Here is a 70,898-nt window from a genome sequence, read left to right as displayed (position 1 = left end):
ACTTACTTGTTCATAACGCTGAGCCTGATATCAATATATTATTACTTGTAATAAGTAGTAATTGCTTAAATGTAATGCTTATATATATATTGGAGTGTGTTGGAGAGCTTACGGTTGGCTAGGAGGTAAGGATTTAGTAAGATTGAGTTGCTTATGTAATAATAATAATAATAATAATGGAGATGCTTGTGTTGTGTTGCTGGTTTTAGAAGATTCAAATCGCTCAATGTTAAACTTTTACAACTAAATCAACACTTTTACCATAAAAACGATCCAACTTAACAATTTGATCTCAAACTTTAAGATTAAAGTAGAAGAAACACTAGTTCGGTTTATAATCTCATGATCCAAAGCATGAAGCAGATCATACACCATCATTATTAGATTCATGAATTGAAGGGAGATATTGACCGAAAACAAAAAGTTGTTGGGGGTTTATATGAGGTCTTGATCTCATAATGAGGGCACGAATTAGCCGTGCGCTATCACTTGAAGATAAAAAAAAAAAATGTGGGATAAGAAAACACTCCCTCGGTCTCAAATTACAAGTAAAAAAATTTATTTTCTTATCCTAAATTATAAAGAAAAAAAAGACCAACATTAATCTCTTTTATAATGTTACTCAAAAAACTCATCTTTTTCAACAATATTGTTTACTTATTCTCATAATTTGCTCTCTCTCTTCACATCTTCTATATAATCAATGACGAATAAAATTTGATTTTACATCTTCCCATTAAAGTAAATAAGTGGATAATTTAAAATTTGAACCTCAATTCTAATTATTATATATAATGTATCATCGATTGAGTTATGCTCCATCGATTGAATTATGCTCACAATAATTAAATAACAAAATTTAAAATCATCATACAGACTATTCTATTTTTTTTTTTCAACAATTATATATACTATGAAGATAACAAAAATACTACAGCTACTAAAATTCAACGTAAAGAAACATGTAAGGTACACTAAGTAGCAAAAACATGTGTGAAGCTTCCTTAATTATAGCTGAGCGAGGGTCAACAAAGTCAAACTTTCACATGAGAACTCCAACTACCAGTAGTAACTACTGGCATTAATCAAATTTGATCTAAAGGACTCTCTAGCAGTAGTACGAAAATTCAACACATTATTATTAAAAGACTATTACTTTTTCCACCCTGCTGCCTTCTTACGCACCCTGTAAAATTTATTAAAATAGCTCTGGTCGGGAATACATAATTCGTATCAGATTGTTAGTGATTTCTGGAAGAAAAAATAAATTCAGACCAGATGTTATGTGCTTTTCTGTGTCTTTCTTTGATGTCAAAGGTTTCTATTGACTGTTATATCAACCTCACACAAGCTGCAATATTATTGCAGGGTTCATATGAACGGTCAACAATGACCATGACACCACCAACACCCCTAAAAAACTAAAAATATTTGAAGAAAATGGAAGAAAAGATGTGAAGTGAAGAATGCAGGTATTTGTCGAAGATGGAAGCCTATTTATAGCTTAAAACAAGTCCTAGGTCATTAATAAAGTCAATGAAAACGTGTTAGTGGTTGTAACCGTCCAAACCCACATTTAATGGCTCTCTTTCAAAAGAATCCAATGTTGAAGCTTTCTGGATTTTACATTCCGGAACGTCCTTAGCCCTCCAAGAAGGGCCAACTTTTCCCTCGTTCACCATTATCGCATTAATCCGAAAAATATATTCCGGAAACAGATGTGCATTCCGGATTTTATATTCCGGAATGCATCAGTCAAGGCCGGTGGTCTGCACCACAAGTTTTTGTCGGTCAAGTCAAAAAAACGTATTTTACCACGTTTTTTGACTGCATTTATGGCCTCCCAACCGTTTTTGACCCACCTCTGCCTATCAATAGCCTTCCAAACCCAACCATTTCTCACACCATCCTCTCCCACCCTATCCTCCTCTTCTTCCTTCTACAACCATGGTTTTCCATCGTTGGCCTTTCATAGATAAGGGCCTCGTTGAAAACTTTCAAGGTTTGTATGAACGGTAAATGAGGATGGAACCGCGCTGCAACAAAGTGCGGTTCATTTGTGGGTCATGTGGGTCAGTGTGGTTCTTAACTTGGTCTGTCTGGGCATAAGTTTGAGCACCCCCCACCTCCCTCTGGGGCATTGTTTTCTTCTTCCCGCCCTCCTCTTCCCTCCTCCTCCGGTTTTCCTCCAATAGGGAACCTGCTGCTATGTCCTATCACATAGCAGTGGTTAGGATCTTATGAGATTAGAATTAGGCTCTTAGGAGATTAGAAATATATTTAGGATCTTATGTAATAAGCTTAAAAAGCTTGAAAATTATTGTAATGTATTGTTTATATATTAATAAAATGTATGTTTGTGTCTTTTTATTTCTGTTTTTTATTTTATTCGTATTTTATTTTACGATTTGTAAAGTTTAAAAATTGCAAAAAGTTCTGGTAAAATATTATTCCGGATTTTCTAATCAGAAAATATCTGAAAAATTCTGACAATCCAATTCGAAAAACGAAATCCGAACCAAGGAAAAAATTGAAAAAAAAAAAATAGAACGCACTAGGAAAGAGATAGGTGGAAAAAGTAACATTCTTATGAAAAAAGGGAATCAACGAGGAGAATGGTACAAAAAGGAGGCTCCAAACTTTTTGAGTCCAAGTCATTTGTCAAAGTAGCTTTATGAACAATTACACCCGTGATTATTGGTTTTCATCCTAAATTAGACTTCAAGTAAATAGTCATTTTGTCCCTCAAAATTATGGGTAGTACCCCCTCAAAATTATGGGTAGTACTTAAGTGACTTTGAGTTTGGTGACTTTAGACAAGAAAAAAATGATAGATGAGTGATTAAAATAAATTATTTTAATGAGAGAGAATTATTGGTTAAGAGAGAGATAGAGACAAATCACTAAAGTTACCAAACTCAAAGTCACAGAAGTGCTATCCGAAAATTATAGGGTCACACATTTTGTCTTTTGAAAATTATGACAAAATAGTCTCTACTCTTTCGAAATTAAATAATGTCATAATTGGTTTTTCCGTTATATTATGTCGTTAAAGGATATGATGTGACACATTAACTTTATATGTTACACTACGCATAAATTGTATATCTTTATTTTATTGAGTCATGCTAATTAACTTGTACCCTAATAACATATTCAATGGCGATGCCTTAACCATTTAACATTTGGTACTTAATATGTATTCCTATTAAGGAGAATATTTGTAGGGGTCTTATAGGACCCTGGATCTCACAGCATCTCATTCTTAAGTGGAGTCCACGATACTTTTCATTTAATTAATTATTTTGCAATGTTTGTTTGACATACTATTTATTTATTGGTTGGACCATTTAGAACTTTTGTTGGAGGATAAATTAGTGAATATCCTCTTAAAGCATTCAAAATATGAATTTATTATATTTCATTATGTTGATTTAATTATATATAATTATTAGATTTCTCAGTTTAATTAAATCCATATTGAATGTTAGAATGGCACCAAAATTGGTCGATTCCATGCACAATGAAACGGATAAGGCCACTCTTAATCCTGCACACCATCTCAATTTCTCGGATAATCCAAGAACACCTATTGTTGTTGCAATAAGGGTGATAATTATTGAATGTGGGCACGTTCAATAAGAACGATTCTCCATGCAAAGACAAAGCTTTGGTTTTAACGATGGTATAAAAAAAAAAACCAGCACCGTAAGATGGCGATTTGTATGTATAAGTCAATCATCTTCAACTTTGAAGCAAGCACATTCCTAAAAAATTGAAGCAAAGCCCTATCTTCGTCGTGTTTTCAATCACATTCATAGAGAAGAATCATGATTTGTTAACGAAAAAGGAGATAGAAGTGAATATTAAATCAAGGAAAATCATATTCTCCTAAAAAGGAAAGAAACGCAAATATGTGACTAAGTCCAAAAGCGAGCACTTAATTGGTTATCCAACCAACAGGGGACATTGTAACTCTTAAATTAATGCGAAACTTAGATTGCATTGAAGTAATTTTCCCATAATTATCTTGTAGGGAGAGTAGTGTACTGTTGGTTGAACCAGTGGGAGATATAACTTTGAGAGATGTTTTATTTATGGAGGGTAGTATGAATTCATATATAAATTAATGCGATACTTAGATTGCGTAAGGGCCAACAAGCTTAACTATAGAATAAGTGAAAGTACAAAGTGTCATAGAATGCAACAACCACCTAGCCACCTTAAGGATTATTATTTCCATTTAGAAAACATAAACCCTTCATGCAAGACATCAAACTCTAGCTCCTCTTCATTTAAGGTATATATCTCCCATTTCTAACTTTACCTAGGAACTTTCAATATAAGGTTTCAAACAGTGTTAACAAAAATACAACTTGGACATTCAAGATGAATGCATGATGCTTGCTTGTACACCTAAGACTAATGAAATGACTTATTAACCATCACTCATCCTGAAATGACATACTTGGTCCACATACTCATCCAGTACGTACGTTCATGCAAGAACCTTTAAAAGCTCATTGGAAAGAAGCCATGCGAGTGCTTGGATATATACTTACATTTTGTTTTGATCTAGGGAAATAAGTGGGAATGAAAACGAGTGAAGAGAGCGGTTTTCCACCCTTTGGCAATATTTACATGTCCATGTTGAACATGTTGGTTCCATGTACATATAAGACTTAATTTCAAGCTAATATGTATTATACTCATATTTATTGAATTTCATCCAACTTAACTACAATTAATAAGGATATTTTAGTAAATGTTACTAATTTTACCACTGAAATCAACATAATTAATCATTTTTCTTACAAATCATGAACAAACCTTATTTTGAGACGGATGGAGTACTTAGAATGAGGTGTAATTAGATAGCAATGATTATGCTTACTAATGTGAGTTAAGTGTAGTTTCAACCTCTCTCATTTCATTTCGTGTCAAAACAAAATTTCTCTTTTATTTGGTAGTCTCTCATCTTTATAACAAGTTTTTTTTTTGTGAACAAATCAAAATGAAATATATTGCTCAAATGGAAGATGATTCACCCCGCACAAGGCGTGCTAAAAGTGGTGAATCACTCAAAATCTGATACAAAATGTGGCCCCTAAGATAAGGTCGCCACCCACCAAAACAAAATAAAATTACAAGTAATTATGTCACACACATATACAGAAGAGGATGCCGCCACCAGTCATGATAACAAAAAGCTATAGGAGCATGACTCGATGATAACCATAAAAAGGAATTTAGCTTAATTTTATCAAGAATAATGGAAGGATCAGTTATCGCATTTTTAAAGATACGATTATTCCTTTCCTTCCATAAAGCCCACACAGACGCTAGCCAGATAACCTTTAGGTGAGGATGTGAAGATCGCGACATTCCCGCCATGTGACTAAACTGAAGAAAATGATCTGTAATCGAACCCGGAAAGACAACAGAGATGCCAAGCCAGTGACAAACCAAGTACCAGACAGACCCAAAAACATTGCGGCCAAAGAACAAGTGAAACACAGTATCACTGTATTCATCTTATAAGGTGAATTCTAATAACTAGTCTACTTGACAAAAAAAAATATCGATTATTGATGAATCTAAAAAGTAATATTTTTTTAAGGACTGAAAAGTAATATTTGTTTATATAAAAAAATATTTTTTATTTTATTAATATTTTTAACTCAAGTACATCAATTCATACTCATCTATTGAATTAATTTCTAAATTATGAGTCTCACTTATTGCAAAAGTTACATTACTTTTTAATTCAATAAGTTAAAAAAATCATTTAAATATTATTAGTGATAGTTTTAAAAGTAAATATAGTCTTTATTCAATAAAAAAAGTAAATAGTCTTAATTTTAATAAATTAAAGACTAAAAATATTAATTTATATATATATATATATATATATATATATATATATATATATATATATATAATTAAAGAAACTTTGGAAAAAAAAATAAAAGGAAAATAATTGGTAAAAGTTTTTTCAAATTGGAAGTGATACTCAAACCACACTTTACATACACTTCTAAAAGAAATTCCTCAAAAAAGAGAAGAAAAACGCCGAGAAAATAGTTATCAAATTTTTCGAAAATATGTCTGAAAATAAAAAGGATGCAAATAATGCATGACATTTTGCATTCCTTGTAGATCGCCGCAACCTTTTCGACAGGATTTTGTTTTGGTGGTGGACAACAGGTGGATACGTTACTTAAAACACTTTATTACTAACATGATTATACCATTATCATTATATTATTAATATTTTGTTCTCATAAATTTAACTTAGTTAGTAGGAACAATGCATATTATTCTCTCCGTCCCAAATTGTATGATGTTTTAGACATTTCACAAATATTAAGAAATGTAATTAATATTGTGTGGGAAAGAGATATTATGAGTTGTTTTATAAAATTATCCTTATTAAATGATATGAGAAAGATAAATGAAAGAATTGAAAAATGAAAGAGTAATAAATAGTTAAGGATATAATAAGAAAAATAACATTAATGTTTCATTGGTATTCTAAAGTGACATACAATTTGAGACAAATATTTTTTTAAAAATGACATACAATTTGGGACGGAGGGAGTATAATATATGTAAGGTCTGAAATTCAAATGATATAAGAGTTTATCGATTCTGTATACCAATTATATATATCTAAACATCAAGTATGATATGTATAATGGAAATGTTAGTAGATTATTATAATGTAACAAATTAACGTTTGAGTCTTAATTAAAAAATATATCACATTTTTGATAAGGTTTAACTCAACTGATAAAAATACTGAAATTGTTAAGTCAGGTGTTGCGAGTGTGAGTTTCTAATAACTTTGTCATTTTGTTTGTCTAAATATAATTATGTTTAATGTCTCACACCTCTCGATTATGAATACTTTACGTGAAGAAAATTTAAATGAAATAAAATATTTTACATTAACTTTTTGAAGGAAAATATTTTACATTTATTATTATTTTTTGACTAATACTCCCTTCGATTTCAAATGTATCTAAAAAGTGAAAAATTGCTTACATTTAAGACCAGAGTGACTACATTTAAAGCAAATAAAATATTTTACATTAATTATCATTTTTGACCAACACATTTAATATATTTTTTTTGAAAGAAACAAATTTAATATTTTAAATTCATAGTAAAATAATAACATAAATGAACTTGATTCATGCTTTTACATTTAGTTTTATGAACTAGATTGAATGAAATTTTTGAGTCCGGAGTGAGAAGAGAGAGAGAGAGAGAGATGATGAGGGAGGTGTAAGAAACTGAGTATGTTAGCATTTTCTGACCTAAAGCTTTTATCTTTCTGCTTTGTTTCAAGTTTGTATCTTTCATCTCAGCTTCATACAATACAATACAAGGTTTCTTTAGATCTATTTATTCTGGGTAAGTTCATCTTCCAAATCCAAAGTTTTTTTTCTTCTTCCATTTAAACTATTTGTGAAGTTTTTCTTCAAATCTGAAGCCTTTGGTCAACTGGGTTTCTATTGAAATTACCAACATAATTTTTTTATGTATTTTTCAGCTTTTAAAAATCTAATTTTTAGGTTTTTGGTTGAAATTTGTAATCATAGTAATGATGCAAATTTATTCAACTGTTTGTATGATGAAATCCTTATCAAGATTGTGTGATTTGGGATTTCTTGATAATAATTTGATGTAATTGTGTTTTGCAGATAAAGGGTGCTTTGTGATCTAGCTTAGGAGTTTTGGTCAACTTACATTAACTAGCAAGTTTTAGGAGGTAGTTTCTCTTCCTTCATCCCTTACATTATGCTTATCTTACATGTGTTAACGATGATAGTTAAAAGAAAGAAATTTACAAGTGATTTTTTTCCCTTTGATATATGCAACTTTAGTTGGTAAATATGTGATAAATTTTGCAAGATTTATTGTAATAATTTATTTGCCTTGTAAGGTGTTCCATAAACAATATAAAATCTAATTAAGATTTGTAATGTAACAAAATTATGGTTTTTTCCCCCTAAGTAGAAGCAAAACAATGCAAACTTTACTTCAGTAATCTACACTAACTTAAAATGTTTAAATATTTTTTGCATTTGATTCATGGCCAGGATGCATAAACTGGATTGCATGTAAATATTGAAATATCTTAAGCTTTGTGATTTGGTTCTTAGTTTTTAGATAGTATTTTGGTAGGAAAATGAACAGTAATAGCTAGATTCAACTATAATAATGTGACTGTTGAACTAATACTCTTCTTTGATGGCAGCATATGCTTGTACTGGTTGGTTATAGTCCATCAGAAGTTCACAAAAGAGATACTTATTCTTGGGGTCCTACTACGGAATGTCTTTCCGTAGCATAGTTCGTGACGTTCGTGATAGTTTTGGGAGCTTATCTAGGCGTAGCTTTGATGTCAAACTTACTGGCCATCATCATAGAGGAAAGTCTCATGGTTCTGTACAGGATTTGCATGATCAGCCTCTTGTAATTCAAAATAGCTGCTGGGCGAACTTACCCCCGGAATTACTATTTGATGTTATTCGGCGACTAGAGGAGAGTGAGAATACATGGCCTTCAAGAAAGCATGTAGTTGCATGTGCTTCTGTTTGCCAGTCTTGGAGGAATATGTGCAAGGACATCGTTAGGAGCCCAGAGTTCTGCGGCAAACTAACGTTCCCCGTGTCCCTGAAGCAGGTTAGTTGCAGATTATCTCACTTTTTTTTATTAAGAATCAATCACATTTATGTTGAAATAACAATGATAGTTGATAAGGTAGCAACATGCTGACTTTCTCGTTCGTTTCACTTTTCAGCCAGGGCCACGAGATGGAATCATTCAATGCTTTATCAAAAGAGATAAATCTAACTTAACATACCACCTATTCCTTTGTCTGAGCCCTGGTAAACACTCTTTCGCTTACACCTAGTTACCTAGTGGGTTTATATGGTTTTATGTTCAAATGCTTCTGGTGTGATTGTGTAGATTTGTTCTTATGTAATGTTTCAAAATTCAAACAGTTTAGGTTTTTTAAGTTACTGCTATATGAATATTTGTGCATATGTTGTTTGTGGCTGCACGTGAAGATGTATGCATCGATGTTTAATTTGAGATCTACTTTGGATGACACTGGTAATAGTGTGACTTGCGCCGATGCATGAAAATGAGATGTTTCTATAACTGTTGTTATTCCATGAATATTTATTTCCCTTTGTGATTGATTCTAGGAGTCTTGGATATTCTTTGTTTGATATCCATTATGTCAGGGGGAAAGGCTTAATGGTCTGTTTTGTCGTTTTATATTAATTATTTTAGCAACATTACCTCTAAAGTTTTGATGCTAGGGAAGTTTTTTACAGCATCATGAACTCGTTTTAGTTTTGTTCCTGTTTCAATTTTATTTACTTTGACTTTGCAGCTTTGTTAGTTGAAAATGGAAAATTCCTCCTCTCTGCTAAGAGGACCAGGAGAACAACCTACACTGAGTATGTTATTTCAATGGATGCTGACAACATCTCTAGATCAAGTAATACTTACATTGGAAAACTGAGGTAAATTTACTACTTGCAAATGTTGGTCCTTCTCTCATCTACTATGTTAAAAACTTCTTTTCGGTGTCTATAAAAATATACTGTTGAAACTACTATGAGTTATGATTCCGAGTTCCGAATATCAAAACGAATTCCAACTCCCAGAAGTAAAACAGAAGAATCAATGATCTTGCAAAGTTGCTAGAATTTCAGTTGGTTTAAGATTAAGTACTTCTTTTATTGTCATATGTTTAGATGCATGAAACTATAATTATACAAAAATGTGTTGTAACTGTTATTATCGGAGGTAATAAATAGTCTAGGGTTCTTATTCCATGAATATTTTTCCACTTATGTGATGCAGATATTCCTTGTTTGCTATTCATATCTTCCAAGACCATTTGCTGAGTTTTTTCTGTTCTATTTTATATCTGTCTTCTCACTTGCAAGATTATTTGTTATTATTTTGATACACCAGATCAAACTTCCTTGGAACAAAGTTCATCATATATGATACACAGCCTCCCTGCACTTCTGCCCATATATGCCCTCCGGGGACTGGGAAGACGAGCCGTAGATTTTCTAAAAAGGTATCGCCAAAGGTCCCATCTGGGAGTTACAACATAGCTCAGGTAACATATGAACTAAATGTGCTCGGAACTCGAGGCCCAAGGAAGATGCATTGCATTATGCATTCAATACCAAATTCGGCACTTGATGCGGGCGGCTCCGTTCCCGGACAGCCAGAGCTAATTCACCGTTCCCTGGAGGACTCATTCCGGAGCATCTCATTTTCGAAGTCTCTAGATCATTCCATCGAGTTCAGCAGTGCACGGTTTTCTGAGATTGGGGGATCCTGTAATGAGGATGATGACGGCAAGATGAGACCTTTGGTTCTGAAAAACAAGCCGCCAAGATGGCATGAACAATTACAGTGCTGGTGCCTTAATTTCCGGGGACGAGTAACTGTTGCATCTGTTAAAAACTTTCAGTTGATTGCTTCCACCCAACCACCTGCTGGGGCGCCGACACCATCTCAACCAGCACCACCAGAACATGATAAGATTATTCTGCAATTCGGCAAAGTTGGGAAAGATATGTTTACCATGGATTATCGATATCCTTTATCTGCATTCCAAGCTTTTGCAATATGTTTAAGCAGCTTTGACACCAAGTTGGCTTGTGAATAGTTTTAATCATGAAGTAGAGAGAGGCCTTTAAAGTGAACTAATCAAACTTTGGTGATGGTAAAACTCTCCTTGTTTTTATATCTATCTCTGTCTTATTCTTATTACTAGTGTTATGGGATTAGGCCATTGTTATTGCTCAGATGCTGTATAACTATATTGTAACCTATGTATTAGGGTTTAAAGCATTTTTAACTTAAAATGTTGCTGTGTTTCTTTCTCAGTAGATTCATGCGTACCAAGGCCATGTTATCCTTGTACCAACAAACTATCTTAGGTTATGTCGAAAAAAGAAACAATCTATCATAAGTTTAAACTTGTGTCTAAAATGACAAACTTGCTTTGATAAAATTTAAGATTTTAGGTTCTTCTGTTTGTCTACATTCTTTTGATATCAAACACATGCTCGAGAGGATTGACATGTTAAGGTGACGAAGTTGCTGATTGTTCGACTAGTTAGATAATAGAAGTATGGTATATTAGGAATTATGGACACAAGAAATTACACAACTTTCCTTTGTGCTCGAGTATTTACGTAATTCAAGTGATAGATAGAGCTATGCGGTCTTAGGTACGGTGTCTAAAAGTGTGTTTAAATAACACAATTTAGTAAAACATGAAGGAAGATAACATAATGTGTGGGATTCAACTAGGAATAACGAGGCAAAAATATAAAGAAAGGTAACTTAATTTCTTTGTTGTTCTGTTTCAGAAAATGAATAACCAGTTCTTTTGTAGACCAAAATACAGTACTGATGAGATGGAGTCCTTGAGATACTATTACTAGGTATGTCCTAGTATAAAGTCAAACAATTATTAGTCTTTTTTTGAATGTGAAAATAGTGAAACAATTATTAGTCATCATTGAAAAACAAATCCACATGATATATAATGCTTTTGACATGACTCTTGAGTATATAAATTAAAGTCAAATGTGAGACATCATAGAGAAGGACCACACACGGTATTTATAGTACTCAAATTGTTTTTTTTTAGGGATATAGTACTCAAATTGTTGATATTATAAATAAAAAGTACTCAAATTGACTTTGGTTTACAATAAATAATTACACATTTATTGCTTGAAAAATATGATATTTTTTTTTATAAAGTGGATATTCTTATTAAGAAGATATATTGATTCCATAGTCCGAGTTTAATATTTATCTAAAATAATTTTGATCTTATTTATTTTTGTAATTTTGATCTTATTTATCTTTGAGATTATCAAGACTCTTTTCTCTATAGTAAAAAGAAAAATACTATTTTCTTTGAAAATTGAAGGGCTAAAAATCCAATATTAGATAGGTAAATGTTTTTTTTTAAATACAATATTTTAGTTAAGTTATAATTAGATAGGTAAATATTGGAAGATCCTTTTCTAATCAAGCACCTAATTCTTCGATGATATGATCTTCTAATAAGAATTCACAAAAAAAAAAAAAAAAAACAATGTGGAGGCCAAAAACATAAATATATTTACTTGGTTTACTCTCAAGTTTCAACCGAGATCCATATTCACTACATTAAAACTTTACAAAATTTTATTTTAATAAAATCACACCAAAGTCATCATATGCATAACTCAATTGACAGATATCGTATTTATATATACATGGATCGAGATTTGAATATCAGATTTCATGCTTATTCACCTTAAAGATGGTTTTCTAATTACTAAACAACTTGAAGACAAAAAAATCACATCAAATCAATCATTATATAATACTCCATTATGTTTAAGTATTTTAATATGATTATGACTTTACACCACATTTACTTGTTATAGATGTAGTTATGTTGCACATAATCTATATATCCCTTTCAAAAATCAAAAAACTCATTTATATATCATTAAAAAAATTATCATCTATATTTTCTTCGTTTTAAAATGTGTATCATTTTAGACAAAAAAATTGTTTCCAATGAATGTCGCCTACACTTTTTAATGTAGAATTATTATTTTACTTTCAATTATATCCTTTAATTTAGTGAGTGTACACTACTTTTAAAACATTGCATCAATAGTAATAAATAATATTAATTTAGTAAAGTTGTTATGTCTTTAAACATCATTATTATATTTCTTAATTTATGTGTAAAAATCTTAAACAATATTCATTTTAAAAAGGAGGAAGTATATATCAATGCATTAAAGACTAATTATACATATATATTGTACCTAATCTTATGTCCGTTGGTTCTTCAAACAGAATCGTCCACAACTCAGTGTGCTCTATTTGTTCATGCCCCCTCCTCGACAACACCGACTATCTAAAAAGAAATTAATTATGATGTACATAACTCATCTGTATATCTTTCATAAAAAAAAAAAAAAAAAAAAACTCATCTATATATATGATAAAAGATTTAGTTCTTGGAGAGTTGGTATTGTTCAAACGTATCCATATAAATATGGGAAAAGATAGGTAGACCGCTCTCTTGTGTACATCATCTGTAATCAGGGACGGATCTCTATTGAGACCCCCAGGTGCCGTGGCATCCCTTAGTAAAAAAAAAAATTTGTATGCTGAAAACTACTATCGTACCCCTGGATTCACACTTGTTTTTGTCTGTCTCTCTCTCGGTACCCCCTCTCCTCCCCATCCTCACATATCAAAACGCATTCTTCTCACCTCTCAAGCTCTCACGGTCTCCCCACTCTTCACCTTCGGCGATGCGACGAACGACGATGTGGAGGCAGCAGAGCACGGTGCTCCTCTGAACTCTCATACACCTCACTTCAGTTTGTTGTTTTTTTTATTTTCAGTTCAGGTTTGTTATGTTATAATTTCATTCATTCGATTTGATTCCTTTTCACTTCAGTTTGCTTGAAGCCTTGAACCCTAGAAATAAAAAATTGGGGGAAACTTAATCCTTGATATTCTATGTTGTTTGATTCAATTCTATTATGTTCCTATGCTGCTGATTCAATTCAATTCTATTTTTAGAACTTAGGACATAGTGGCTTAATTCATATTTTGAACAAGACATGAATATGTACTGTACTGATTATTACTCTTTGTTTTGTGTTCTTTGATAATGTTTTTTTTTTTTAATTACATGCTCAAGTCATTGTTCATATTCACCATTTCTAGTTTGATTTTGTTACTTGTAATTTATGTGTGAATTGTGCATTTTGTAGGAGTATGAGGAAAGTCAGACATAAGAAACTTGAAGCATTTTATACAAGAATACTTCCTGTCCCTGAGGAAGATGCAAATTGTATAACTTCAACATCAAATCTCGAACAGAGCCCTTCCGGTGATCAAACAGTTCAACCGGACGAGCAGCCTTGCAAGATTCAAAGAGTCATTGTAGAGAACTTTGATGTCAATCGTTTAGAACATGACCCCGGGAAGCGCCTCCAAATTTGGGAATATCCGGTGAATCAAAGAGATGAAGTTCGTAGAGCTTATCTTAATTGATGTCCTTATCAATGGGTAGCTGAAAAATATCCTCTTAATGAAGATAAGCATCCAAGACGATTTCAAGCATCTTGGTTCAAAATGTTCCCTTCATGGCTAGAGTACTCTCCAACAAATGATGCTGCTTATTGTTTGCTTTGTTACTTGTCTACTGAAAAACCAAATGGGAATCCTACAGCTGACGTCTTTACTAGAAAAGGATTTAAAGCATGGAGAAAAATCAATTCTGGAAAGTGTTGTGTTTTTCTTAAACATATTGGAGAGAGTCCTTGTTCATCTCACAATAATGCAGTGAAAGCTTCTCAAGACTTGTTCAATCAATCTATGAACATCAGATTTGCACTTAATGAGCAAAGTTCCGAGCAAATCCTCCATAATAGACTTCGTCTCAGGTGCTCTATTGATTCAGTTTGTTGCCTCACTTTTCAAGCTTGTGCTTTTAGAGGCCATGACGAAAAACCTAGTTCAAAAAATAGAGGTAACTTTCTTGAAATGGTTAAACTGTTAGCATCATACAATGATGAACTTGCTAAAGTAGTGCTAGAGAATGCTCCATATAACGGAAAGTATACATCTCATGCAGTTCAAAAGGAACTTTTGCAAATCATGTCTTGTAAAGTGAAACACTACATTCGGGAAGAGATTGGAGATTCTAAATTTTGCATAATTGTTGACAAATCGTGTGATGAATCTCTTAGGGAGCAAATGGCTATTATTTTGAGGTTTGTGGATAAACATGGTTGCATACAAGAACGATTTTTTGAGCTTGTGCATGTAGATGACACCATGGCTATCACACTTAAAAAAGAAGTTTGTGATGTTCTTTCTATGCATGGTCTTAATGTTTCAGATATCCGCAGGCAAGGGTATGATGGTGCTAGTAATACGAGGGGAGAATGGAATGGATTGCAAGCATTATTTCTTAAAGATTGTCCTTATGATTATTACATTCATTGTTTTGCACATAGACTACAACTTGCTTTGGTTGCTGCGTCTAGAGAAGTTTTCGCTATTCATGATTTTTTTTCTCACTTGACTTTCATTGTCAATGTTGCATGTTCCTCTACTAAGCGTAATGATGAATTGCAAAAGGCCATATCAGCTGAGATTATTAATTTGCTAGAGATTGGTGAAATTGAGAGTGGTAAAGGACAAAATCAGAAAAGCAATCATAAACGAACTGGAGATACTCGTTGGAGCTCAAATTTTGGTTCTATTTGTAGTATGATAAATCTGCATAATCCAACTTGTGTAGTTCTTCAAGAAATTAGGAAGACTGGATCAAGTTATACTACGCGTGGGGATGCTAATGTTGCTTATAAACTTTTGAAATCATTTGAGTTCACATTGATTTTGCACATCATGAAAGAGATTATGGGAATTACAGATCGTCTTTGTCAAGCTTTGCAACAGAAATCCAAAGATATACTTAATGCTATGCAATTAGTCAGCTATACAAAAACATTAATTCAGAAGTTGAGAGATGATGGTCGGGTGATTTGTTGAAAAATGTAATATTATTTTGTGAAAAACACGACATTTATTCCCCTGATTGTAATGCTGTTTACATAGAGCGTGAAGGTCGCGCTCGTCATCAAATGGATCACATCACAGTGGGTCAGCATTTTAGAGTGAATCTCTTTTGTGTTACAATTGATCAACAATTGCAGGAATTGAATCACAGGTTTTGTCCGGAAACAATGGAGCTTTTAATTCTAAGCAATAGTTTGGTTCCTAAGGATGTTTACAAAGCATTTGATATAGATAATATATGTGCTCTTGTACATAAATTTTATCCATTAGATTTCGGTGAGCAAGACAAAAAAAGTTTGAGATATCATCTTCATTACTTCCATCTTGATGTTGTTAGTCATCCAGGTTTGAATAAGTTGTCAACTATGTCTGAATTGTGTGAAGCTCTCAAAACGACAGGGAAGGCGGATACACATTACTTGGTTGATCGTTTAATCCGCCTTATCTTAACTCTTCTGGTTTCTACAGCTACTACAGAAAGATCATTTTCAACAATGAAGTTAATCAAGACAAGATTGCGTAACAAGATGGAGGATGAATTTCTTGCTGACGGTATGATGCTTTATATTGAAAAAGAAATAGTTGACCAATTTAGTACTGATTCAATTATTGACGAGTTCAAGTCTAAAAAAGACCGAACCGTTAAATTTTAAATTGAGGTAAATGTCTCCTATGTTTATATATATGTACCAGTCTCGTGCGATTGTTTTTCTATTATGCACGTGGCAAGCATCTGACTCGTTTTGATCCTCTAAGTTTAAGATATGTTATCTCTCTAGTTGGTATATAGTATATTTGGAGCTTTAGTCTCGTGTTTGAGCTATTGCGGTGATATTTTTTGGATGAAATTTATATAACTTTTATGAATTTCAATTATAATATTTAGTTCATATTTACCGCTCCCCCCAATATTTTCGGCAAGATCCGCCAGTGTCTGTAACAACTTCTTGGTTACTTGATTCTTTTACAATTCTCATTTATAACTAAGTGTGTTCTATTTGCGTATCATTTTCCGCAACGCTATATTTAGAATAGTATCCATATATTATCATCTGAGTTATCCCCCAATACAAATCCAAACACAATATATATATATATATATATATATATATATATATTAATAAATAAATATGTATGTGTGTATATATATAGATATATTTGATAATTGTAATTATTTTAAATGATTAATTTAACTAATTAGATACTACAAAAATGTTTCCTTAAAAAAAAAAAAGATACTACAAAAATGTTAATGTTCAGCATTGAAGAAGCCAAACACAAGAGTGTTAATCAAAATATATCATATTTAATAATGCACACAGAGTGTTCATGCGAAAAGCACCAACTCGCGCGTGCGTGCGTGTGCGCGCACTCACACTATAGGAATTAGGTACAATCAAATGTATGATGTATGATTAAAACGATCAATACAGTTGTACCCACATTCGTACCTGCAAAAATTATGAGAGTAGATCTCTGGAATGACAAATAAATTAATCAAATGTGATTTGATGAAGAATATATTAATAAAAAGGTGTACGGATTGAAGTCAAATGTTTTTAAAGGAACCAATAGTTATAATTGATTGGCGTGTCTGTAAGAGTCTCGTGTAAGAATTTAAGTCCCTGTTTAAGTGACTTAATATGAAACCATGTGATTTCTCATGGTTTTATTAGCATGTACTATCTTTTTTGATAGAAATAAGCCAATCAAAACAATTAAATGAGGTAAATATTTATGTTGAGAGATCAAATGAATCAGAGATTCAAATTCCACATTAGATACACATAATCCAATCACATTCATCACACAATTACAATTCATTCATAAACAATCTCACATCACCATGAACATGATCATAAACTAACATGATCATAAACAAAGGCACCACACAGAAATAATTATATATCTCACATCACCATGAACATGATCATAAACAATCTTTTCAATAATCTCATATTTTCATCTCTTTTAATCAAAATCTAACATGTCTTTCTCAACATCACAAAAACATATAAACATAATAAAATAAAATACCAATATCATTCCGCATCACATCATACACAACTATCATATAAAACTCAATTAAAATAATCACTCTTATAAAATATTAGACTTTACCATGTAAATAAATATTTTAATTGTTTTCTTCTTTTCAAAAGACAAGAATTGCTACCCCTGTTTAATAACAAAGTACTAGCACTTAGTAAGAACTTATGGGAAAAAGCCCTTACCTCGAACGCTTCCTTCCTAAATCACGATTAAATTCTCAGTTACGGTACTGCCCAAAAGTTAGTCCAATCAAAATGGTGAACGAAGACGCAGTCGCAATTCTACGGTGGCAGGTCTAAACAAAACGAAAATAACTTCAATAAAACAATAACTCTAGGATTAGAGATTTGGAGCATGGAAGGAAACAAGATAAATAGGACCTAGAGTACCTTAGGCTTCCATGAATTTTAAGAAGGTGGTTGCTGGATGGATCCTCAAAATAATATGGATGAAGAAGGGATTGTATTCATATGTCAAAGAAAAGAGGGGACGTGCATGTACCAAAAATGGGAAAGGACCATTCTCCTATTCAAATTATAGTATGGGGTTAAGGCAACAAGGTGGAATTGTTGTTGATGATTCCTTGAAGACCAGAGATGCATGGTAATGGAATAACAACATTGAAGAGCTTTCCTTGATAATGTTTGTAAAATTAAAACGTGCAGGAAGAGAGGAGAAAGTAATTATTTTCCTTAAATGAAAGGGAGAAAAATCAGATTTTGTTTGGAATCATTAAAGAAGGATTATGGAGACCAAACCGTGACATGTAAATCAAATTATGAGAGAGGGAATATGGCGTGTTATACTGTTATATATATGTGTTTAGAGACATCGGAAAATTGAGAGATAGTGATGTGTGAACTATCTTTACGTTGAAACATACCAGGGGAGAGAGTAATGGAAATAAAGGAGTAGTGGAAATCATAGATACCGAAGAAAATAAGGAATAGGTTATTCTAAAGAAAAATAAGGAAAATCAAGTTTATAGGGGTTAGTCACTGTGTGATATAGCTTAAATCATGGTATACATAACTAACCACTAACTAGACCCGTTCAATTTGACCAAGTATTACTCATTATACCACGGCATCAACGTGCAATAAAAGACATATATGAAAGTATTACTTAATGAATAATAATAAGCTTAAAATAAATTATTAAACAAATAATTGACCAATTAATAAAAATATTAAAATTGATAGTCAAAATATAGGGTGTTACACTTTGCGGCTCCGCTGAGTGTTATGGTAAGTAAACTTTTCTATACTAATTTTTATAAATTTTAATATTACAAATTTTTCATTAACTGTATGCATCAATATTTTGTAGATACATGTGGTTCATACACATAATATGAAGTCCAAGCAATAGACTCTATTACTCTCCCTTATCGGAAGTTCAGTGATATGGGTTCATGCTCAACAACATTAGCATCTATAGTATTTATTTAATTTAATTAATAAAAAATTATTATAATAATTCTTTATACATTTATTTGTTAAATGTTTAATTTTTTTCCTGGTTCCCAATATGATTGGATTCACGTTGGGGGGGCCATTCAGATTGGTTTTTACTTTACTATTCTCGGTATGGGCAGACGGTAGCAACTACAAATGAGGTATGATATAATTAACATTTAATGCTATATTATGTATAATTAATCTTTTATCTTTTAACATATTGAGTTTGAGACTACTGTGGTTAGGTCAGATTCAAATGAGGTATATATTTCCTATTTTTATGGATTTGAACTTTGAAGAATAAGATGATCATGATGATGAAGAAGATGAATATACAAAAAATTATGTTTATTATTTTTTCTAGATTTATTTTAATAAGAATGAAATTAATTAAGAAGAAAATTATTATTTTTTATATTTTTTTTAGATTAATTTTTTTTTCAGAACAATGGAGGAGAATAAAGAAGATGAATAGTTGTGGGAAGTTCTGAAGTGCGGAGCCGGCAGGAGATGATGAGATTACCGAGGAGGATAATGCGGCTCATATGGAAAAGTGTATTGGATAGATACATGGAACATATAACTGAAAGGACATAGTTTTTTTTTTGTTTGAAAATTCGGTATTCGGTCCAAGAATCGACTAATTCGAGGGGAACAATTCCACCGTTCACTTTCGGGGACACCGTTTAAAGCCAGAGCAAACTCTGTATGGACTTAGCCCACCGAAATTGGTACTAGAGGGAAACGAACCTGAGACCTCTGGAGGAGCAAACTCCAAGATCTCAAGCCAACCCAAATGGGTTTAACTAAAAGGACATAGTATCATTTAGGTTTGACAATATTTGCTTTAATTTATGAAAAGTCTATTTAATTTATTAAAAAACAATTGCAGGCTACCCTACAATTTGGATTTAGATTATGGTGCACTCTCTCAACTTCATCACCTTGGAGATCCATTTGTTGAAGAATTCTGCTCTTCTCTTAACACAAAACACTCGCGGCTAACGAAATTGATAATTATATTTCTATGTGAATTAAGTGACTTAAGTCACTCTAAAACAAAAAACCATTCACATCTTCTTCTTCATCTCTGCCTTCGTCTTGACTTTATGCACATGTATTGGACTTTATGCACATGCCTTTCCAACTCTATAATAATACTCTTTTGCCTTCCTTGGACGTAAAAGTCAAACACCATCAGTAGTGAAAAAGTTAAATGAGAATTACTAGATTCTTCATTATTATTTGGTAAGGAGCTGTATAGCAACTTAGATCTTGTACCTTCCTTTTAAATTCTGGTATTGATTAGAAGCAGAGGAAAATAATATAATTATGGTATAGAGATTAACATTAGTGTGAGTTAACTTACGCAATGTTTTATATTTGTATGATTTAAGTCACGCTGTGTGCGTTAACTAACACAGAATTTTACACATGCGTTAGTTAACTAATGTAGGGATATTTTGATCAGTTTGGTTGGGTGGGAGTAATGGGAGAAGAGCAGGATTCTTTGTTGAAAGCAATTATGGTGCCCACTCCTGGAAGTTTGAAGTTGGTATTTTCAATTGGTTTGCCAAATTGTACCCCCAACCATCCCACACATGCACGGTATGAACACTCGGTAGTATGCATTATTAAATATAAAATATTTTGATTAACACTCTTATATTTGTAACTTTTTCTTGCACTGAAGCCTGAAGGTAGTCATGTGATTTTTCTTTCAAGAGGACATTAACATTTATGTTAGTATCTAATTAGTTTAATTAAGGGAAAATAAAATTAACCCCTCCTAAGAGTTTAAAAAATGCAGTAACCTCTCTCAACTAACCATCTGGTTAAGTTAAGAAAACACCCGTCAAAATAGCAATCTGTAGATATATAGCCAATTAAGTCTGAAAACATTAATTCAAATTATTTAACGATGGATACAAATAGTTTTGCGGTGAGAGTGTGTTCCTCTTCAAATTTTTTTTTTTTATTTACACTAGAAAGCTAGTATAACATATCTCTTCCTATTTTTGTTTTCTTTTTCTTTTTCTTGCTATTCATTCCCAATTTTATCTTCTTTAAACTCCGGTAATCAATATCAATTTTCACTCAAAAAAGAAAATCAAATTTAAGGTCCCTTTAAACCCCTTTTTCCAAACATAAAATCAAAATTAAAACTGAATTGACTTGTAGTTAATCATGCTCATCAACTAAGTATGTTTTTGATATGTTTTAGTATTTTTTTTTTTGTGTGTAAATTGGCTTGTACGCTTCAAATGCAAGGTGAAGCTTTGTTTTAGACTCATGGAAATTTAGAGCATATTGTGCTTGGTTTGTTATGGTAGAAGATGTTGGAGAGATAAATCACTTGAAAGGTCAAAGATTGTGAGAACGTGAACTTTATGTTTGTAATTTAACGGAAATATAACTTGTAATTTAACGGAAATATATAGAGAGTGATAATATTAGGGGATAACTAGAATGATCATTTTCCATATCCGATGTGATTTAGATTCGCAAATGGTTCAACCCATTTATTATTTTTAAATTGTTTTTCTTTATCACTATTTTTTTGAAAAAAAATTATTTTTCTTTATCACTTTATATTTCATTGATTATCAATCATTCAATTTGATTGTAATTGTATCAGTCGAACAAAGACCACAAAACAATCCCTATAAATTTATCTCAGTTGATAAGAACAATGTATAATATAATATATACAAGATCCGAAAATATTATAATTAAAGTTTTTATTTCCAATTTACCATGGAATTAAATTTTGATTTATTTTTTCAATTTTTCATATACCATGAGAAACATACTACTAATCTTTTTCATCAATTAAATGCAATCAACAAACGTTGAAGCAGTACACATATAACTTGATCGTCGAAGCACAGGTCCAATGAAAATGTGTGTTGGTCTGATGGAATCTAAATTATAGAGTTTTATAGATCACCGTTATTTGTCACAAGCAATGATTGACTAATACTATGGAGTAAATTTTGTGAAATTTTTTAGTTAAAAATGTGATTACAGTACTCATTCAATAATCTCACAATTTTATTTTTTGTGCCATCTAACGAAATTCTATTTTCTCATTAGTTTTGAGTTGCATAGAGTAAGGTCGTTTGTTACTTTGTTATGGGATTAGAAAACTTCCGATCTATATATAGTTAGTTAGAACTACCTTCACTTGAATGATGTTAGTGGATTGTGAGGCTTCCTATAATTTCATTCTTGTAAATTTTTTAGTTATTGGTTCAATTTATTAGTTCTACTTCAAACTATTTTGTTAAGATGACTCTATGTATAGAACCATTTTTAATATGTAATAAATCTTTGCATTCTTAAAAAAAAAAATGTAATACTTGTCTTCAAAGTCTATTATATGTTAGAAACGAATTAATAGTGTACTACACGGTGTTGGAAAAGAAGGAAAAAAATCACATAAGCATCTAAGATAAACACAATTAACTTCTTAATATAAATCCTTGGAAATCTTGATAGTCTTTTAATCTTGATAGTATTTTTATTAAATATTCATAAACACAATTAAAATCTTAAAAGTCATTCAAATCTTGCATAATCTTTTAAAATTCATTAGACTTTTTCATACAAAAATTTTCTTTTAAAATCCTAATCCAATACACCCCCTTAGATTTTTATAATATTGTTGGTAAATAAATAAAGATATTAAATGTCAATTTTTCTTTTAGGGATATTAAATATCAAAATTGTACATCACCAAATCTAAAACCGTCAACAAGGTGAATCAATCCTTAAAAAAAAAAAACAAGGTGAATCATTTTGCGTTGGAGGGAGTACCATGTTTTTGTAGTGATTGTTTAAAAAATCTTTTTGTTGACACTTGAGTAAAATATTACTTTATGGAGTATTGAGTATTTTTTTTTTTTTGAAAAAGCAAAAATGGTATATATTCACACTATCAAAGACGCCTCTTTAGCACAAGGTGTTCTAAAGAAGTATTAAGTATTTTCTTGATTGAAAATGAATGAAAACTTTTTTTTTTTTGGTTACAAAATGAATGAAAACTTGATATAAGCAATTGAAAACAATAGGAACCAAAAATATATACAATTATTAAGCCTGTATTTAATGCAAATTTGACCATGTTAGAGGTTAGGCATTCATCATCATTCATCACATACTACCACCATATCCTTGAATTGAATTGGAAAATGAAAATTGTTCACAAGCTCAAGTAATCGATCATCCCAATCATCGAGAAACTGAATTGAATGAATACGACAGCAAAATTAATGTCTTACTTTGGACTTATCTAGGTAGGTACTTGATTGTAGAAAACTAAAATAAGACCAAAAATCATTGATTGCATGCATAATGTACTTGTACTGCAAGGAAAGGAATGAATAGGCAAAGAGGGAGTTGTGCCTCTTACACATGAAAAACCTTCAATTTGGACATAAAAACAGCTAGCTCACACAATATGACACAATTCAACACCAGAACGGCAAAGAATGTGTGTGTACGTACGATTCAGCATGGCATTGGCATTGGCATTTTTAATTGAAATTTGTCACTAGATGCAATTCATCCATCATTCATCTCATACAAACAACAAACTATAGGGAAGGGTATCGTTTTGAAATGTTATGTGAATCTACCCTTGCCCCTACCTTCTTCTACATACCTTCCACATATCTTTTTGGAATGTAAAATTAAATTTCTTTCCAAATTGAAGAAAATTTTATTAATCCCAAGTATTTATACCCTTGTCTAAGACTTCTTTAGCCCATAGCTACTATGCGTATTTCCGATCGTAAATAGTAAAAATTCTTCCATATCTCAGTTTTATTGGACACTGGTACATGCTGACAATTTATTTTTATTTTTTTTAATAACTTAATTACGGAAAAAGAACTTGATTATAATTATTGAATGATAGGGCACTAGAGTGTTCGCCAAATATATAACCAGAAACTATATATCAATTGGAGACGCGATAAGAAACAATATTTCAATACAATTCATGATTGTTCTAAAAAAAAGACATTTTACTCCAAAATTAGAGGTGAATCCACTTATCATTCAATCATTTGTAATAAATCTGAATTTTAAATTAGCTTTGTATATATTAAACTTCTTTAAAAAACTCGATAAAAATCAACTAATTTGATTGATCTAATCTCACCAACCACTTGCGATAACCTCATTTAATATTAAATCAAAGTTTTATTCGGACTAACTTACTAAAGTCGACATCAGTTGATCAAACTTAACAATATTGTGATAACACTTTGAAGTTACAAATTTTAAACATTAATAGATTAACTCAAGTGGTTAAACTAAACTATAAGGTAAAAAAGATAAAAAAACTCCCCTAAACTAGATCTACCACACACAATTTTTTACCACGTGTTAGTTTCTTATGAGTTTCATGCAATTGGGTTAATTAATTTTTTTGATGACATATATATAGGTCCCAAATTTTTTTGTCACTTTATACATAATTGATGTGCCACGTAGGCAATAATTCAAGGGAATTGGGAAGGGAAATGGTTTTGTGGCACGCTACCTACTAAAATGAATAAACCCTTCATGAACCCTGAATGACTCAATTACACATGAATGTCACATAGCACATTCACTAATAATAACATAACAATACATACTTGTTCCATTTTTTTCTGTTTTTGGTTCCCTTTTTTTTAAAAAAATTATTTCTTCATTTTTCATCTTTTTATTAACCTTTCTCACTCAGTGTTCGAATGTGTATAAATAGCAAGAGTTGCTCAACAAATCTTCATTCAGTACCTACATCACATTAAGGGGTTGCTTTGGAAGAAAAACCAACCTATAAGGTTTTCTCTTCCCAAGTCCCAACCCCAAAGAAACCTTGTGCTAGCTATTTTCTTCTGCTAGATCAAAATCTTGAGAAGAAAACGAAGAAGAAAATCATGGCTATGATTTCGATGAACCACCATTTTTTAGTCATTGCTTTTGGCTTACTAGGTAACGTTTTCTTTCTTTCTTTCTTTCTTTCCTTCTTTCTTGATTCAGCAAAATGTGTTTGGATTATACCTTTTTCTTTTCCTTTTCAATTTTCTTGCTCATATATGATTTTTCATATTTTGTACTATCTTAATTTCCAACTAAAGTTCCTATAGTACGTATTTTTTTTCTTTTATTTTCCATCTTTTGGAAGTAGTGAATAGGTGATAGCCCCCTTGCTATGATTATGAATTATAGTTGACGTATGGGTTGATCACAAATTCCAACTTCATATATAGTTGTTGAAAATTCTTTTTCACACTCTAACGATTGTTTTGTCGATTTTGCAACCTATAGTTTCAATTATAACAATTTTTTTATTTAAAAAAACTAACAAATCAACATATTTTTCTTTTGATTTGCAGGTAACATAATTTCCTGCATGGTGTACTTGGCTCCTCTGTAAGTAAATTTAAACAGAATATATATTATTAAATCATGCCGATTTTTATTATAAGTTTATTAAATTAAATATATAAAAAACTGAACTAACTATATTTTTTTTTTCGTTGGCGTAAATGTGTATATATATATTATTGCAGGCCTACTTTTATCCAAATATACAAAAAGAAAAGCACGGAATGTTTCCAATCACTACCATACTTGGTAGCATTATTCAGTTCAATGCTTTGGCTATACTATGGAATTCAAACAAATGCAATTTTCATTGTTTCGATAAATGCATTTGGATGTGTCATAGAGATTATCTACTGTATCATGTACATAGCTTATGCAACCAAGGATGCCAGGGTAAATATTATAAATTCTATTTATTGATTAAAAATATGTGTTACAAAATTAAGTTGTTTTATTCTATTTATTGAAGAAAAAAATGTTTAATTTGTTTTTAATTGCAGAAATTAACCATCAAACTTTGTGCTGCGTTAAATGTGGTTTCATTTGTCTTGATCTTCTTGATCATACAATTTTCTATACCTGAAAACCACCGTGTTCAAGTCCTTGGATGGATTTGTACATCCATATCAATTAGTGTCTTTGCAGCACCATTAAGCATTGTGGTAAGTCAAGTATATATAATTTCAATTTCAATTTCAACTAATTAATTTCTATATCAATAACTTTTGTCAAACTCATAATTTATTATCTATGTGTAGGTACGGGTCGTTAAAACAAAGAGTGTAGAATTTATGCCCTTCAATTTGTCACTTTTTCTTACATTAAGTGCCGTAGTATGGTTTCTATACGGTTTTGTTAAAAGGGATATTTGCATTTATGTAAGTATATAATGTATTAAATTAAATTAATTTATTAAAAATGATTACAATTATCATCAGCTATGTATAGTTGTATACTAATTATTAATTAACACTTTTTTTTGGCAGCTCCCAAATGTAGTTGGGTTCATATTGGGAATAATTCAGATGGTGTTATATGGCTATTACTCGAAATATAGTGTTGAGAAGGAGAAGGAGCAAGCAGTGATAAACATTGTTGTTGTGAACCCGTTAGGGTCTTCAGAAGTGTTTCCAATTCCTTTGGATGAAAATAAAGAGAGTATTGAAGACGTGATTAACCAACAATTTCAAGTAAAGAAAGTAGGTGAGGAAGATGCAAAAGAGAAGCATGACAACAACGTGGAAGCTATAGAATTTCAATGCGTGGTGTAAAAGTGTGACCATATTATATACTCTCTCACTGTTTTGTGAAAGAAAGAAAAAAAATGTAATGTGGATGATCATGGCTTCGAGAACAATTCATTAATCATGCAGCATGTGTTCAAGCATCAAATTAGTTCAATTAGTGAATTAACTACTCAGTAATTATGTTATTTTACTTCTTTTTGTGTTCGTATAAGAAAATGTTGGCCACAAATTCGGACAAAAATATTTTCCCTTTTTTAACAATTCGTAAAACTTGTGATTATTTCCTTTAGCCGCAAATAGCATTGCACATTCTATACTTAAACTCGAGAAGGGTAAATTTAATTCTCCTTAGTTTTTACCAACCAAGATTCAAACAGAACATAGTCATAAGTCAAACACTACACCATATAATCTACTCTTATATTTAAAGGAGATATGTAAAATAAAAGTTTCTTTTTTTGGTGGTAAAGTAAGAGTTCATATATATCCATAAACTTGATTAGCAACGAAAATAGTAAAATTTTAACAATCAATTGTTATTTGTTTAGTCACACCGAAACTTTGTTCATATGTCCATCCCTAACTATATAGGGATTCCATAATTTTGTTTTCATTGGAGGACATCTATGTAACAATTTGAGTTCCATAAAAAATTACATAGTATCTTATTGGAGGACATATATGCAATCAACAACCAAAGGAATTAATTAAGCGATGGTACCTTATGAATTGCTTAAATATTCACCATAAAAATATTATGAGTTGGATAAGTGTTATATGGAACAGTATAGTCCACTATGCAGTAAAAATGAATTACTTATCGATTTTTTTGTCTTATGTTAATTTATCAAGTAGAATGCTTCCAAATGGAATAATAAATAAATTTATTAACTAAAAGGTCAAACCATCTCTTACAAAAAAGACATAAATTTATTAACCAAAAATGCTTTGAAATATATTTTACATAAATGGTTGTTACTTTTTTATGAAACATATATATGATATATATATATATATTCTAAGGGATCTTTGAAAAACATATATATGATTGTTTCTCCAAATGGATATGGATAATATAAAACATTATGGCAGCATGAGAAGTGCTTGAATTCAAATGATAATTGTAGGATTAAGCAAAGCATATTGTAGCAACTCTTGATCTTGTTCAAAAAACCCCATCTCATCCTCATCAAGAGTAACAAAAGCTTCAACTCCACCACCATCTTTTGTATCCATCAAAGCAATCGTATTACTCACCAAATTATTCACACTGCAACTCCACACAGGCTTTCCCCACTCAAAGTCAAACTCAAGCAATGGAAATTTACACCAACTCGAACATTTGTAAATTACCAAACTACCCTCCTCATTCTCATTCTTATTATTCCCTTTCAAAATCTCAACCCTCTCTTTCAAACTCTCCATCACCACTTTAAACCCACCTTCCTCTTTAAACTTCTCTGCTTTCTTTTCTATAAATTCCATTATACCCTTCCTCATTCTTTTCACCATCTCATGCAACGCTACATGGCTCTCTTCTTCTACCGTCACCGCAAACGGCCACACCAAGTTTCCGACGGCGGTTTCTGGAATGGTGGGGTCCATTCTTGGACGGAGGTTCACTGCTTGGAACAATATCGAACGCTGCTTAAACGACGTCGTTTTTGAACGAGAAGATGCTGAAAGAGCACATTTCCAAATGAGAGCTAGAACAACTTCAACCCTAGAAGGATGAAACTGAAGCTCGTTTTGGCATTCTATTTTGCTTTTGATTTTTCTCTTGAGTTCTTCTATTTTCGAAGCTTCGAAAATGAATCTTCTAGAAGTGAATATTTTGGTTGAAGTTTTAATGGAAGCAGACATACCAGGAATTTCTCTCGCCGGAAAGAGAGTGGCTGCAGTGGTTAAGTCCGGGAGTGAAACCGGTTGTGTTCCGCCGCAGACGACGGTCCAAGTGGTTAGGAATGTGATGAGTGTGTTAAAGTCAACGATCTTATGTGTAAGGGACACGGTAATTGCGGTGGAACCACAACTGAACAAAGTGAAACGGATTACTAAGAGCATGTTTTGTTTTTCTTGGGTAGTTGGGAGGAAGCATTCAAGCGTGTTGAAATTAGGGTTTGTGAGGATATCGGAGAGATTGCTGGTGGTTTGTGATTCGATGAAGAAAACGCCATCGTCGGTGCAGTTAATGGTGGTGGCGTCTTGGACACGTCCGGCTAGAGGGTAAAAAAGGGATAGTGTTTGTGAGAGTGAGTTATGAAGAAGTTTTGATTTTCGGGAGAAAGAAGAATCAGAAGAATGGTTTGGGTAGAAGAAAGTGGTGTTGCCATGGATATTGGGTGAAAGTTGGTCGAGTAAAGAGAGTTTGAAGGTTTTAAGGTGTGGTGGTGTGGGTTTGGAGGGTTTTATGACTATTGTGTTTAAGGTTTCAAGTTTTATGATCTCGCAGTTGTTGCTATTGTTTGAGTTCTGTTTCACCATTTTTTCTTTGCTTTGTTTTGTTTTGTTTTGTGTTGTGTTTTACTTGATCATTGATACCACTCTTTATAAAATCTCAGACATTGCTTCACCGAATTAATAAATGCTTTTATTTGCTGCATGGCGGTGGCGGTGGCGACTACGACATCACACTAATTTATTTTTGAATTGTTACCTTAAGTCATGGTAAGTCATTTTTTTCATACATTATGTGTTATTACCTTAAGTTTTTGTCAAAAGTTTAAGAGGAATTATTTTTGTACACCCAAAATTCATTCAACATCCTTTAGAATAAATGATGCTCAAATATAAAGGTTGAGAGTTTAAATATTGGTGGAATAGTGAGAAATATGTAGGTAACTGTATATATTATGTATGTATATCCTCATGGCATTGGTTAAGTTGATAGGGACGATGTATAATATATGTAAAGTTTTGTGTTCAAAACTCGTCCACCGCAAAAAAAAATTATGTATGTATAAAGGCAAGCTTCGTCACATTTGCGGGCTTTGGGCATAATCATGAAAACAGGGCCATAAAAGTATCGAGTTTGATCAATTATTGCAAGTTTAAATTTAATTTTGTTGGAAAAAAAATTAAGGTGCTATACTCGACTATCATTTACTCGCTCGGTTTTAAAATACATGTCATAGAATTATATATAAATCAAACAACATCTTACATACTGACATTCATATTTATATGTAAGCTAAAAAGATGGAGCCAAAATAAATTATGTAAATAATATACATTATAAAAATGCAACATATGTTTTAAAAGAGAGAAGATTTGAGAGTACGTATGAAATTCAAACAACACTATTCATAAACATAAACAAAAGGAGATTAAGACACCATGCCTTCACTAAAATCGAAAGAGATAAAGTTAAAATCATTAGAATGAATTATAAGTTATTGTTGGAATTTATCGTTGTAATTTTTAGCTCAAAATATAGTGATTATATGTTCATAACTAAATCAAAATATAAATAATCTCACATTCCCCCTCAAAAAACAAAATCTCACGTTCAACTCATTTGTATAAAATTCATGTAAAACAAATGCTCGTGTTAGAGAACCAATTCCACACACAAAATACTTGAATAAAATATGTCCGAGTCAAAAACTCAAAAGAAGAAGAAAAGAAATGAGGATCTTGACTTGGCCTTGCACGCAATGTGATCAAGATTGTGATGTGCACGTGAATTAATATCACGAGTCAAGCTACCAACCACATGCAAACGAAGCAGCTTTTAGGGACTTTTTCCATTTTTTATTAGATGAAACAAGATAGCAGGGAAGTGAATAGAGATGAAAATTTTCAAATACTTACTATTTGTCCTTGTACGAAGCAGCTTTTATGTATTTTGTGATTGCTAGTGTGGGGCTTAGGCGTTAATTTTTCAGCCTTGCCTGTGTTTCTTCTGTTCCTGTGTACTTGTGGCTTTTGCCAAGCACAACATCTCAGCTTGTGATGTTTTTGCTATTGGAATAAATTTTGGCTATTTTAAAAAAAAATCAATTCACTCTTTGATATATAGATATGATTATGATACCTGCCATGTATCAAAGAAAAGGAAATGGATTATAGATCTGATTATGTAGCAAATGGATAATATAAGTTTTAATTTTGATGTTGCCATCCATAGTTGATGTAGAAGGTAAGGGTAAAAAAGGAAAAAAAAAATGAAATGAAAAGTAGAACTTCTCTCGTCTTTCTTCGAAAGTTTGAAGGGAAAAGCAAAAGCGTGGGACCCACACCAATTTAGCATCTCTCGTCTTTCTTCGCAAGTTTGATTATGTAACAGAAGCCCATGAAGATAGAAGTAACCCAAAAAGGAAAGCCCAAGCCCAACAATAAGAAAGGTTGAAATTTCCAATAAATATAACAGAAAAAACCGTCAAAGTAAAACTTCAAAGAAAAAACCCATCCCGCAAAAAGAAGAAAGTAACAGTAACAGTTTCAATCTTGTTCATCTTTCTTGTGCGTGAAGAAATCTTGAAAAAATGAGTTCGATTTTTCCTCTTATGGTGCTTCTTCTTCTTGTTGCTAACGCCGTCACGGTGGTGAATTCAATCCCCAACAGAGAATTCGATTCAATGCTCAACACTCTCCGATCACGCGGTTACCACCTCTTCTGCAATGCAATCCTCACCTCCGATCTTCGAATCGATCTTCTTGATCCAAATTCAAACGCCACAAACTCTTTCACTTTCTTCGCTCCCACTGATTCTTCACTCTTCGCTCTCGACATGACGCAAACTGCGTCGTCTTACACCGATACTCTCCGTTATCATATCATTCCACGCCGTCTCACTCTTTCTGAGCTTCGTCTTCTTCCTAACGGTTACACGCTCCCTACGATGTTATCCACGCGCCGTATTTCGTTCACGCGCCGATCTGGTTCTTCTTCTGTTACGACTGTTGGCGGTGTGGAAGTTGCTTTTCCGGGATTATTTTACGGTCGTCATGTTACTGTGCACGGTCTTGCTGGAATTCTTAATGTTAGATCGGTTGATTTCACTTCTCCGGCGCCGGCGCCGGTAAATCCGATTCATTCACCAGATCACCGTCATTTCACTCCAAGAAGGATTCCGCATTCGCCGGAAAAGCAAAATCAAACGGTTCTTGATCCGGTTCCAAGATCGGTTTCGTTCAATGTTACAGGAAGGCAAGGCGGCGGCTCTAGTCATGCGGTTGAAGCTCCGGTAAAACCACCAGCACCGGAACCAGCGCAATCGCCGGAAATTGGAAGGATTCACGTTCATTCTTCGGTGAATTTCGGTACCGCTCCTTCTGCTGCGCCCGTTTTGTCTCCACAACATTCTGATTCAGGTATATCTTTTCCACCGGAGGGATATTCCGAGGCGGAGGCTCCTGCTCCGGCACCGGTGGGTCTGGAAGCGGTGGTGCAGAAGAAGAAGAAGAATAGAAGAGTTTCGTTGATGGAAATGTCCGAGAAATCAGAAGCGTTGGATGGAGTGAGAAAGTGTGAAAGTGTAGCCGTTGGATTGAAAGAGCACATAAGTGATATTGATGGTGTTGGTCACATGCAGTGCTATGCAGCATAGGCTCCATTTTTTGTAAATTTGTGTTGTTAGTTTTTTACCATTTTGTATTGTTACTTTTTTACCATTTTATGCAACATTTGAAGTATGAAATTTCAATAGTCTCAAGAAAAATATGTACAAACTTAGAGTTTTCAATCACCCAGTGTACTCGTAATATGCAAAAAAATTTGGAGTTATCTTTTAGGATTCTTATAACTGACTTGTTAACTGTATTGTTTTGGCCACATTAGGAACTAATGTTGTATGTAATCACTAATCAGGTAAGACGAAAGTGAATACATACAATTGCAAAAGGAAAGTGAGAAAAAAAATGTATTCTTAGTTTCAAACCAAACTACACTCCAATTAAAAAGTAATTACTATTTCAAAGTTTACATTAAACGGTTTCAGATGTAAGAAAAATAAAGGTTAATTTGAAAGATGAGTTAATCCCAAATGAGGGAGACTCTTTTATGACTAACACTAAATACTAAGTACTAATTGTGTGCCAAAGGATAAATATTTAAATAGCATAAGACAACATCATCGAAATGCGATTTTGTCAAATATATCATATATGCATCAACAATTCAAAATTGCAACTCAATTATAAAGTAAAAAACAGACATGAACAAAATTAAGCTAACATAGAAGAAAATGAGCCAAACGTACAAGCCTGATAAAATGAAATGAAAGCCGGCCTAAAAAAAACAAGGAATGAAAGCCAAAAAGAAATTAAGCTGAGCTAACAAAGCATTGTAGTACATCATAGAAGCAATTTCAATTTGAAATCCTTTCAATTTTGCATTGGTAAATGCCTTTTGGAATTAGGACTCCAAGCCAAAAAAGACTTATACAAGTAATTGTTGTATTCAATGAAATCATTCATCTTAAATACCTTGAACTGGTTGTGTTTAATTTATGATTATGCGAATGAGCAATGCTTAAGATTGTTATTATTCCATCTAAAGACACACAAGCACATTTACTCTAGCCTTACATTGTGAACTTATGATTGAATCTGACTTCAAAAAATTCTGAGTTAATCAAATAGCTTCTTGCACGACTACATGCAAGAGCAAAGTATTTTTTTTTTTTTTTTTTTTTCCATCATTTGCATTCTTTTAATTGATTTTACCAATTCCAAAACCCATACATCAAGCATAATACTTTCAATATTTTATAACTTCTTCAGAACAAAATGACATCCCAACCTTAAGTTCATCTGCTTCTTGAATAATATTTGCTTCTAAATTTCCATTGCAATATTCATTTATGTGATCGATCTCCTCTTAATTAGAAGAAGTAGATATTTTCTCCAGTAATACAAAAAACAATCATAAATTAAAAAAGTTAAATGAACGAACTGAATTAACAAGTGATCATGAAGACAAAGTGATTGCTAATTAAGGGTTAAATATATTTTTGCTCCTTCTAAATATGTCAACTTTTTATTTTAATCCTTCTAAATACGAGCTAAATGTTTGTATGATTACCAAACCAAATCAAAATTGTTTATGGGCATACCGACAAAAGTAAAAGGAGTATTATTTGATGAATGATACTAACAAATGACTTAGGGGTTTATGGCACACATACAAAAGTAAAAAGTATTATTTATTGGATCATGCTAACAAATTTCCTTAGGACAATTGTTAAAGATTTAGAAAAGGAGATAATTGATAAGTTTTATGTTGAAAAATTTGGTTTTTAATGTTTCAATGATTTTCATGATTTTTAAGATAAAATTTTCACTTTAAACTTCTCAACAAGTACACTAAGAAGATTTGTTAGCATTTCTCCTATTAATTAATTCAATTATTTCCCGTAAGCATAACTTAGTTGGCAGTGACATATATTGTTATATGCAGGAGTTCAGATTCGAACCGCGGACAACCTTACTTATTCACCTTGAAAAATATGAAATTTATCTTTTTTCATTTACTCTTTGTAAGTAATTTTAATTTGAGTTTGTTACCACACAAACGTTTCTGTGTGTCAATTTTTGCGTAGAAAGAAAAAAAGTCCAAATCAGAACTAATAAATAATAATAAAACAATTGTGACATCTCTCTAATCGCTTAGCAATAGCGACGAAGAGACTCATTCTAGCACAATCCTCTCCGATGAAAATCACCATGCAATCTAAGCCGCAACAAAGTACGAGTTGAAGAGTTATATGGAGTAACAAAACCTATAGTTATTGTACCTCCCTTAGATATGGAAACTGAAAGGGATGCATGCGATGATATTAACATGCAGCTAATTCACATCATCGCCATGAATTCACGTAGTTCATGGCCAAGTTTAAGAAATCATACTATTCCTGTTATAAGAACTATTGGTTGTAACACTTAAATTCAATGATGTTGAGTCTAGATTTCTTTATTCAACTAGTTAACAGTTTTTTCTGATTTGTTGGATGCAAGTAGGGTGTGTGTGATGGGGTTTAGATCGACTTTGAGGTAAAAAAATCATCCGATCTAAAAAATAAATAATCATGCATTGTTCAGTTCGATTTGAATGACACTAAAAAAAAACCATCCAATTATGTTGTATTTGGATTGATTTTTTTATATCAAAATACAATTATAATTTTTTATTAGTATTAATATTACACAAAAGTGATATGTTTCATAGAAAGTATAATATGAAATATATCATAAATTAATATTGCAGAATGAAAATGATCGATTATGTTTGAAATATATGAAGTAATATAAACAATAGACTAAATTACACTAATAAGTATTGTTTTAAAAGAAATAAAAACCAATAAACAGTATAATTCAATGTATTATACTAATAAAATAAATAAGTATTAAAATTTACTTATGCGAATTAATTTAGTTTCAAAAAAAGTGATAAGAAATGCGGTTTACAAAAATGATATCCAAATGCATCTAATAATAATATTTGATTTTCTACCATTTTCGGTTCAGTTGGCGGTTATGATTTGGAATTTTGGATTCGTTTGGATTTTTTTGTTAACCCTTTGGTTTACTTCGAAAAATGGCATTAATAATTTAATGTTTAGTCGAAACACAAGTAAAATTTGATAGATAATTGTTCCACCTAAAAATTGAACTCGATGTATTCTGAAATATTGATTTCATTCATTCGCTAATGATACAAGGGAGGCTTATTTATAGCCAATCTCAAACACGCAACAGAAAAGGATAATACTAATCGCAATTAAACTCTAATTAGCCTACAGTGCTCAAGTCAGGGACGGATCCACTACAGGGTTATGTGGCTATAGCCACACATGACATGATTGTTACCCAATTTTTTTTAGTATACTAGGTCTCTCCCATTGTGCCCGTTTTCCTTCATTATTTTAAAGTATTAATTTAAAAGAGTTAATCATAAAATTTATGATCAAGTAATCGAACCTAGAACTATAAATTGATGTATAAAATCATAGGCCACTTTGCTGCAGTGCTACTTATGTCATGGAAGTGCATCATAAATTCATATATGGTGCAGATCTCAAACAAATTTTTCTCACCTTGCAAGCAAAAATAGTAAGTATTAGGCAAAATTCAGAGTTTTTCTATGACATATTGTCTCTTAATTTTTCTGTTTTGTAGAGACAAACATTATTATTTCTTATTTTTAGTATGATTTAGTTCATAATTTCTTTCATAATTCAGTATCAAGAGTATGGTTTGATCGTCTTGAACCACTAGTCGCTTCCGCTGTCGAATCCCAAAAGTTTGGGAATATATTTGTTCTGGTATTTGATGATCAATTCAGTTTGCACGTTACAATTCCGGTTTGTTTCTTCTTCCTAGGTTACGCTAATTTAATTAGTTGGTCAACTTTTGATTTCAATCGTTAGGTCTTAGTTTGAATTTTGAGTGCTATTGGTGTAGAGTTATTCGACACCATTTTTGTTTGCTTCGGTGATATGTTGAACTCGCATGGCATTTGTTTGTTTTCTATAAAGAGGTTATTGTTTCAAAGCCACCGATTTGGATATTATTGAGTGGGTTTTCATTTTGTTCGATAATGGTACCTATAAGCCATTGTTTTGGAATCCCATGAGTCTTGGCTATTTTCTTTTGGTTTGTCTTACTTGGAAATGTGAGTCTGGGTGGTTTCTCCGTAGAACCACTGTTTGCAAAGAGTTGTAAAGCAACTTTGAGATTTGATTTGGTACCTCACAAATTTCTCTAATATTGTTGCAAGATCATCAGACCGAAAAGAAAAAATTTGTGATGTCTCATGAGTATTGTCTTTTCGTTGTTCGTTTCTCCTTTTTTTTTGTTTGAGTTTTGTGTTCGGACCAATCTCATTTATTTGGTTTATTTGTTTGAGTCTAGTTCTCTGTAAGTGGGAAGTTAGAGTCTTGAGATGTTTTTATGGCTTTTGTGGTGTTTGAGGGCGCCTTCTGAGGTGAGCGACCTTGATAGGTCTCTCACGATGAGAGAATATTATTAACTGTTAGATTGTAAGCTTTCAAGATTGTTATGATGCACTACCAACACCTCATCAATTTCCATTCTCACTCTTTTCTTTCTCCTTCAACTACTTTCGTTTTCGAGAACAAATCTTTCTCTCTCCTTGCGATAATCAATCCATAATCAATTGCAAAAATTGACAAGGAATTAGAAAACAAAGGAAGGGGATTGTCCCGGTTCAAGATTAATATAATGAAAGGAAATTGTAAAAGAAAAAAATAAATAAGCTAACTAATTAACTTGTGTTCCTTTATTAATATCCAAACAATGGATTTTCTGCTTGTTCAATAATTTGCTTGCATCTTCGGCAAAAAATAAAAATGGTGTTTGCTTGCGGTTCCTAAAAGCCCCAAAAGGTGGTTGAGAGGTTTGAAAGATGTGTGAAGCTTTCGAAAAATCAAAATTTTGTCACTAAATTTTATTTTTGTTCTTTTTTAAAATATTAAAACTTGAATCTTTCACACTTAAACTAGTTAAATAAATTCATTAAGTTTTTTTAAAAAATTTATCTCATTACTCTTTCATGGAAACACGTTGGTATTTCGAAGAAAAATATATTGGTTTCAATGGTAGAGCTTCATATCAACGGAAGAGGTGTTCGACCAAGCTTATATGTCAACTCTATTTGAAACTCATGTTGCTGCCAATCTGAATTTTTGGGTGAGAAACAGAGAAAGAAGGTTGAAGATGGAGAAGAGAGAACAAAGTGAGAATTAAAAAGTATCCGTGTTGTTGGTGTATGTTAACAGTCATAGAATTTTAATATATGACCGTCAAAAGTTATATTTTTCACTTGCTCACGGTGGGAGACCTATCAAGCTCTCCCACCCTAGCATGAGCCGTGTTTGAGTTCAACTTTCTCCTTGTCTCTATTTTTCTTTTGGTTTGGTTCATATGGGTTCATCAATTTGTTTTCGCTTGGCTCGTTTGGTTTGGTTCAGTTTGATTTGGTTTCGTTTGATTAAATTTGTTTGGTTGTTAGGTGAGTCAAGATAGTTCTCAAAATTGGTTTGTTTGTTTGTTTGGTGGGTCAAGTGCTCATAATTTGTTTGTTTGGTGGGTCGAGTGCTCATAATTTGTTTGTTTGGTGAGTCGAGTACTCATATTTTGGTTGTTTGGTGAGTCTAGTGCTCACATGTTGTTTGTTTGGTGAGTAAGCGCTCACACTTTGGTTGTTTGGTGAGTCTAGTGCTCACAATTTGGTTTCTTCTCGCCCTTTTGATTCTTCAATTTGGTTGTTTGGTGAGTCTAATTCTCACATTTGGTTGTTTGGTGAGTCTAGTGCACACAATTTGGTTTCTTCTCCCCCTTTTGATTATTCAATTTGGTTGTTTGGTGAGTCTAGTTCTCACATTTGATTGTTTAGTGAGTCGAGTGCTCACAATTTGGTTTCTTCTCCCCCTTTTGATTCTTGGGATTGATTACACTCTCCCTCTGTTGATTCTTCTGATTGATTGCATTGCTCCCCACTTTTGATATTCTTCTTCTGATTGCACTTCTTCCACTTTTGATGATTCTTTGGTTGCTCCTCTATTGGTTCTTTTGTATGACTGCTTCTCTCTACCTGTTCTTTTGTCTTGATGATTTGATTGTTCTTGCTGCTCTCTCTACGAAGATAACTCACTTTGATTGCTGCTCTCCATTGGTTTTGCTAACAGCTGATTTGGTTGATTTTTCTGGGTTAATTTGTAACAAACTTAAAGCTCCGTAAGCTTCAGCTTGAGAGGTAGTATTAGAACTTTATATAATATTATGTTTTCCGTATTTTGTTTGACAAACTCACAATGTTTTTGTTGATGCATCATGAATTTGAAGGTATGTGTTAGATAATAAAGTATTGTACTTAAACTATTAGGCCTTAATATTAATAAATTAGAGTCCATTCGATTTATTATATATTCTCTCATAACATTTTATAATATTGATCTATTAGTATTCTATGAAACCCTAACCGTCACATTATATTTGAATCCGTCCCTAGCTCAAGTTAAAACACAAGAAAGATTACGCTTTGCTTCCAAAACTATCAATATTCAATACCATATATGCACTTTCATACACCTTCAAGAAGGTCGATCACGTGATTCAAGAATTTTAGAAAATATACATTCATTCATATAAATCCTGAAATATTTCCAATATATCACCCAATGTACTCATGAAATCACTAATCAGGTGTACTAAATTGAATATTTTGTTAACATTTTGAATACTTTGCAAAAAGAAAAGGAAAATGTGAACAAGAAGGAACTCTTTGTTTTTTTTTGACAAACTGTGAACAAGAAGATTACTAAAACTAATGTATAACTCTTTACCAAACTTGGGATCTTCTTCAGTGAAGCTTCTAAAGGACATAGAAGGGAGCAAGAAATTTCAATTGACGGGACAACAGAACACACTTGGAGGCAAGAAACTATTAATATTAATATTACTAATGAACCACATAGACCCAAAGTCAACATCATAATAATACGATTTTGAAAAGAAGAAGAAAAAAATAAGAAACAATTCGGATTCATTATATAGTAATGATATTTATATAATTATTTTGTCACAACATTTGAAATAATTTTTTTCTCTCTTATTAGTAAAAACAAACCGAGACATAGGAAAATTGATGGAAAAAACACAATGTGAATATAGAGAAATTTGTTTAAAAATTATTCCAAAATAATCGTATAAACGGTCAAAACTAACAAATGTAAAAACATCCAATAACTTGACAAAAATATATTTTCCTAAAAAGAAACTTGACAATAAGATTAAGGAAGATAAAAAAAGTTAGTTTTATATGAAAAATAAAAAATTTACATTAATTATTTTATAGATTACCTTCCCTTTAATATCCTTTTTACTAAAAAAAAATTGAAAAATATGTAATTAAATGAATAAAAAATAGATCAAGACAAGTGTTTATTTGAGAAAAGATCCCCTCCAATGGAGTTTCTCCAAGTTTTTAATCTCAACTTTTAATAATCATTTCTTTATTTTCAAACTTTAAATATTTTCACTTTATTAATTTTTAATGATCAAGATTTCACATCATTGTGTCGTGTGTACAGTTGTGCGCTTAGAAAAAACCGAAGAAGAAAAAAGGTCAAGATCAATAATTTTAAACAATAATAATTCTCTCTCCTTTATTAGAGATTATTTTCTACTAAAAAGAAGAATTCTACAATAAAAATAGAGATTTTAAAAATCACAATCCTTATCAATGAAGGACTCGTTAAGATAACTTGGTGAAAGATATTTAGAACCCGACACGTTAGCGTGTGGTTCAAATACATAAAGCATGACAAAGACATAAATAGAAAAAAAATAACCACAATAATCAAAATAACCATAAAGCAGATTGTCCAGAAAAAAACATATATAAAAAGACAAGGATAAAACAGAAAACAGTACAACATGGAAAGAAATGTTTAAAAGAACCTGCGACCTCTATCCCTCTCTCAATGGCATGCGAAAAGAAGAACACCCAGAAGAAAAAGTATGGTTTTTTCTCCCTTACGGAAATTGATGCAGCAAAACTCCTAATAGAACTTAGTAATAGCACAACCTACTTGGATGAAAATTGCCATAGCAATAGCAGCAACAGCGTCACGGTGCAATCAATGACGCAACGGAGTAAGGATAGTGATGATATTTCACCATCATCACCCACAGATTCAGTTGAGGATGTGTTGGCAGAAATTGAAGAAGATGAACGGTTAAGGAGGAAGAACAAGAGGTTTCGATATGTTGAAGAAGTGTATAGAGTTACAGATCCTATAGTTATTGTACCTCCCTTTAATAAGAATTAGGTCACATTAACAACTGACTTGTGTTAGAAGTTAACTTTAGATAGGTTTCATATAGATGTAATATGATCTTCAGATACTTTACAATAGTATTTATTTACAATAGTATTTATTAGCTATACGCAGAAACATTATATTTGATTCTGAACATTGTTTATATTCATGCATAATATTTTTTTGGTTAACAAATTTTGTTGCTCGTTCTTCGAGTAGAGATAGAGGACCAAATTGTTTAGGTTATCATTGAATATAAGTGGATAATAAAATTGTGTCTACCGTCTAGCAGTTTTATGCTGAAATATGCTACTACCGGTCTGTGAGGTACGCACCGGAAACTCAAAGCTTTGGCTTTATTTCTTAGAATTATTCTCCAAATCATGGATAATTCCGGACCACGATTTTAAATACACTCCAGAGTCTCAAAATATATATCACTAATAAGGCATGCTTGCGATGATCATGATCATCACCATCGTCTTAGATGAAAATACTAACCACAAGTTTGCAGGTCAACTAATGTTGGGCAGCGCAATAGTACCCGTGGTTCATGGCCAACTTTAAAAAATCCTAAAATTCCTGTTCCAAGAACTAATATTTTTAGTTAAAGAGGTTCCAAGAACTATTGTAAGTTGTAACACGTTAAATTCAACAAAGTGAGATCATAGCTTTCCTTATTTAACTAGTTAACAGTTTCGTTTTCCAGTTAGTTGGACTAGAAAGTGGCAATCTAAATCCAATTATGATGAAAATACGTATTAACTATCAGTATTACCCCGCCTACAAGTAACATAATAATACCATGAAAAAATATTCACTATACTAAAGAATATACAGAGTAAATGGATTTCTAAAAAGCAGGTTTAATCAGCAAAATTCTTTACTTTTCGCTATCATACAAGAGAACGGCATGTTCAATAACTACCAGAAGTGCCATGCAAAATTCATCTAAGCAGAGCTCAAGTTAAAACACAGGAAAGATTCTGCCTTGTTTCCAAAACTATCAATAGCATATATGCACTTTCATAAACCTTCGAAAGGTGGATCACGTGATTGAAGAGTTTTAGAAAAACATTCATCTAATTCCTTCACAAGATTAAAAGCTCCAATGCTCAAGATGGAAGACATATTCTGTCAGCTGTTTCAATTTGCGAGGATCAAGTTTCTGCACTGACAACAGGTTGTTTCTTCACAGTAAGCATCCGAGAGGCATTGTCCACGGTCCAACCTTGTTGTAGTACATCTACAATCATACAATCAAAAAGTCTATAATGATATCATAGGAAGGGAAGAGATGGTTGATATAATTTAATGCGTGATTAATTTTTCAAAAGGCAGCAAAAATAAGACTACACAAGCAGAGCTGCCTTTCCAAGATAGCTCATTGTAAGTAATTGTCATGTTCACTTCCAGCCAGCCAGATTGACCAGTGTTGTCAATTGTAGATGGTGGAAAATAGTGGATTGTTCAAATTCCACTACACTACAGCATTATAGTGCCTATATAGTTGCAATTTGACGTCATTTTGGACTTAATTGCGTATCGCTGGGGAGCAATAGCGGTTTGTCAAAATTCCGCCACGTTGTGGCACTAAAGCACTTCTATAGCCGCTATATGACAACACCGATTCATCATCAAATGTCAATAATCATGTTGATTTGGGCATCAAATATAATTTTGATTATTCTCTCTCAATCCAAGCACAAAATATAACCAATATCCAAGTTCTACTGTTTCTGGGAGAGGGAAAAGTTAAACTGATAATATTAGATAGTTGTAATCTTTCATTCATTTTTTTTCCCTTTGGTAACCCCCATTATTTCCTCCTCCATTTTTCACTGCCCGACTTCTTGAATTGATAGTCCTAAATTCATTCTACTTCCTTCCCTTTTCTCCTCATTCCAAGTGTAAACTTGTCAGCTACTTAGAACTTCAAGAAACAGTTAGCCTCAAATTCAGCTTCTGCTCTCTGTTAAAAAACATATATTTCCAAACCATAGTTTCTACAGTGTCAATAGACCCAAAAACAAACCACCTTAAATCCAAACCCAACAAAGTGAGACACTAATATAAGATTAAACCATTTAAGAGGTTAAAGATTGAGTGCAGAAGCTACGCTAATAAAGATCCAACATATATGTCACTAACAGGACTCTCAGCTATATCTACATGACTTCCATTAATTACATCACATGGTACATGAGGAACCTTAAAAGATTCTCTTATTGCCCATCACATTTTAGCATAAGATTTTGATTCGCTACTCTACAGCTACAGTCTAGCTAAAAATCCAATTAGCTAGTAGATATATTGACAGTAGTGGCATGGAATACAACAAGGAGAATTGGAATCCACTTTCACTGAACACATTGTGTATCCAAGTGCAAGATTAAAAGGACTATTTTTGGTTCAACGGTCGTCAAGAAAGGATAGGGGTCAAGCATTAATGAATATCATCTAGTCATGCAAAAATAATGTTGAACACAATCAAGTTATAACAAATACAATGATTGCTTGTGGATGTTATTTAATGTAAAAAAAATATATCAGGACAACATTCTTTATGATCCAAAAGGTGCTAAAACAAATAGACATGCATTGTTTGATTTAAAAATGAACATAAAATTACTTACAACTTGTAGCACCATCCTCACTCATTCCGAGAAATAAAGCAGCATCTTCAACACTTATTGTAGAATAAGCAGATACAAAAAGCTGAAAAATCTCCTTTGTGTAAAGTTCTGGAAAAAGCATATTGGTGATATTAACTTTTGCGCCGTACAACTCATATTTGGAAGGAAAAAAACATATAGATGCAAAAGACTTTTGCAGTCAAACTGCTTAGAAAATAAATTGAAAAGCAAGAAACATACTTACTAAAACAATTGCAAAAGTCATTGCAGAAGTGGCACATCACTAGTTTACTAAATTTTATGTGATCCATGGCACCTTCGTCAACATTACATGTTGGTCAAAGAAATTACATTATTCATCAAACTCTGTTTTAGTTATATTTAAAGGGGAAGAGAACAGCCAAAAACAAGTGATCAATCACCGTTCTTCCCAGGTTGAAACTATATTACACTTTTTTCCATCAAAGTAATTCAACTTTTTGCAATGTTTCCATCCATAACATACTAAAGCAACATGTAACTATATGCAGTAGTGCAAACAACCAATAATAATTTTTAGTCACTTGTTTCCATCCATAGCAACATGGCTTTTATATTTGTAACATTTATCATTCTTGTAATACACTTTAATGACTACACATTAGATCAAAAGGTAGATAAAGCAGAGAGGAAGAGGAGGAAGGTAAAATAACAAGAGTATCTTGAAAGATCCTATTCAAAAAACACATACAAAAAAATATAGTATAAATAAAGCATTTCAATGCAAGTGCACATTACGAACCCTTTTGTTACATTTGTGCTTCATTTATCCTTGCATCATTTTCTTCCTCTTTGCTTGTGTCGTCCTGGTTTGAGGAAGCTAGCAAATGCTGATTCCCTACAATAATTTCGTCGCTCTTTGCTAATGAGAGATGGTCCATAGGAAGAGAGTTCCTTTTGTAATTCCAAACAAGCATTGAAATATAATCTTGAGGTGTAACAAGACCTTGTTCTCTGATGCAACTCTGTTGCTCCTCCAAAGTCTTTGGATCTGCTAATTTTATGTATTCTAGCAATGCCTTTACATGGTCAGGCCTCCAATTACCAGGGAATGGGGTGTAATCTGTCTCAGGTACGAGGGACATCCTTGTATACTGGAGCCCATCAATTGATTCGGCAAGACCCATCCTAAGCAAATTCTGGTACTCAGGAGACTGCCCTTTCTTCTCCTTCAGCGGACGGCTCAGGTTTCGAGCACCAATCTTATATACTTTCGCACGCGAGCGAAGCTTGTATTTAGCAGCATAGAGCTTTGCAAGTGAACCTCTTATGATATAAGAACAGAAATTCACAATCTTCTTCCTATTGTCTGCAAACCTATACCACTCAACCATGGTTGACAAAAACTTGTTCATTTGAGCATTGGTATGAGCTTGAGTGGCATGAAACATCCTAAAACAAGGCTGTGGATCAGGATCCCTATCACCCTTAAGAAAACTCAACTTTCTAAATTGCCTAATACATTGCTTTAAGCTCGCGGTGACCGATAAAAGTGTTCCTACACCCTTTTCGCTAATGATCTTACCACCAGTTGCAGTGTACCTAAGTGTCGGATAAACAACTCTCCTACAAAGCACGTGATCAAGAAACATTATACCTTTGGTTATATGTTCTATAGGGAGGCATTCGTTATCAAGCTTGATCATGAACTTCTGATCACAAAACTCAATCAACTGCTTCCTCAACGTCGCTGTGTCTGCTCTAGGACCCCGAACACCGATCAGTACATGACCTCCATATCTTATAAAATCCATCTTCCTAGTTTTATCCGGTCCACTAGTCGGCACAAACTCCGGCCAAGAAGTGTTCCCTTGCTCTGCTTCCCCTTCGGGACTATTCCATATAACATCACTCTTAGAAGGAACGTAAATCTCCTTCATTTTCCCTTCCAACCAACGATCCAACTCATCCAAAACAATATTTGCCAAAAGCGGACTCAAAACCCCACAATGCCCCCAACTCGGAACCTTCTCAGCTTCCTCCGGCGCAAATCCAAAAAAAGTATCCAACCAATAAGGATCCGGCTTTGGCTCATCCTCATTCAAAACCCTCTTTTTCTGATACTTCCTCTTCTTCTTCTTCACCTCCCTATCATCAATCTTACTCGTTACAACCGGCGTAACCAACGCGGATTTCAACAAATCCACAACCATCTTATCCCTAACATCTCTCATAACAGAATTAATCACTAACCCTACTTTTACTCCATCCAACAAAGTACTCAAATCACCTTTCAAATACCATAAATAGCCAGCGAAATTCCTTCTTATCACCCTCAAAACCGTATGCGGCGTCCTCCCAGGACGAAAAGCGTACGATTTCTCTGAAAACCTAGGTTCGTAAATTGGTTCAAGAATCATTAATAAAACCTCCTGAACAATTTTATCTTGAAAAGGCGTAGGTTGTGTGGTGTTTAAGATGATTTTGATTTTTCTTTTCGATAACGAATCGTGATCGGTTTTATCAATGGGTGATTTGATGAAGAATTTGAGACGGGAGCCCCATTTGAAATTGCCGTCAATGACGGAGTTACGAAGAGCGAGGAGGTTTTCCAGTTCAGAGCGTTGGATGGAGGAGCGAGGAGTGTAGGAACCGGTTTCATCGGTGGTGACTTTCTGGTAAGCGAGGAGCCAGAGTTCGAAGCGGCGGAGGGTGGAGGAGAGGTTGGTGATGAGTTTATCGGGTTGGCGGAAGTTATCAATCCAGAGATTGGAGATGAGGGAGAAAGCGTCTTCCTTGAGGAGGGTGGAAGGGTCGCTTGGGTCGGGTGGTGGACGGCGGAAGGGAGTGGTGGAGAAGTGGCGAGGAGGGGGGTGTAAGGGAGGGAAAGGGGGGTGTGAGTGGAATGGGAACGGATTTGTGTGGATGAGATGGCGGAGAGTGGAGAGAGTGAAACGGTGTCGTCTATGCATTTGTTTGAAGAAGGAAGAGTGAAATGAAAATTAAGGTGACTTCATTTCATTTCTTAGGAGTGGAAGAGAAAAACCCAACAAAAACCCTTGAAGCTGCTTTGCTTCTGCAAATCCACCCATTAAAACTCATTAACCCTGCGTTTTGAGGTTTTTTTACATAAGTCACTAAACTTGTGTAATCATCACATCACTTGCTATTATATTTTTATTTTTATAATATGATAATGATAATATAACATAAGGTTAATGTGTCACGGTACTGTTATTGACATTTGAGATTATTTAGTTGATTTTTTGAATGTGTGATTCAGTCTATCCAATTACAAATTAACGGAAAGGATTGTCTGTTGCATGTGGAGAAAATGGTGGTGAGGGTTAGAGTTTGAGGAGTGAGTTTAGAGTGTGTGTAGTAGATTTTGCGTGGGTGAATTTAGAGACTTCAAGGTGTTGTGGATTTTTAGAGGTTGGAAGGGGAAATAGGGCAGAAAAAGGTGCCATTTAATTTGGGAAAGGAGAGTTCTTTCCCACCATGGGAAAGTTGATCATGTCCATTAGATTAAATGAGGAACATATTCCTATCATACTCTCTCAATCACTAGATTATTTTTTTATACTATCTTTCACACTCTTTCTTTCATGTCCCCACACACCCATGTGAAGATAATATAAAAAAATAATCTAGTGGTTGAAAGAGTATGATAGGAATATGTTCCTCATTTAATCTAATAGACATGATCAACTTTTCCATGGTGGGAAAGAACTCTTCTTTCCCAAATTAAATGGCACCGCAGAAAAATGGAGGAAAATCAGGGTTGAGATGATTGTTTCAAATTTAAATTGGAAAATTGGATTTTTGTTGTTTTGTGTGCACGAGGTAGAAGGTCATGTGCGTGAAAATATGATTTCTCATCATAAATAAGGAAAACAACCAGCTCGTGTGTGCATAAATTCTTTGCTCAAGTACACGAACAAAACATAAAAACTCGCGCAAATAATCTAGTTTTATGCTGAAATATGCTACTACCGGTCACCAATGTCTCTGAGATAGGCACCGGAAACTAAAAGCTTTGGCTTTATTTCTTAGTATTATTCTCCAAATCATGGATAGTTCCAAATACAATCTAGAGTCTCAAAATACACATCGCTGATAAGGCACGCTTGCGATGATCATTGACATCCGTCATCTTAGATTCACATACTAACTGCAAGTTTGCAGGTAAGCTAATGTTAGGCAATGCAATAGTACCCGTAGTTCATGGGCAAGTTTAAGAAAACATAAAATTCATGTTCTAAGAACTATTGTTTTTAGTTAAGAGGTTCCGATAACTATTCATTTTTAGTAAGGAGGTTCCAACAAGAACTATTGTAAGTTGTAACACGTTCAATTCAACTATGTGAGGTCATAGCTTTCTTTATTCAACTAGTTCACAGTTTCGCTTTCCAGTTAGTTGGTCTAGAAAGTAGCAATCTAAATCCAATTATGATGAAAATACATATTAACTATCCCCAGCCTACAAATAACATAATACCATAAAAAAATATTCACTATACTAAGAATATATAGTAACTGGGTTTCTCAAACGCATGTTTAATCAGCATAATTCTTTACGTTTCGCTATCATACAAGAGAACGGCATGTTCAATAACTAACGGAAATGCCGTGCAAAATTCATCTAACCAGAGCTCAAGTTAAAACACAGGAAATGTTATGTGCCTTGTTTCCAAAACTATCAATAGCATATATGCACTTTCATACACCTTCAAAAGGTGGATCACGTGATTGAAGAGTTTTAGAAAAACATTCATCTAATTCCTTCACAAGATTAAAAGCTTCAATGCTCAAGATGGAAGACATATTCTGTCAGTTGTTGCAATTTGCAAGGATCAAGTTTCTGCACTGACACAACAGGTTGCTTCTTCACAGTAAGCATCCGAGAGGCATTGTCCACGGTCCAACCTTGTTGTAGTACATCTACAATCATACAATCAAAAAGTCTATAATGATATCATAGGAAGGGAAGAGATGGTTGATATAATTTAATGCGTGATTAAATTTTCAAAAGGCAGCAAAAATAAGACTACACAAGCAGAGCTGCCTTTCCAAGATAGCTCATTGTAAGTAATTGTCATGTTCACTTCCAGCCAGCCAGATTGACCAGTGTTGTCAATTGTAGATGGTGGAAAATAGTGGATTGTTCAAATTTCGCTACACTACAGCATTAGTTGCAATTTGACATCATTTTGGACTTAATTGCGTATCGCTGGGGAGCAATAGCGGTTTGTCAAAATTCCGCCACGTTGTAGCACTAAAGCACTGCTATAGCCACTATATGACAACACCGATTCATCATCAATGTCAATAATCATGTTGATTTGGGCATCAAATATAATTTTGATTATTCTCTCTCTCAATCCAAGCACAAAATATAACCAATATCCAAGTTCTACTGTTTCTGGGAGAGGGAAAAGTTAAACTGATAATATTAGATAGCACAGGTTAGTTGTAATCTTTCATTCTTTTTTTTTTCCCTTTGGTTCCCACCCCCATTATTTCCTCCTCCATTTTTCACTGCCTGACACCTTGAATTGATAGCGCTACGTTCATTCTACTACCTTCCCTTTTCTCCTCATTCCAAGTGTAAACTTGTCAGCTACTTAAAATTTCAAGAAACAGTTGGCCTCAAATTCAGCAACTGCTCTCTTTTAAAAAACATACATTTCCAAACCATAGTTTCTACAGTGTCAATACACCCAAAAACAAACCTTAAATCCAAACCCAATAAAGTGAGACACTAATATAAGATTAAACCATTTAAGAGGTTAAAGATTGAGTGCAGAAGCTACGCTAATAAAGATCCAACATATATGTCACTAACAGGACTCTCGGCTATATCTATATGACTTCCATTAATTACATCACATGGTACATGAGGAACCTTTAAAGATTCTCTTATTGCCCATCACATTTTAGCATAAAATTTTGATTCGCTACTCTACACTCTACTAAAAATCCAATTAGTTAGTAGATATATTGACAGTAGAGGCATGGAATACAACAAGGAGAATTGGAATCCACTTTCACTGAATGTGTATCCGAGTGCAAGATTAAAAGGACTATTTTCGGTTCAACGGTCGTCAAGAAAGGATAGGGGCCAAACATTAAAGAGTATCATCTAGTCATGCAGAAATAATGTTGAACATAATCATGTTATAATAAATGCATTGATTGCTTGTAGATGTTATTTAATGTAAAAATAAATATCAGGACAACATTGGTTATGATACAAAAGGTGCTAAAACAAATAGACATGCATTGTTTGATTTAAAAATGAACATAAAATTACTTACAGCTTGTAGCACCATCATCACTCATTCCCAGAAATAAAGCAGCATCTTCAACACTTATTGTAGAATAAGCAGATACAAGAAGCTGAAAAATCTCCTTTGTGTAAAGTTCTGGAAAAAGCATATTGGTGATATTAACTTTTGCACTGTACAACTCATATTTGGAAGAAAAAAAACATATAGATGCAAAAGACTTTTGCAGTCAAACTGCTTAGAAAATAAATTGAAAAGCAAGAAACATACTTATTAAAACAATTGAAGAAGTGGCACATCACTAGTTTACTAAATTTTATGTGATCCGTGGCACCTTCGTCAACATTACATGCTGGCCAAAGAAATTACATTATTCATCAAATTCTTTTTTAGTTATATTTAAAGGGGAAGAGAACATCCAAAAACAAGTGATCAATCACTGTTCTTCCCAGGTTCAAACTATATTACACTTTTTCCATCAAAGTAATTCATCTTTTTGCAATGTTTCCATCCATAACATGCTAAAGCAACATGTAACTATCTTGAACACTATATGCAGTAGTGCAAACAACCAATGATAATTTTTAGTCACTTGTTTCCCTCCATAGTAACATGCCACTATCTTGAACACTAAATACAGTAATGTAAACAACAAACAATACTATGGCAACATGCCACTATCTTGAACACTAAATACAGTAATGTAAACAACCAACAATAATACAGATTCAATAATCAATACATCCATGCTTTAGTGATCGTCCCACACAGAAATGACTTACTTTCTTGATAAAATAGTCTATTGTCAAAATTAACAAGATATAATTGGTTATAATAAAATCAAGGGATACGTTTAGATAAATTAGGGGTCTATGGTTAAATGGTAACAGCTTATACAGTTATAATTTTAAGATATTTAAAGTGAAGATAAATTGAACAGAATCATGCCTTAAATATAGTGAAGATCAAAGAGTTTCTTTCTACATAAATTTCAAAGCTCTGCTAACAAAACAAAATAAAAAAATTCTTAAATGCTTGCCTGAGAAAGCAGAAATGAAGCATTGGAGTTCTGGACTCCACTCAAAACCACGGACCGCCTCATGCACTCCACCATAGTTCCTTAACCAAAGCTGTTGACCAATTTTCCACACAGCATTGACTTCAGGGTTGCTTTCTTTGATTGAGGAAGGTATTGTTTTCCATAGAAAACGAGCACTGTTGCTGCAATATCACAACAGCAAACAGAAAACCTAAAATCTAAAAAGTTACAAAACATAACATATAACCAACTCCATCCCTTTCAAAATACTGGTCCTGTTTGGATAAACAACTTAAATAAACTTCTATAGCATTAGTGCTTCTCATATAAATACTTATGCAAAGCTGTTTCTATAGCATAAAATAAAGTCAAACTATTTTCATATAAGCTATAAGCTATTTCATTTCATAAGCAATCCCGGAGAGCTTATGGAAATAAACTGAAAACAACTTATAGACATGTCTAAGCTATTTTCAATAAGCAATCCTGAACAGCTTATGGAAATAAACTAAAAACAACTTATGGACATGTCATAGGTTGTTTCCATAAATCTACCAAATAGTCACACAAGAGCTTATGTAAGTAAATAAGCTCAAAAAGTGTCGGGCGAGTCTGGCAAATGCCAATGTAAGTAGGTAAACTAAAATAAGTCAATTCTAACGGCACATTGTCAGTTACTATAAAACAAAGATTATAACAGTAGCAATATATCATCCAACATTAAACTAATTTAACTTGAAGCATATAACACTTCCATCTTCATTATTTATTTATATACATGATGAATAATAAAACTAAGAAGAGGGAAAATAGATTACATGTCATGAACATAAAAATGAGCGAGAAGATGAACGGAGTAGGGCCATTCATCGTGAAACGCAACACCGTCGGCAGCAACCTGAGTAAGTATCAACAATCAAGTAAGCAACGAATTACACAAACAAAAAAAAAAAAAAAAAAAAAGCCCTAAGGAAACAGTGAGAGTGAAAGAAACGAACCTGAAGCATGAGATTATCGCAGATATCAGCAATTTTGTCGTAAGATTTGGATTCCAATGCGGTTTTCACTGCTGATAAATCCATTACGTTCTTCTCTCTTCACGGATACTGGTTTCAGATCAAAACCCTAACCGTGTAAATAATCGAATTGGGAAAAATTAAAATCATACCCTAAAAAATGACATGAGAAAACAAAATCTACAAAACCAAACTTTGCATTCATACCTGAATTCGATGCGATGATAGATGAAATTAACCGACCAAACTACAAGCAAGTAAGGTTTTTCTATGTGCGCGATCTTTGTTTATCATTCATCCTAACGACGTCGTTTTTCTCCGTTCAAAGAAAAGCCCAGATAGGCCCGAGAGGGAAGCCCAAGTATTTATGAGAAAATTATTAAAATTTATTTTTAAGTAAGTTATATACAAGATATTTTTAACTAATTTTTAAATCCTATAAATATTTTGTACCAAGATAAAATATTTATTTTATTTAAATTTTAAAAGATAATGTATAAATTAAAATAAATAGTAGTAGTAGATTACTCTCTCCCTCATAAATTATAAGAATTTTTTTTTTTTTTTGAAAAATCAAAATGAAATATTATAACTTCAGCGATGGAAACGCTTTAGTACAAGGTGTACTAAATGTTCCAACCCGGTAAAAACAAACTGTCACAAAGTATAATTATAAGAAAAAGTCGGTCAATACCCAAACAATATAAAGGGTTCGACCACCAATTTTGAGAACCGTACACAAAAGTGGTTTTTTTAGCTTTAAGCCACCACAACGAATGAAATTTAACTTTATCTAACAACTGCTCAATAGGTGTTGCAGTGTTTTTGAACAATTTGTTGTTTCGTTCATTTCACAACAACCAAACACACAACAACCATAATAATTGAAGAAAAGAGCGACACGCCTTTGTATAACCTGAATAATGAATGAATTGGTAGAAGTGCTCACTGACATTATATGTATCAACACCAGTCACTCCAATCCAAGATCTGATAAGTTGCCATAGAGAACCAAAAACATGACAATGTAAGAACAAGTGAGAAGTCGACTCCTCTATATAAATTATAAGAAAATTACCCTAACAGATTTGGCAAAAATACTTTTAAAGGTTTTCAATTGGAGAGTTGAGCTTTCTCTTGCTTTTTATTTTCCTTGAGGGTTTTGCTCTTTGTACACCTTCTCTTTGTACTTTCATTTTCTTTTACTTATATATGATTAGGATGTTGCGGCAGGTGAACCCTCTGCACCCAATCTTTTGCTTTAATATTTATTGATATACAAGTAAATTAGATAGACAAAACGATATAATTTATATATTTCCATAATCACGTGTTTCTTATATCGAGTTGTGAATGTGTGCAAATAACAATAATGGATGAAATCGTAAAAAAAAAACATGGGTGTCTATGTCGAAGAAAGAGTCGTTGTTGTCTTGATGTAATGCAACCAAACTATGTTAGAGAAACTTATCAGAGCAAGGTGAGTGTGAGTGATGAAGGAGCACACGCTAATGTGACACAATACAAATAATGTCAGCAAAACTCAATTTCATTTAAGTATTTCTCATGAAGGAGGGACTATAAGTAGAGCTGCAAGAGCACATAGCAAAATATTTTTTTCATCATTTACTTATAAAAACTATATTAAGAGTTGCAAGAGAAAGATGGGGAGAATGACAAAGGGATTAGATTCGGTGGATCGGGAAAAATATACTAGCCGGGTCAATTGGATGAAGAAAAAAATAGAAATAATATCAACATCTCTTTTTCTTTCCTCTTTCACTCGTTAATTCACATCAAACAATATATTTAATGTACTCCCCCTTGACATCTTTTTCTTTCTTCCCACCATCATCATCCATCCTCACTTTATTCTCACAATCAAACATTAACATAGTAAAGTATACTAGATAACGAGTGTCATGACTCTTAGGAAAAAAGTGATAATAGAATAATTTTATTAAATTGAGTAAGAATAAAAGAAAAAGTGATAAAGTACAAGTTATCATATGAAATGAAGTAACTTATAAACTAATCAAATAAACCATATATTAATCAAAACACATTATAGCCCAAAAAATTAAAGAAATGATTTACATTAAATTCTAATAATCAAATGGATAAAACTTCCAAGGCTCTTTTGAAATGGGACAATTTAAGATGAGGAAACAAAAAGGTTAGAAGATAGAAAGGGGTTTGGGTTGGGAGAGAGCTTTAACAAAAGCCAACCCAGATGCTTCACCCACTAATTGGATTAACTTTACAGTTTGCAAACTGGTCAACAGATTTTTTTTTCTTCCTTACAATGGAAGTAACCAAATAAGAAAGAAGATTATGCAAAAATTCTTATGAGAAAAATGCTTAGTGCCCTGATTTAATATATTTTCCACAAAAACACCCATGACTATGGAGTTAAACAATTTGTTGAGACTCCTTTTTTGATAGCCATTGTAAATTCAATATTTCCTCTAATCAACTATTTTTTTCCTACTCATTTCTTCCTAAAATTAATTGAAGAAATGAGAGTTGAGAGAGAAATCAAGTGAAAATTAAGGACATTGATAGTGTCAACAAGAATTATATGCACTATTCTTCTTCATTAAACACTCAGTCCATCGAATCCACACTGCTTGTAAGTCAGAGATTGCTTTCTTGGACTAATCACTATAGCACAATCCACCGAGACCTGTGAAGTTTAGTTCATGATCAATTGTTAATCTATTGGTAATGCAATGCTTAATTAAAACAATACTGATTAATATCAAGAACATGAAACATAAAGAAAACAGGAAATTGGAGTAAATATTTAAAGTAAAGTTTCATTGCTTAAAATAAAAAAGGAAGATGAGGAGGGGATCAAAATGTATGTTCACGTTAGCAGAAGGATGATGCCATTATTATCACCCCATGTGCCCCACAAAGAGGATAGTCACATGGTGAAGACTTTCTTGGCCTAAAAAGTTTAAACATGTTGGCAGAAGCGTTTGACATTTGTATGCTTCGTTTAAACATATTCTAAACTTGATTTTTGAAGTTAGATAAAACGGGCTTAGTTTAATTTATCCAACATCTTATAGTATCAATGTATATGAAATAAGATTTGAAGACTCTATTGTTATGATATTGATTTTGAGAGAGAGATATGAAAGAAAAAGATTAATCTAAGGGTATAAGCTCACTAAAGGCGAGTTTTAGCATGGGACAATTGTGAAATTATCCCAACTTAGATCAATTTTGTTTTATTTGCTATTACTTGTATAACCTTATATTTGCTGAAGAAAAAAAAACATATTCAATTATAATTTGACTCAAATTAATTTAGTTATGAATATGTTATTTTTTAATCTCCCGTTTAAAAATCTAATACATCCGGCCCATTCTTAATAATCTTTTTAATTTGAAAACAGTCTTAATATTTTTTTTTTTTTAATTTGAAAACATAGACTTGATTAGTTCTGGGATAAAAAAAATATGTTATAAATATATATATATATATATATATATATATATACTACATTATTTATAAATAAATCAATTTAGTTTGTATCTAACTTTGTAATATTAAACCCTACAACAAAACTTTGTAATATTAAGGATTGAATAATTTTTTGGTCCTTATAAATATAGCGAATTTTTTTGAAGAAGTTAAATTACTCCACTCAAATTGACATAGGGAGAATCAAACATGAGACCTTGAGAAGAAACACACTTCAAAATCCCAAGTCAAAGTGACATATTTTTGTCCCTCTAAATTAGCTCACCCAAAATGACATGTTTTTGTCCCTCTAAAACAACACAGCACACAATTTTAATATTAATTAAAAGGGGACTAAAAATTTTGGTTTATAACGAATTTTATTTTTAGTTCTATAAAAATGACATGTTTTTGTCTCTCCAAAATATTTTAGTCCTTATTAAATTAAAATTGATATATTATAATTAAATAGAGCTATAAATTGAAATATAAAATTATAGAATGTACAATTAATAGCAAATAAAACAAAATTGATTTAAGATGGAACAATTTAACAATTGCCCCATGCTAAAACCCGCCCACACTAAATTGTGCTCACATGACTATAGGGAATCTAAATTCAAAGACACCTAAAAGAAGTAGATAAAAATTGCATCATTCACGTACATATTTCTAAAGGAAAACAGCTAAAAAAATGGAGAGAAAATTTAACCATTAGAATGACATTATTGAACTTGTGCGGGCGATAAAGGGTGTTATTTGTTGATAACATGGTGCAGTGGTTGGTTGGTACCCTGGTCTTGGAATCCAGCTTCTAAATCAAGTGGGGCCTAACAATTTTATCATTTCATTTTCACGTTCTAATCATTTCTTACTATTTTGCTATATAAGATGGGTCCTCAACATCAACCTTTCCACTCTCAAATAATACCTTGGTATTTTTGGTTCCCCAATTCCTATTCCACTATGTTTTTCATATAAAAAAAAAATGCAAAGTAAAGTTGTAAACCCTTGAAATTAAATACTTCACTATAGTCATCGGCACACAAAAAAGAGAGTGTAACAACGCCAATAAACTAGCACATTTTAGTCCCAAAAAAACAATATACTAGCACACAATAATGAGGCTATTGGAATGTCTTGCCATTGCCACAATGCTACCCAGAGACGAATATATAAAAGAGCGTGAAAAGAAAGCACTCAATATATAGAAAACCATAATCAATTATTAAAAAATGCCCATATATCATCAATTAAATTTATAGACTAAAATACAAAAGTTGATTTGATAATATCAAAAGGTGATAAGGAAAAGTAATATATAATTGTACGATATGACTCATGTGGGTGAAAAACAAAAAAGACCAAAGCATTTGTGGTCAAAATTAATAGGCATTTTTTTTACAAGAAAATTAATAGGCATTTGTAAGGATAAACCTGGAACTTTTATCTATTATATTCATGAATTTTTTTTAAGGGAATTTCATTACTACTATTAGACAAAAAAGAAGAATCGTTCTCATATTCATTTATTTTTTTGTTGATTACTAAGTAGTAATGAATTCAATTTCTGAATATGAGAACGATTTTGAACATTCTAATTTAAGTTAATATATCATATTTTGTATTCGTGTACTTAATTTAGTTGGTAAAAAATGTATAATATATAAAAGGTACGAGGTTTAAATCCCGGCCACCACCAAAAAAGTTAATATATCATATTTTACTACTATTAATAATAATTAAATTTCTTGTAGTAAAAAGAAAGTACACTAGTTTTTTTTTTAATTTATTTAAAGACATAAAAAAACACTAACATATTCCATTTGACAAAATTGCAAAAAAAAAAAAAAAAAAACCTCTAATTGCAACCAGAACATATCCAAATCCGGTTACACTCTAATTATGCACACACCCTAACCTAACCTACCATATCCGCACTATTTTACCATCTTATCCTATGTAGACCCCAAAAAAACAAAGATCGTAAAATGATTCCTTTCACAAAGAATCGCCACAATTACGGGGAATTACAAATTACAAAATTTAATAAAAACCCCAAAAATAGAATCAAATCAAACTAGATGGAAATGAATCTATTTTCAATATTCAAAACATAAAAGTCTAATAAATAAATACTATCAACATCATTTTATTTAATTTATTGAACCAAACTAACTTTTTCCTTTTAAAAAAGAAACAAAAATAACTTTCGGCGCACGTTAGCCTAAGGAAGAAAATAAAGACAAGTTAAGAAAAAGCAGCAATGTGTGAGTGGGGTGTGGAAAACAAGCTACCCCTCCCCACCACCACCGCTAAAAAAAACACAATCCCATGATAATGTTACATTCTATTCTACATCAAAAACAAAAACAAAGTGAAGAAGATTTACTTAATTTTGAACTAAAAATGGCAATAATAATAATAATAATATCGAATTCTGAAAAAGAAAAAATGAATCTACGAATAAATAATTACCTCAACATTAGGAGAATCAAAATTCATGACACGGATCTTAGCACCAACATCACCCGAAACCCTAAGATCAACACGATCATTCAAAGAAGCATCTCTAATCAAATCAGCAGCATCAGCTTGAAGTAAATTAACCTTCTCAACAACAATGGTAGCAACAACATTTCTTACACTATGAGCATCTTGATAAAATCCAGGAACAGAAGCTTTTCCTAATGGGATTCCACGGTACAACACAGTAAAACTGGACTCGCCGTACTTGATCCCTACCTTATTAGGATTAGCCGCTTGGAATAGAAGACGAATTGTTAAGGAAAGTGAAGCGCCGGCGCCGGTGGGTATATTGTTCGGTGTTTGTGTGATTCCCATGTATTGGACTCCGACTTGTTGAAGATCGAATTGTGGTTTTTTTGGTTTGACTGCGAGGAGGATGATGAGGACGATTGCGAGTGTGAGAAGTGCCAGGAATGATAGGAGGAGGAAGAGGCAGCAGCAACAGCCTTTTAGGGAAGCTGAGGAGGAGGAACGAGCTGGTGTTCTTGGGTAGTATTGAGGGTGGTTGTTGAAGCCGTTTGAGTAGGATGATGGTGGTGGTGCTCGTGGTCTTTGTTCGCCGCCGTTAACACCGTTTGGTTGTGGTGGTTGATTTGTTCTTGTAGTCATTGTCTGTTTCTGGAAGAAGAGATAGTGAGAACGAAAGAAAGATTGATTTCGACAATAATGAGACTTCTTTATAATGCTTCTATCAAATAAATTTTTATTTTCTTCCATGTTTGCTAAATTTAATGGTCCCCTAAATTATACTATGTTTTGGTCATTTCACGTCTACTAGAAAATTTTATTAATTTTGTATTTAAAAGATATGCTAAAAATTATTTTACAAAATTATTCTTAATCAATGGTATAAGAAAGATAAATTAAAGTATCGAAAAAAAAAAGAAGGTAATAAATAGTTACTTTTAAATTTTTGGATACACTTCAAAATCAATCTAATTATTTACTTTCTTTTTTAAACATACATACACTTCAAAATTAGTAGTTAATCTAGTTTATACATATAAAATGACATTAAATTATTTATTTAATTAATAGCTAATTTTTTTCAATTATTGCAAAGGAAAAATTGAGATAAAAATGATAGTTTATAAGTTATAAGTTGGTAAAAATAAGTTATACGCTTATGAGAAAGTAACCATTATCAAACAAAAATTTTTACTAATTAAATGAGTTTATAAGATGTAATCAATAAGCTATAAGCTAAAAAAAAAAATTGTCTTGCCAACCCAAATTATAGAAACATAAATTATTTCTTTTAAGGGTAAGTTTATAAAATAATGCAAACTATTAGTAATTAATAAACTCAATAGCACAACGCTTTTTTGTTAATTTATGTGATGTAGATTGTAATCAATGAATTAGTACCAAATTATAAAATAAAATTCTATATTTGACAAGTAATTGACTTGGGAGTTAGGATAACTCGAAATTAAAATTCCCATGTTCTTTTAACATCAGGAAGACTGAATGGTTTCCCAAACAAGGATGCCTGACAGTAACCCAAATCAAAAGCATGCTGTGTTAGAAAGATGGTACTCTGACTGTCTGACATCTTTGTGGATCTCATCCTGTGTGATATTCATACAAGGTTTGTGTCAAGACCAATCCTCAATTTTAGGATGAACAATGTATATATTTTTTTGGAAATTTTTTATTTATCTTTAATAATCTTAGTTAACACCAATCAAAATCATTCATCTATCTTCACACTATTCATTCTCGCATGTCTTTAATCTCCATGCTCGTATAGAAAATGTTCGAGGCAATATCCGTCTTCTTTACTAGCACAATTTAGGCCATAAAATTTGTTAGTATTGGATGCATTTTCGGCTGCTTTGCTTTCTAATAAGAACGAATCACACGAAAATCAAAAGTTCGAATGATAAAACTTGACGAATCTATTTGATTACTCACTATAACATGTCGATTTTATTATTTATATGCATTTTGTAAGTTCATATCATACCAAGGAATTTATTCTTTTGCAATTTCATGTGGTGCAAAAGAAAGTTTGCGGGTGATCTATTGAGGAATAACGCCATAACTAAAGTACTCGATCTATTTTCAACATCAAATTGATTATTACGTTTCTCAAATATCTCAAAGTTTTCCAAAAGCGGATCATTTTATAACACTTTATTTATTAAATTCATTAAAGACAACTAACTAGCCAAAGCTCTAGAAGTAGGCTCCAACCACATCACAAGCCTTTCTTTCCCACTAAGAAAACCCTTGAAGAGAGATTAATTCTTTAACAATTCGTTTTTCTTCCTTTTTCTTTTTACATAGCAACATCATCGAAATTTAGGCAGGGTCGAAATTAACAATGTTATTAATGATTGGTGGAGGAGGAATGCCCAACAAAAGGTGAGAGTATTGGACACGTGAATAAGAAAATAGTTTGTTTCTAAAACTTGAGAAAATTATTGCTAGAACTTTAGAAAGCACTAAGATATTGATTTTTATTGAGTAGTGATATTTTGACAACTATTTTGGTACAACCTTTGAGACAACTTTGTTGTTCTCTTTTTTCATTGGTCAAAAACAATAGAGAGAGAGAGAGAGAGAGAAAGGTAGAGAGAGAATAAAAACATAATATATGAATATGAAAGAAAAAGTTGTACCAAAATAATTGTACAAATATAATTTCTCATTTTTTGTTTTGGTTCACCTCCAACAGATCATATATCACTTCACCAATACAGTAAAACATTTTAGTTTAAACTACCAATTAAAATAAATGGTTAATAGTGCTTTTCACCCCTATAATATATGTTATTTCCAGTTTTCGCCCTATAAAATTTTCGGTTTGATTTGCACCCTCGTAAAAATTTTATTTTCCGAAAGACACCCTTAATAGGCCATTCAAAAACCAAAATTTCTTGAAAAAAAATTCTAAAAATGGCCTATTAAGGGTGTTTTCCGGAAAATAAAATTTTTACGAGGGTACAAATCAAACCAAAAATTTTATAGGGGCGAAAATCAGAAATAACGTATATTTTAAGGGTGAAAAACACTATTAACCCTAAATTAAATGACAACCAAAAGTTGTAAAAGTCAAAGAAAAAAATTATCAATGTGGCGCCTTTTGAGTAAAAGCTGGATGTTCTTTCTCATCTCACAAAAAGTAAAAGATTGATCCACAATGTTGACTCATGCATTTGCACACCAGGTTTGATTGATTTTGTGAAGAAAATAAGATGAAAGAATAGTTGACAGATAATGTGAGATGAGAGAAAAGAGTTAAATTGAAGAAATTTTATATTATTATTTGATGAGAGGATTTAACAGAAAATTACTAAAAAAATTCAATACTACATAGAAACTACATCCATCAAATCTATTCATTTACTATCAAGGGAGAATTTTTTATGGGTCAAACACCTTTTTAACTTTCATAATTAAACAATTCATTACACATCATTAAATTAAATCACTACTTACATTCAATGAAATTGCATATGGAACGAACATACATATATAATATAGTATCTTCCATCATATTCCAAAACATAAATCCGACGTCGCTATCGTCACAAATAAACCAAGGCGTATAGTTTGCCGTTTTCCATGCGTATTTATCTCTATCTTCTCCTAGGTCTATGCATGGCATTTGACCAAACAAGTGACATGTATATTGATTTCACCAAGATGCTCAAAATAAGTGTTAAGTTGTGCCTTCAAATCGTCAAGAGAGTCCGTCGACGTTATCATAACCTTAACCGTCTTTTTAAACACGGAGTACCTAACACGTCCTTCAATTTGTGCAACCTCAGACATGTCTCACTTGAAAAAAGCTTTAAGAAAGAATCATAGATTATACAACACATAGCTGAATTAAAAAATGAATTAAAAAAAGGCTTAAATATGTCTTTCGTGCCTGCAAATATAGGTCATTTGAATTTTCGTCCCTGAAATTACTAATCCTTTCAATCTGCCCCTGCAAATATTAATCATTTGACTTTTGGTCCTAATTAGATTTTTTTGTTGAGGTGGACTTCCATTAGCGACGTGGTGCCCATGTGGCAAGTGATGATTGGGCGACGTGGTTTGCTTAAATAGGTCTTTCATCCCTACAAATATAGGTCATTTGAATTTTCGTCCCTGAAGTTACTAATCAAATGTAATTAGGACCAAAAGTCAAATGATTAATATTTGCAGGGGCCGATTGGAAGGATTAGTAACTTCAGGGACGAAAATTCAAATGACCTATATTTGCAGGGACGAAATACCTATTTAAGCCTTAAAAAATAAAAGAAAAAAAAATAGAAAAATGGCAGTAGCTGCCATTTTTACGTTGTGAAAATTTTTCACAAGAGTTTCTCGGCACCTTACTACCGAGGTTTTCCATGGCACCTTACTACCAAAATTTTCGTGCCGAGGATTCCCATGACAGGGTTCTACGTAACTGACGTAGAAACCCATAACATAACCAAAAAATCAATCGAATAAAATGCACAATACCTGTTTTTTTACGTCAAAAGTGTGTTGATACCTCCTATGCTTGATGCTTGAATGATTTTGGATCAAGAATTGATAAAAAAATAAATAAATATTGAATTTTGGGATTGAATGAGGTGGAAATGAAGTTGATGATGAAAATAGTATGTAGGGGGAGCAGGTGGCTGGCTGTTTCATCTGATGAATACCGAGGTTTTCCTCGACAGTTAACTGCAATCGGATTTCAAATTCCTCGGCAGTTAACTGCCGAGGGAGCAAAATCGTATTTTACTAGTGTGGCACAACCTTATCAAATGTGGGAACAACAATTCTCTAATGTGATTCATAACCAACGGTAACAAGCCTTTGTAATTGTATGGACAGGTTAAACAATGAAAAATATATAAAAATGTACACATCCCTAGAAAAACAAGGCTTAATTGGACTTTTGGTCCCCTAACTAATTTGTTGTTTTCATTTTGGTCCCATAACTTCTAAAATCAACGTTTTGGTCCCTTACAAAAGTCTCCGTTAGTCAAATTAGTCTTATTCCGTTAATTTTAACATCAAATATCTAATATGGACCGACATGGTAAATGGTCCACCATAGACCTTATTAATTTATTTAATCTTAGCTCTTAGATCATTTTAAAACAAAATAAATCCTTTAGATTATGCAAGACCATTGAATCCACTGATGAACCATCATCACGTGATTTTTCTTTTCTTTTCTTCATCTTCATCCATCTTTATTCATCTTCATGCTCATTTAAACCCAGAACACCTATACTCATTTAAACCCAAATCTTATTATGAAAACAAGTGTGATATTTTCCTCCTCCCCCGCATCGAGCCCCGACGGAGGTCCTGCGAGATCCTCGCCGCACCGGCGCATCTGTGCAGAGAAGAGAGGGAGAGAGAGAGCCCCGACGGAGGTCCTCCACCTCACGCAAACTCCATACTCTCAACACCTCATCTTCTTCAAAAGAAAACAATAACCCTTGTAGATCCATTTATCAATATCAAAACATCATCTTCTTTCTCTCCTTGTACTGATCGCAGATCCATCTTCTTTCTCGCTCAGAGCAAGGTCACCGAGATTCTCTTACTCTATCAATTAATGGATTGCAAATCCGTTATCATGTTTAGGTTTCAAATCTCAGTAACGGTGCAGCAGCGTTTGCGCTTCTTTTCCTCGGTTCACAGCTTTGTTTCAAATCTCATTAACTGTATAGAAGAAGAGAAGAGAGGGAGAGAGAGCTTCGATGGAGAAAGAAGAAAAAAAAAAGAGTATAGGTGGAGAGAAGAGAGGGAGAGAGAGCTTCGGTGGCCACGCTGTTGACGGTTGTTGCGAGTTTATCGCTGCCGGTGAAGAAGGAACACTTGAAGCTGTTATTTGCGCCGCTTGGAGAATTCAGAATTCTCGAATCCAAATTCTTATTCCTCCTTCCTGCTTTTGTGTTGTTGTGTTGCACGAATCAGATTCGCTTATGTTGGTGATGGAACCCACGTCCGAATTCTTCTTGGCTATGATGAGATTGTAATTTTGAGATTTATGGGTTTTGGAAGAAGAAGAAGAAGAGATGAAGATTGAAAAAAGAATTTGATTTTTTATTTTTCTGGGTTTAAAGGTATGAAGATGGATGGATGGAAGGTGATGAAGATTGAGAGTATGAAGATGGATGGAAGGTGATGAAGATTGAGAGATGGAAAATGTTTGTGGTGTGTTTTTTTTTTTGAAACCGTAAAAACACACAAAAGAGAAAGAGAGAAAAGTGAAAAAATTAGATGATGATGGTTCACTATTAACTAGAATGGACATGCAATCGGATGGTTAAAATCATATCAAAAAGTTTAGACATTAAAAAAATAACGGAGGGGATCAATTTGACTAACGGTGATATTTGTAAGGGACCGAAACGTTGATTTTAGAAGTTATGGGACTAAAATGAAAACAACAAATTAGTTAGGGGACCAAAAGTCCAATTAAGCCGAAAAACAAATAGCAGACTGAAACTCACGTATGCTAAGATAAGATAGACATTCTTAGTTTGCTCGTTAACGAAACAAAAAATAAACCCAAAAATACAGACACAAAAATAGAGAAAGTACATTTGATTACAGAAAAATATTAAAGCAGCAAATTTAATACAGAAGCCTAACCATAGCAAGGGATAAACTACAAAAAAATAAACATCTCACTGAATAATTGATGTGTGTCGTGGCGGGCCATCACTTTAGGTCTTCATTATCAGTAGCAGCTGCAGGATCTGCAGTGGCATTGCTCGTTTCCGTCTTAATTGTTTCATCAATCCTTCGACCAGAATCATCATCTAACTCATCGTCCATCATATCATCCTCTCCGACATTTATATCTTCCACATCATCGTCATCATCTTCATTATTAGTTCCGTCAGGGATTTTTCTTTTCTTGGGACCATGCTCGAGCCTATGAGTATCCAATTCTTTGTCCATTGTTTCTTGTAAATTCTGATCATTGTTTCCTTTCCTTGCATTTCTTGCATTCTGCCATCTCTCCAAATCCTTCTCAACATTGGCAAGATACTGGTCCCCAATTTGTTTTTGATACTCAGACAATTCCTCTCTTCTTGCATTTTTCCATTCAAGGAAATCCTGCAAATTGCAAAGATGAACAATACATAAAATAACAAGATACGTACATTTTATAAGTCAATAATCCTGAATCCAATGTGATGGTGAGAATGCATTCACAAACATCCATGTAAAAAAAATATAGATCATATTAGAAATTTAACAGGGCTAATGATAGATGACGGTTCATATTAGACAAAATGATACATAAGATGTAAACCAAAACAAATCAAATGCCTAAGTTTGACTACCTCTTCTTTGCTCTTATTAGTTGACACATCTTCTTCATCCAAGGGCTTGTTAGGCAAATAGTAGATTGGAGGTTCTGCTTTAGTCCTGCAAAAATACATTCAATCAAAGAACAGCCCAAAAAGAATAAAGAAAAACTTTAATGTTTATCTAAAATTCTGCAATTAGCATGAACATCCAGTCATCAAATTGCTTCAATATTACAATGCAATTGAACAGAAACTTATCTTCGTCTCAATAAAATGCGAATATGGACACTTTTGGACCAAAAATAAAAATAACCTGCAGAGCATTGCATGGTATGACATTAGATACAGTAATAGATGTCTAGCTGTAGAGCAAACTAGGGAAACATTTTGGCATTAATAAACTATTGCCTCATAAATTTACAGCTGAAAGGAACAAACCTTATAAAATTGCTTAGTCTTTTATGATGCTCACTCCACCGAAGAAACAGTAACTCCAATTGCTTTTCTTCTGTCTTAGCAGCCACACGTGCCCTAAGAGTCTGATGAGAGTTGGGAAACAAAAGAAAAATGTATATTAAAAACATTTGTTAATGGGACCATAGTGAAACTTTGTGAAAAGAATAGTTGTCATTTGAGATCCTACCAAGTCCCTCCTCCGTTTTTCAGCAATCTGTTCGCGCTCTTCTTTCCTGAGCCTTTCACTTTCTTCCCGTGCTCTTTGCTCAGCCTAGGAAGGAATTTCAGGGCATTTGAGATTATTACGAAGCTTTGGATGTTAGCATGAGAAAAGATAGAGAGAAGACAAAGTGGCAAGCAAGAAAATTTATTTCGTGCTTCAAATAGAAGGGCCTAGAAATTGCAAGCACAGTAATAAATGGCACATTTGATTTTGGCACAATATTCGAAGTCTACAAGAAAAATGGCACGCATATCATTGTCGCACGAATGTCCATGTTTGTCACTAATAACTTATAACATCCTTGTTCGAACTATGGACCCTGTAAAACATGTCTGTTCGGAATTTGTAATCCTAACTATCATCCATCTTAATATTGTATGCAGTCTTTAAAAGTTGAACAAAAACTTTGATAGCCAATTGTATAGGTGGTTGGGCAAAACAACTTAATAGGAGGGAAGTATCGATCAAAAAAAGTTAGCAAGGGAACTGCCACTAGGCCTGAAAATAAGGGCTCACCAAGGGCAATACTCTCTCACATACTAATCATGTGCATATGCAACAAAATAACGAGACACGTGAAAAGAATGGAGTATATCAGAGTACCGATGTACATAAAGAAACACTTAGGCATGCTGTGGCTATTTTGCTTCAAAAAAGATGAAAACATGTGCCCTCCTGAATCCTGCTTAAATAGAAGTCCTAAATTTCAATTTATATCTGTTACGTAACAAAATTTACCTATGAGGACATGTCAAATGAGTATTTCTGCAAAAAAATATATATTCAAGACTATGATGTATTCATCAAATTGTTTCACCAGGTCTTTACGAGAGATTTCAAATAATATCAATCAATAAGGACAATGGCCAAGCATAATTGTATCAGTTTTCAGTGCAGGTATATTTCATAATTTTAAATATCCTTAAACAAAGTGGATTGAGTGAACTACTGTCAAATGTATGCATTATGTTTAACAACACAGATGGCTATAGGAGCTGCATCCTTACAGCCCACTTCATCAATAGGAAGAATCTTAATATTAAAATGGGCATCAGCAAACTTACTCTTTGCAAAGAATTTGATCTTCGCATAAATGCCTCTGTTCCTGAGAGTTGCTTGTCTTCCTTTCTGAATTTCTGGTACAGTTCAGAACAAAAGGAAAATATAAGTGTATAGAGGAGACAGAGAGAATATATGTGTACACCGTAAAACAACTACTGAATTGAGCTTATAATTTAAAGCAACAATCTAAGAGTGTTTTAAAAACCAAGTAATCAAACTAACATACATACCTCCAGAGTTCCCAAAAGCTGACCCAGCATTCTTTTGTTCCTATTAACCAAGCTTGGGTCTTCATTCTTAGGCAATACCCTCGGAACATGTTCTGTAGTAGGAATGTCAGAAGCCTGACATGAAGAACAGACTATAGCATTAGATACAAAACTTCAAACCAACAATCATCATTCGTCAAGGTAAGAGATTTATTGCATTTACTACCTTTGAATTTCTTTGATAACTGTCTCTTCTAGACAATCCACTTTGGTGAGAATTAAAAGGCTTCCCATCACTCTGACCAACAGTAGCATTCCCATTTACACCGTCGCCAGTTGAATCCTTTGTGTTTCCAGCATCAGCATCCTCAGTCAGCTCCCCATCACCAACCTTCATTTCCAAACAAGATATACAGTTAAAAAGACACAATTCTGTTTTCCCCTTTGTGGTTTAGGGGTCAGGAAGGCACATGAGTAGGGGCACGACACTACTAGTTATGATTTAGAGATTTCTAATAATTTTGATATTGTTTTGTAGACATTTCTAATAAAACCATAACTATTCTGTGTTTGTTTACCATAATGAAAAATAAAAATCTTCTATCCAATTTAAGCTATAACAGCTGGTCCCTTAAATTATTAGACAATTGCACACTACAAAGAAATTTTGTATTTATTTACTATAAAGAAATTCACTTCTTTTCATAAAATCGTCAATCAAGAACTTTTCAAGAGAATCTACTAAAAACAAATTAACCAAATTTAATCTGTAACAAACAACCCTTAAATCATAAAACATTGCACACTGCATTTGAATTTTCAAAACTAAAAACTAAAAACTAAACTTGAATATCAAAATTAAGTGGAAAAAGAAAATACCTTAACAACAGCAGATGAAAGTCTCCTTTTAGCAGGAGGTTGATCTTCAGAATCATGGTTATCCCCACCCTAATAAAAAAAAAATATACATAAACTGAATTGAATCATAATTGAATTGAACCCTAATTAACAAAAACGGAAAGAAACTCACGTGACGAACAAAGGGACGTTGGCGAATCGAATTATTGCGGAGAAGAGGAGTCGATAAAGCACCTTTACGAAGACCACGAGGATCTCGAAGCCTCTCAGTTATCTGAATTCAAAATCAACGAATCATAAATCAAATCCAATACCTAGAGAATATATAGATATAGATATATAGATATATTAACCTCGCGTTGTTGACGAAGAAGTTCATCGATCTCGTTGCGAAGTTCTTGTTCGGTTTTCTCCGCCGCCGCAGTACTCCCCATTGATGAATGTCAGGTCAGCAGTGGAAAGAGCTACTTCCTTCTCTCTCTCTCGCTGTGTATCTTTCGAATTACAAAACCCTTGCAATGCATATCATACTATTTTTTTTTTTATTTTTTTTTACTTTGTTTACACTTTACTGCACATCTATAAACCTTTTCACTTTTAGTTAGGTTAGGTAAAATTGTACTTTTTTTAACTCAAATTTTTGTGTAAATAATTAGATTAATTTATAAATAAAAAACTGAAGAAAAAAAATCTGGAAATTAAAAACAGGTTATTTTAGTAAATATTAAAATAAATTGACCAATAAAGTATTATTTTACTTTGTTTACTTGCACACCTATAAACCTTTTTAGGTTGGGTAAAATTGTACTACCTCCGTCTCTAGTTATAAGATCCTTTTGAGAAATTTTTTTGTCCCTTTTTATAAGACTCTTTTTCTATTTTCAACTACATTAATTATTTCTTTACATACATGCCCCTATTTATTATACATTTTTTTCTTCAATCAACAATAAATAGAATGTTGAAAACATAAACCAACCATCTTTCTTAAAGGATAAAATTGTAAAAACAATAGTAATTACAAACATATTTAATACAAATATCCACTATCTTAATTCCCGTTATTTTTTTAAAAGGATCTTATAATTAGGGACGGAGGTAGTAGTACTTTATTTCGGAGAAATGTTATGTTGATGAAAATGGCTTCAATAATTTGAGTTGGTTAAGATGGGAGTTATGGAACTCATTATAATATTATATATTTGATGGTTATGTACTTAACAGATTATGTACATAATAGATCTAAAATATGGTGAGACATTATCTTACATCATTTCTAATTTAAATAATTAATTGCAAAAGATGGTAAAACAATTCATAAGGAAGTGTATCCGATTATTCTCCTAAATGATGTACTTTGTGTGTGTGCAAATGAAAAATCACACAAAAAACACATAAAGAAAATGACTAAACTATTCTTCCCTTCATTTTTCATACTAACATTAAAATTACCTCAAGACTAACATTAAAATTACAAAGGTAAAACATAACTATTAAAAATACCAATTGAAGTATTATATTTTTAACAAAATAAATGTTTATTTTTCAAGAAAATATACTTTTATGGTATTAATATGCATTCTAAAAGCTCACTAGTAAAAGCATTGTATAAACTAAAATATGATATACTAAAAATAAAATAAAAGCCAACCAATCTAATGCAAAACCTCGTCTTGATTTTGATATTTACTTTTTAATAAATTGAAATAAAAGTATACACGGTTAATATAAAAATTAAATTTGACTTACATCGTGCATTGCAATTGGACGAGTTTTATATCGAAATGATTTTCTTTAGGTGGTTATCGAAATGATATGAAACAATAAATTGAATATTTGTGGCTAACAGTATAAAAAACGGAGGATTCTAAGATGAGAGAGAAATTAAATCTCTTACCGATGGACCACTTATGTTATACCATCAGATCTCTTAAAAGAATTTAAAGGTTCAGATTCGTTGAAAATAAATAAGTAACACATATGCCTTCTCCCACATGATCATAACTCTTATTGTATTTTTTAGGAAAATCTTCATTGATGTAGATGCAGGGGGAGAAAGAAACCGAATCACTCAATCGTTTACATGATCATTATTATCTTAAATCTTAAAATAGAAAATCCAAATTTCATTCAAGTTGAATTTCAACCGAAGTATCAAAGAAATGAAAATTTTCAATGAAAAATTAATAAAGTGGAAGTTATTCTAGGTTTTCAATACCAAATCTTGTTATTCGCAGATCTGATTTTTTATTTCTCTAATCAATCGCATTTCTCCGACAATCAATACACACCAATTGTTGCAAAACTTGTGAGTTACCATTCTTAGACCTTGAAACTGCGATGTTTCATTTTAAGCAGGAAAAGATCAGCAAACAAATTTGATTTTAATTTTTTAATTACAATTGTGAAGCTGTTTCAATTGCAACAGTCACCACCAGAAAAAGCAAAATTAGCGAGGGAAATTAGTGACGGAAAAAATGAAATTCCTCACAAATTTCATGGTCGCAAAATTTAGTGACAGAATTAGAGAGGGATTTCACGTTTTCCCTCACAAAATTTCCCTCACTAATTTTTGTTTTTTTAGTAGTGAGTTTTTTTTTCTTTCTTGTTGTTTATTTTATCTTTTCCCCTTTCCTGTATTTTTGTTTCAAATTGTACCATAAAGAAGATGATGTGAATGATAAAAGGACTTTTATTTTCAAACAAATCCGAACCTTTAAATTCTTTTAAGAGATCCGATAGTATAACATAAGTGGTCCACCGGTGAGGGACTTCATTGCTCCCTCACCTTAGAATCCACCATAAAAAATATTTGGAATGTTCACCTCTAAAATAAAAAAGAACTTATCAAGAAAGCTTTTTCCCGGACCCGACAGGAACTAGCTAATATGTTTCTTCTAACTAGAAAGCTTACAGTTACACATTTATACAAAGGTCATTCATCAAATAATGAACAGCCAATGCAAGGCTCAATTAGCAGCGGTGAAGGTAAACTAAAAGATTCAAATCTCTACAGAATAATGAAATCCCTATCTCTATGCCCCATCTTCAGGGGGGTCAAGGTTATGAGTTAGTATTGAAGGGTTCTTGTTTAGTGACTTGACTAGCTGAATTGTGGTAGATGAACCTCTTTAATGCACTTCAATGCCATAGGAACAACATAGTATATGGGAGATGCCCCAAGTTCCCATATAATTGTGGAGGCGACCTCATGTTGGGTTGGTAAGGTTAAGTATCCTTTTTC

The 70,898-nt window shown here is 32.7% G+C and overlaps 10 protein-coding genes across 11 annotated transcripts in view; 4 read left to right on the top strand and 6 right to left on the bottom strand.

Annotated features, from left to right (window-relative positions):
• Positions 1-7,207: 7,207 nt before the first annotated feature.
• LOC11434330 (tubby-like F-box protein 8) lies at positions 7,208-11,030 on the top strand. Its single transcript, XM_003593063.4, has 6 exons — positions 7,208-7,419; positions 7,710-7,777; positions 8,267-8,694; positions 8,813-8,900; positions 9,416-9,548; positions 10,006-11,030. The coding sequence occupies exons 3-6, from the start codon at positions 8,344-8,346 to the stop codon at positions 10,715-10,717; spliced, it is 1,284 nt and encodes a 427-aa protein (XP_003593111.1). The 5' UTR covers positions 7,208-7,419; positions 7,710-7,777; positions 8,267-8,343; the 3' UTR covers positions 10,718-11,030.
• Positions 11,031-14,223: 3,193 nt separating this feature from the next.
• LOC112419250 (zinc finger MYM-type protein 1-like) lies at positions 14,224-16,328 on the top strand. Its single transcript, XM_024776451.2, has 2 exons — positions 14,224-15,631; positions 15,715-16,328. Exons 1-2 carry the CDS (start codon positions 14,224-14,226, stop codon positions 16,326-16,328), a joined length of 2,022 nt encoding a protein of 673 aa, XP_024632219.2.
• An 8,586-nt stretch (positions 16,329-24,914) lies between these two features.
• Positions 24,915-27,060, top strand: LOC11430343 (bidirectional sugar transporter N3-like). Its single transcript, XM_003593059.3, has 6 exons — positions 24,915-25,175; positions 25,580-25,616; positions 25,757-25,964; positions 26,072-26,233; positions 26,330-26,449; positions 26,558-27,060. The coding sequence occupies exons 1-6, from the start codon at positions 25,121-25,123 to the stop codon at positions 26,840-26,842; spliced, it is 867 nt and encodes a 288-aa protein (XP_003593107.1). The 5' UTR covers positions 24,915-25,120; the 3' UTR covers positions 26,843-27,060.
• An 868-nt stretch (positions 27,061-27,928) lies between these two features.
• On the bottom strand, positions 27,929-29,302 carry LOC11429232 (BAHD acyltransferase BIA1). The gene has a single exon (XM_003593058.3). The coding sequence runs from the start codon at positions 29,300-29,302 to the stop codon at positions 27,929-27,931; it is 1,374 nt and encodes a 457-aa protein (XP_003593106.1).
• Positions 29,303-30,465: 1,163 nt separating this feature from the next.
• On the top strand, positions 30,466-32,565 carry LOC11430342 (uncharacterized). Its single transcript, XM_003593057.4, has one exon. The coding sequence runs from the start codon at positions 31,306-31,308 to the stop codon at positions 32,368-32,370; it is 1,065 nt and encodes a 354-aa protein (XP_003593105.1). The 5' UTR covers positions 30,466-31,305; the 3' UTR covers positions 32,371-32,565.
• Positions 32,566-41,406: 8,841 nt separating this feature from the next.
• On the bottom strand, positions 41,407-46,353 carry LOC25485884 (nuclear intron maturase 2, mitochondrial). The gene is made up of 3 exons (XM_013606943.3): positions 44,026-46,353; positions 43,245-43,352; positions 41,407-41,854 (listed from the first exon to the last, which is right to left on the bottom strand). Exon 1 carries the CDS (start codon positions 46,193-46,195, stop codon positions 44,033-44,035), a length of 2,163 nt encoding a protein of 720 aa, XP_013462397.2. The 5' UTR covers positions 46,196-46,353; the 3' UTR covers positions 41,407-41,854; positions 43,245-43,352; positions 44,026-44,032.
• A 1,365-nt stretch (positions 46,354-47,718) lies between these two features.
• Positions 47,719-51,940, bottom strand: LOC11433860 (COP9 signalosome complex subunit 8). 2 transcript variants are annotated; one of them, XM_024777232.2, is made up of 6 exons: positions 51,776-51,940; positions 51,551-51,677; positions 51,371-51,450; positions 50,553-50,734; positions 49,544-49,651; positions 47,719-48,167 (listed from the first exon to the last, which is right to left on the bottom strand). In XM_024777232.2, exons 2-6 carry the CDS (start codon positions 51,632-51,634, stop codon positions 48,028-48,030), a joined length of 594 nt encoding a protein of 197 aa, XP_024633000.1. In that variant the 5' UTR covers positions 51,635-51,677; positions 51,776-51,940; the 3' UTR covers positions 47,719-48,027. The 2 variants fall into 2 exon arrangements, with proteins under 2 accessions (XP_024633000.1, XP_003593103.1); XM_003593055.3 differs by having other exon boundaries at positions 51,551-51,658; positions 51,776-51,933.
• Positions 51,941-53,914: 1,974 nt separating this feature from the next.
• LOC11434329 (uncharacterized) lies at positions 53,915-58,260 on the bottom strand. Its single transcript, XM_003593054.4, has 2 exons — positions 57,522-58,260; positions 53,915-54,254 (listed from the first exon to the last, which is right to left on the bottom strand). Exons 1-2 carry the CDS (start codon positions 58,179-58,181, stop codon positions 54,168-54,170), a joined length of 747 nt encoding a protein of 248 aa, XP_003593102.1. The 5' UTR covers positions 58,182-58,260; the 3' UTR covers positions 53,915-54,167.
• A 5,758-nt stretch (positions 58,261-64,018) lies between these two features.
• Positions 64,019-68,174, bottom strand: LOC11421161 (pinin). Its single transcript, XM_003593050.4, has 10 exons — positions 68,008-68,174; positions 67,827-67,928; positions 67,676-67,744; positions 67,023-67,187; positions 66,818-66,931; positions 66,590-66,661; positions 65,490-65,573; positions 65,285-65,385; positions 64,880-64,964; positions 64,019-64,649 (listed from the first exon to the last, which is right to left on the bottom strand). The coding sequence occupies exons 1-10, from the start codon at positions 68,086-68,088 to the stop codon at positions 64,248-64,250; spliced, it is 1,275 nt and encodes a 424-aa protein (XP_003593098.1). The 5' UTR covers positions 68,089-68,174; the 3' UTR covers positions 64,019-64,247.
• Positions 68,175-70,349: 2,175 nt separating this feature from the next.
• LOC11418825 (separase) overlaps positions 70,350-70,898 on the bottom strand; it is a 19,155-nt gene continuing 18,606 nt past the window's right edge. Inside the window, exon 27 of the mRNA XM_003593049.4 lies at positions 70,350-70,898. This exon is cut by the window's right edge and continues 502 nt beyond it. Coding sequence (XP_003593097.2) covers positions 70,883-70,898 — 16 coding nt within the window. The 3' untranslated portion in view covers positions 70,350-70,882.

Source organism: Medicago truncatula, chromosome 2, assembly GCF_003473485.1.
Source record: "Medicago truncatula cultivar Jemalong A17 chromosome 2, MtrunA17r5.0-ANR, whole genome shotgun sequence".
NCBI classification, from domain to species: Eukaryota; Viridiplantae; Streptophyta; class Magnoliopsida; order Fabales; family Fabaceae; genus Medicago; species Medicago truncatula.
Note: the sequence above shows the minus strand (reverse complement) of the source record. Positions and strands in the feature narration are given on the sequence as shown.

Excerpts from the sequence above, each read along its gene's own strand:
- LOC11430342 (XM_003593057.4), top strand. The coding sequence starts at position 31,306 with ATGAGTTCGATTTTTCCTCTTATGGTGCTTCTTCTTCTTGTTGCTAAC.
- LOC11433860 (XM_024777232.2), bottom strand. The coding sequence starts at position 51,634 with ATGGATTTATCAGCAGTGAAAACCGCATTGGAATCCAAATCTTACGAC. Across the intron at positions 51,451-51,550 it reads GCGATAATCTCATGCTTCAG|GTTGCTGCCGACGGTGTTGC; the intron begins GTTCGTTTCTTT and ends ATACTTACTCAG. Across the intron at positions 49,652-50,552 it reads CTTCATTTCTGCTTTCTCAG|AACTTTACACAAAGGAGATT; the intron begins GCAAGCATTTAA and ends TGCTTTTTCCAG.
- LOC11429232 (XM_003593058.3), bottom strand. The coding sequence starts at position 29,302 with ATGGTGAAACAGAACTCAAACAATAGCAACAACTGCGAGATCATAAAA.
- LOC11434329 (XM_003593054.4), bottom strand. The coding sequence starts at position 58,181 with ATGACTACAAGAACAAATCAACCACCACAACCAAACGGTGTTAACGGC. Across the intron at positions 54,255-57,521 it reads TTGATTCTCCTAATGTTGAG|GTCTCGGTGGATTGTGCTAT; the intron begins GTAATTATTTAT and ends TAAACTTCACAG.
- LOC11421161 (XM_003593050.4), bottom strand. The coding sequence starts at position 68,088 with ATGGGGAGTACTGCGGCGGCGGAGAAAACCGAACAAGAACTTCGCAAC. Across the intron at positions 67,929-68,007 it reads TTCTTCGTCAACAACGCGAG|ATAACTGAGAGGCTTCGAGA; the intron begins GTTAATATATCT and ends TTTTGAATTCAG. Across the intron at positions 67,745-67,826 it reads AACGTCCCTTTGTTCGTCAC|GGTGGGGATAACCATGATTC; the intron begins GTGAGTTTCTTT and ends TTTTTTTATTAG.
- LOC25485884 (XM_013606943.3), bottom strand. The coding sequence starts at position 46,195 with ATGCATAGACGACACCGTTTCACTCTCTCCACTCTCCGCCATCTCATC.
- LOC11430343 (XM_003593059.3), top strand. The coding sequence starts at position 25,121 with ATGGCTATGATTTCGATGAACCACCATTTTTTAGTCATTGCTTTTGGC. Across the intron at positions 25,176-25,579 it reads CATTGCTTTTGGCTTACTAG|GTAACATAATTTCCTGCATG; the intron begins GTAACGTTTTCT and ends TTTGATTTGCAG. Across the intron at positions 25,965-26,071 it reads ATGCAACCAAGGATGCCAGG|AAATTAACCATCAAACTTTG; the intron begins GTAAATATTATA and ends TTTTAATTGCAG.
- LOC112419250 (XM_024776451.2), top strand. The coding sequence starts at position 14,224 with ATGTTCCCTTCATGGCTAGAGTACTCTCCAACAAATGATGCTGCTTAT. Across the intron at positions 15,632-15,714 it reads TCAGAAGTTGAGAGATGATG|AGCGTGAAGGTCGCGCTCGT; the intron begins GTCGGGTGATTT and ends CTGTTTACATAG.
- LOC11434330 (XM_003593063.4), top strand. The coding sequence starts at position 8,344 with ATGTCTTTCCGTAGCATAGTTCGTGACGTTCGTGATAGTTTTGGGAGC. Across the intron at positions 8,695-8,812 it reads TCCCCGTGTCCCTGAAGCAG|CCAGGGCCACGAGATGGAAT; the intron begins GTTAGTTGCAGA and ends TTCACTTTTCAG. Across the intron at positions 8,901-9,415 it reads ATTCCTTTGTCTGAGCCCTG|CTTTGTTAGTTGAAAATGGA; the intron begins GTAAACACTCTT and ends TTGACTTTGCAG.